General features: G+C 38.6%; 1 protein-coding gene across 1 annotated transcript; it reads left to right on the top strand.

The window, feature by feature from the left end:
• Window positions 1–18,022: 18,022 nt before the first annotated feature.
• Window positions 18,023–55,749, top strand: MAT1A (methionine adenosyltransferase 1A). The gene is made up of 9 exons (XM_027857768.1): window positions 18,023–18,338; window positions 27,281–27,358; window positions 30,950–31,072; window positions 39,531–39,643; window positions 42,557–42,700; window positions 49,874–50,092; window positions 52,009–52,191; window positions 52,963–53,096; window positions 54,131–55,749. Exons 1-9 carry the CDS (start codon window positions 18,245–18,247, stop codon window positions 54,231–54,233), a joined length of 1,191 nt encoding a protein of 396 aa, XP_027713569.1. The 5' UTR covers window positions 18,023–18,244; the 3' UTR covers window positions 54,234–55,749.
• Window positions 55,750–72,089: the final 16,340 nt, after the last annotated feature.

Here is a 72,089-nt window from a genome sequence, read left to right as displayed (position 1 = left end):
AAGTGATTCTGACTGGTTTCTTATTATGTGATTTTTTTTCCTGTTTGCTTCCAGTATTTGTTTGGCAGTAATATTTCTGGGTGTATTAGATTAGTTAGGAGTTTCTTTTAGAAGATAATATATGGATCCTATTTTTAATTTGTGTCTAGGTCCAGTGGTTTGGGGGTATTTTCCCTTAATGGGTTCTTGAAACTTGGTAAGGATTTTTTTCTCTCAGTTTCATCCTGCTTTTCGGAAAGGTCAGAGATTTTTTAAATGATCTAAACTTATCCTACTTTCCAGTTCAGTTTTTTGACTTTAGATATATAAAATATTCTTGCAAACTATCTGCCTTTTGAATTTATGCTTTCTTTTTGAATTATTGACTTTGAATTTTGATTCATCTGTTTTATTTTGGTTTTCCAGCTTCTCCTCTAAGCTATTTATTTTCCTCCCAATGTTTTTTCCTTAAAGATTCTAATTAGACTCTTTTTTTTGGATAAGCAGTAAGGTTAAGTGACTTGCCCAGGGCCACACAGTTAGTAAGTGTTATGTGTCTGAGGCCGGATTTGACCTCATGTCCTCCTGAATCCAGGGCCGGTGCTCTATCCACTGTGTCACCAAGCTGCCCTTCTAATTAGACTCTTTAGAATTACGTTTATCTCTTCCTCATTTTTTCAGTAGGCCTTCCATAAAGTCTTGAAGTTCTGATGGCCAGCCCATTTTTGTTTCTGGTGTTCTACTTGAAATTGCTCTCAAGTAATTCTCTTTTCTTGGAGTTATATCATAAGGTTCCCTTAACCTATGGCATTTCTTCATTATCTTAGTAATTTTCTTATTGCTCATTTCTTTAGTTTCCCCAATAGGGATGTCTGGTGAGGATTCCTTCCCTTTGCTGTTTCTTCTGAACTAAATTTATCTTTGTAGTTGCTAGAGTTATGACTGCAAATGCCCTTCAGAGCAGGGCTAGTAGTGATTTGAGCAGCAATGTGGCCCTTGTCTATCATCCTCAGACCTAGGGTCAGAAGCATGGCAGTTTTTCTTCCCCCCCATCCACCTGAATAGCCAGATAGATGGTGCAAAAGCTATCAATGTGACCAGTGCCCTTCCATCTCAGAAATGTCTTCGAGTAGGTTGGATTAGATGAGGATCAGGGGTATAAGGGATGGTAGAATAAGGTTCTATAGTGTTACCACTGCCCCTCCTCTTAGCCATTCCAACTGGCTCAGAGTAGATGGATTGCTTATAGTGTGGTCCTTTGTTGTTTTCTCTTTGTTTCTATTTCTTATGAAGCCTGCCTCACTGTAAACTTCCTCCATTCATCTTTTTATTTTAATTTTATTTGCAAATTTTCTTGTTTTTAAGGTGGTTTTAGAAAGGAATGAGTTCAGATGGAGTTTTTCATTTCACCATCTTCCCCTCCAAAGATTTTCAAAAAAAGATTTATCTTAAGTGAATTAATGTATATGAAGGCATTTTGTAAAGCATATTACATATTTTATATGCAATAGATTATCATTACTACTATTGGAGAACTAATTGGTACTAATTATCATTTTTATTATCAAGTAAAAGTACTATTTGTACACTAGTGTAGCACATTCCATTGCTCTTCAATAGGTATACAACATTTTTTTGTCTTCAAAAGGTCATGTGAGTTCTTTTTCTACCACAAAGACTCAGATGATCGCTATGTCTCAAATAGTGATTTCCAACCTTTGTGAAATAATAGTACTCTGTCATTGTTAGTTTGATTTGGTGACAGCACCTTCATGTGTTATATTCCACATATTTAGTGTTTTAGTTTTAGTGAATTAAAATTCATTTTGCTCTGACAATTTTATAAGACAGTTGGCATTACCCTCTTAAAAACCTCATCTTAAAACAAAATATCAAAATCACAAGTGATATATCTGAAAAATTTGTGATTTCTTATTATTTACTTTTATTCTCCTTAAAATTGAGGCATGAAGGCATGTTGTCTAACCAAACCTTTTAACCCTTTTCAGATTATTTCTGAATATTTCTGCTACTAATTCATTCCTTGCTCTGGTACCTTTAAAGTCACTTTGGGGCTTGAGTAGGACAGAAGCTGGCTACTATTTACAATACAGGAATTTACTTTGTCCATAGTGAATTCTGATTCTGGGGCAGAGTTGAATAATGACATATTACCAACTAATTCAAAATAATCTAAGTATTGCATCAAACAAAAAATTTTCATCTAAATCAAATGAGCAAATACTTATTGGATACATAGAAGATACTGTGCTTAACTTGGGAGGGAATGAGGCAAGGAGATATAAAGACATTTTAAAGATATGAATCTTGTCTTTATATATTTCTAAAGACTATGTCCCCATAACTTAAACTATTAAAAAATTGGTTGTTTCATTGTTCATTAACTCTCTTTTGCTCTTTATTCTTAATTAAAAAAAAATCACTGTGATTTAATTGGTATAGGGGGCTCCCAATAAGGAAACATCATCTGCCAATGCAGATAAGAACCTGATCTGCAATTTATAATCTTAGGGAGCTGCCTGGAGCAAATTTTGAGGGTTAAGATTTGCCTGATGTCGCCCATCCAGTCTGTGCAGAAGTACTTTAACCCGGGTCTTCCTGGCTTCAGGTCTGACACTCTATCCACTGTGCCACCTAGCTGCCCTCATGTAATACCTCTTCTTCTAACTCCTAAAACAATTTGAAGACTGAAGTGAAGGATAGCTCTTTAGGTAAGCAATGATTAAACACCATGAAACCCAACAGGACAAGCAACAAAAAGCTTTTTGGGTTAACTGGAAACTCATAGCACCTTGTTGACCCAAAACATTAATGTTTTACTTATATGAAGCCACTTTTAAAAGACCAAAAGATATTGAGTTATTGTACTGACCCTGAGATTTTGGAGGAATTCCAAGTTCTCTTCTGTTTGATCAAGAAGAGAAAGATAAATAGAAAGAAAGAAGAGGAAAAAAGAAGGAAAGAGAAGGAAAGAGAGAGAAACAAAAAGAAAGGAAAGTATACTATGCAAAACTACTTGCCTACCTAGTAGAGGAATAATTCTGTCCCAGATGAAAATGTCAACATATCATTTGTTACTAGTTAAATTTAAGTTTGAGGGCTTTGGTGCTCTGTTTCTAGGATTTCACAGTTGTGAAGTATGATAATGTTGATTTTTCTAGGCTCCATTTGATCTGAATTTTTCAGAATACCTTTACAAGTAAATATTCCTCTGCATGCAACTATATCTCTTTCCAGCTTTTCTTTTCTTTAAGCTCTATGCTCATAATTCCTGTATAATTTTCTTGATTCTATCCTTCATTTATTTAGTCCCCTCATTTAGTTCCATAAAAACCTAGTCATCTTAATTGAACTTAGTGTTTGAGAGAAGAATGGCATTTATTTCAGCATGCTACAAAAGTGGAAGAAGGGGAGGTTTTTGAATCAAAGAAGATGACCATTAACAAGAGAACTGGGGGCAACTAGGTGGCACAGTGGATAGAGCACTGGCCCTGAAGTCAGAAGGACCTGAGTTCAAATCTGGCCTCAGACCAAACACTTGATGCTTACTTGCTGTGTGTGTGACCCTGGGCAAGTCATTTAACCTCAATTGCCTGAAAAGGAAAAAAATAAAAACAAAAAACAAGCAAAAAAACCAAGAGAACTGACTCAAGCCTGGCTGTTTCATCAGCAGACATGTAGTGGGATTTGTTTGGACAGTGCAGAGCTGATATGAAATGTAAAGTGTCTAATCAGTGATTGGACAAACTGCTTTATGTTCTGATGGGGGTCAAGGATTGGTCATCCAGTAGATTTTAAAAATAGTTATAAATTAAGTTATTAAATCCTTTTTGAAGTTTGTTTTCTCCAAATGTGACTATTCTATGTTTAGCATTTTGTCTGTGTGTAAGAAATAATTATTCCATCCCTGATTCATATGTATTTTGAATGCCTTTCTACTGTCCCCTTGGAAAAATCATGGACATGAGTCTTAAGCTTTTAATGAAAAAAAAAGTAAATGAGAAGTTAGGAAAGGTTATATGTTTTGTATATAAAGAAGTAGTAAAAGCTCATCTTTATCATAATTTTCTAATTTATAAAATGTTTTCTTCTTAGCCATCCTGAATCTCATTTTCCTCAATTACAAAATGAGAACAGTAATACCTGTAGTACTTACTTCACAGTCAAATATCTATGTAAAATGGTATCTCATAGACATGACAAGATTATCCTAATGTCTGTTTTTGGAACCATGTTGTTCCTTGTAGGGGTCTATTGGGTGTATAAGCTTCCGCTTTAGGGAAATGAGTCTGAGTCTATGTGTGTAGACCTTCTCCTCTCTGTTTCTTTTTGCTCTGGATTTTTCCATCTCTCCTTTGCCTTTTTAAAAGCAAAGTCTAACAGCATAGCTCAGGTGTTACCTTCTTAGCAATCATGTATTGACTAGGCAGGTATCAACCTATGCATTTCATCAAGATGAGGTTAACTTAGTGGTCCTCAGGACAAGAGCAGTTCATACACTGTTAAAAAAAAAAGTAATGGATGCCAGAACAAAGGTTTTATTCCTGTTAACCCTTTTATCAAGCAGTTAAACCTGACAAGAAATTAACTCTCTCAAGGGAATCTCAAGCTTCAATAAGGAGACACAAGAAAGATTGATTGATTTTTCATTACTCCCAAACAGGTAGTCTCCGGACCAATAAGTATAGTCTCCTCACTATCTTCCTTCCTAGGTGGGTCATGTGGCAGAGTGGAGAGTGTCCTGGAATTGGAATCAGGGACATTTGGGTTCAAGTCTAGCCTCTGACATTTACTTAACTAAGTCACTTAATCAGCCTCATTTTGAAATTAAATGTTTGCCATTGAAATTTTATATCTAAATCAGGAGAGTAAGTATATATCTTTAGGGCCGAGGGTCTTAACCTGAGATTGGTAAACTTGTTTTAAAAATATTTTGTCAACTGTATTTCATTATAACTGGTTTTCTTTGTAATTCAATTTAATTTATGTACTTAAAAACCATTGTTCAGTGGAGTCTACAGACTTCACCAGACTGCCAAAGGTGATGATGGCACAAAAAAGGTCAAGGATTCCTATTTTAGGATGAGATTTTGCAATAAAGTTCCAGATGATAGATTATCAATGATGTATACTTTATTTTTAAAGTCAAATTTATTCCATGAGCCATGAATGGGATGTCAAAGTTGAAGGCTGCACAGAAATAAAATTTATCACAGTCCTTTGACATTAGGTTGCACTTGGATAATCACTGAAGGATAGTAGAACAATTCATGTATAAGGGAGAGTTGTTTATATTTGTTAAAATCAAATAGGGAAATGGAAAACCTTTGGGTTCACATAGAAGAGTAATCTCCTGATTTCCTGAGCAAGGTCTGTCTGCTCCTTCTCGAAGGAGGCAAAGGGCCGATTCTTTGTGAATTTGAAATGCCCAGTAAGATGATTTCTACACGTTTCTGGGGTGGATGAAAATGAGCACTGTAATGCAAAGGAAACCTGGACCTTTCATAATTTGTCCATTAACTATATATTACATAAAGCATTTTTGGAGGTAGTTATATTTTTGACCTATCCCCTTCTCCCTTTGGGATAAACAAATTAAATATTTTTTTTTGCTGCGTGTATACATGTTTGTATTTGTATTATATATTACAACAGTACTTTCTGCCTCATGAGATTTTTCAGGTTCTTTGGGATTTGTTGTGGCAGGGTCCTCTCCCTCTTCTGGAGCTCCTAAGGGTATGACTGAGATTCTGTACAATATACTGGGAAAAACAACCAAAGAGAGGAGAGACCTTGGTTTAATTTTTAGGAACTGCAACTGTTCAACAGGGTGGTTGTTGTTGGTGGTGGTGGTGAGATCATGTAAGCAAGGCCTGCACAACATATGGCCTATGGGCCAATTGCACCCACCAAAGGATTTCCAGAGGCCCACAAAAAATGGAGGGTTGCTACTATGCACTCTCCTGTTTGTTGTGTGAGCCACAGCAACAACCAACATCAGTCTGTCTCTAGTATAATGTATCTTTGGCCCAAAGAAGTTTAGCCTATTTAAATTTTGGCTCCTGTCTATTGCCAGGTTGTGCAGTTCTAATGTAGGGGATTGGTTAAGGGGAAAATCCAAGAAGAAGAAGTAGAAAATCCAAGAGAAAGTAATAGGGACTCTGTTTTGTTTTTGAAAAATCTGAAAGGAAGAGTTAGAAAGAAAAATTCAATTTAAGGCAAGAAGAAAATGCATTAAGTATCTGGGAATTAACCTATCAAAATACACATAGGATTTATATAAATAAAACTATAAAACATTTTTAACTGAAATAAAAGAAGACCTAAATAATTGGAGAGACAATCATTGTTCTTTTTTTCTTTTACCTATGACAATACAGTAAGAATAATGATACTAGTGAAATTACTCTATAGACCTAATGATATTTTAATCAAATTTGTTTTTAATTTAAATCATTTTTAGTATTGTCCAACCCTTTGTGACCACATTTGGTATTTTCTTGACAAAGATACTGGAGTTTTAGCCCACAGTCAGGTTACATTGTAAACAAGGTCCTTCCATAGTGCACTATCCTTGGTTGGTGACTTCAGTTTGGGCTATGCTTTTTCAACTTGTTGGGTTCTTTTGGTAGCAATACATGAGTGGGTATTAAAAGAAGAAATGTGTGAAGTCTTTGAGGGGACTTATGGAATCATTGATTTCGAGTTGAAAAGGACCTTGGAGGTCAACGGTCATGAACTCCATTACCATATCTACCCACTCCTATTTTACAGATGAGGAACTGAGGTTAAGTGATTTGCTGGGGTCACAAAGTTAAGTGCCTGAGGCAAGATTCAAATACAGGTCATCCTGACTCCAAGTGCAGCACTCAATTCCATGATTTTTGTTGACTTGCCTAGGCATTGAATTTGGTATTGATTCAGGTATACTGTCCAGTGAACCCTGGAATGGTATCTGTAGGCTCAGATCTTCATAATTCATATCACATCAATACTGTTATGCCCTTGATAAACTGACCAATCAAAGACCATCAGTTTCCTGGGGACAATCAAAGACCATCTAGTAGTCCTGGGGCAACACCCAGGAGCTGCCAACATGTTCTGTAATGGACATCTTCCCTGCTGGAGTTGATAGATCTGTTAGTTTCTGGTTTCAGCACGACCCTCTGATGTATTCCATATATTGCTTTCTGATCCAAGACTGATCTCTCAGACCAGATCTCTACTCTTACAACTGGTTCTCCTGTTTGTCTCACCCCTAGGATCATAGCATTCTGAAGACATCCTGGTACTGACTCAATGTGACCTTTTGGTTGACACTTTTGTATTCTAATTCAGACCCCAACCCTCTTCCTAGGGGAGACTGCTTTTCTGCTTACCCTGATTTTGCCCAATTCCTGGCATGCAAAGGTCTTACCTTTGGTGGTGGCAGTAGAAATGGTGGTGGTGGAGTACAGTGGTAAATATTCAGTTAGAATGATAGATGAAGATACAATGTTACTATATGATTATAGAAGGTACAAGTTGTCAACTGTGAGAAATGGGAAATTTACACAAATAGACATTCATTATGAATATAAGTATTTCCTCCCCCCATCTTCTGTTTTCATTTTCTTTTCTTTTTGTTCTGAACTCCACAAAGCCAAATACAATTAATATTTCTATTACATATACAATTGTAATATAATTGTACATTTGTAATATTACACTTATAATATAGAATACAATTGTAATATAGAAACAGTACTGTACATGAAACTATGACTTTCTACTATGTAGCACCTGTTTTTTTTTTTAAATAACTTTCAAAGCTATCCTGCTTGTCTATGATTACTTCTGACCTCTTCTGTTTTCTTTCTTTTTTGTTGGTGGTGGGAGATTGGGTAAAGAAGGGCAGAGAGTAGTACACCCTGTCCTAACCCCCATTCCCTCCCACTTCCTTCCCCAAGTAAAAAGTAAAGCAAAACAAAACACTTGTAACAAATATCAGGATTTATTAGCAAACTCTAACTGATGGAAAATAGTCACAATTAAGAGGCCAAAAGAGCCAAGAAATTGACTTAGTCAATATACACTTAATCACTGTCCTAAATGGAGACACATGGCAGTCAAGGAAAACAATAGTCAACTGGTTTAATATGCAAGTTTGTTTCAAAACATCATAGAGGAAGATGTGGAAGAATCTGAGCATTATGGCCTCACAAGACAGGGAAAATGGTTGAGGAGAAAGCACGCATGCATAGAGCTTGGCTTGGTGTTCTGTTTGAAGAGTTGACAATGGTAATTCAAGTGAAGTTGGGAAGAATGACTGTACCTTATCCAATATGATTTGAACACATCTGAATTGATAAGCACACAGACACTCATTTTTCAAGGCACTTTGAAGAAAATTATAAAAGAAAAGGTCACAGTTGGTGTTTTACTCCCACCTATTCCCTCCAACTGATGAGAAAACACCAGTAAGTGCTTTGCTTGCTTTCTTATTTCTACAAACTTTTTTATGAGAATGGTTTATGCACACGTTGAAAGTATCTTTGATTTTATATACAGTCAATTCTCAACTTTTGTGGAAGTAATGTTCCTAGAAAATGGCATGAAAGCAAAACACTCAAATATTGATATGTTGAATTTATGCAAAATAGGGGGTTAGGTTCCCATGACCACTAAAAACTGTAATCTTTTGCTAAAGATTGCTGAAAATATACATTTATGTATGCAATTCTTTATAACAAAACATTAATTCTGACAATATGTACTTTTCCTAACATAGTAACCATGAAATAACCCATAAGATGCAGTACAAAAAATAGAATTAGGAACATGCAAAATATTTTTTCTTGCTAGTAATTCCTTAGAATTCTGTGACCTTTTGTGCTAACGTCTTAATAAAAAAAAGCTCACATTAATTTCAGAAAACATTTACATTTCATAACACGTGAACTCTAAAATGCCATAAATATGGTACAGCAAATAAAGTTCTTAAAATTAAAACTTTTTTAAACCTGAATCTTGCCTTCACTGTGTCAGATGGTGGTGTGAGGCTGTTGTACTTTATACTATATTGATGTAAACATTTCTACCTTGGCCTCTCTTGGTTTTCCGTGAAGGGAGAGGTTGTTAGAACTTTAGTCGCTCAATCCAGTTGGCATGGTCAATTCCATATTTCCCAGTCTCTAGCCCCTTTTAGCCAGTGCTTTTCAAAAGCTTGCCAGGGAAGAGTGCCCTCTCCTTCCTAACTAAGCACCTCAGGACATTCAACTGTGTTCCTTCCTTCCTTCCCTATCCCTGAGCGCAGAAGAGTTTGGCTCCAGGCTGAGCTAGGAGAGGCCAAAGGAGGCAGCCAAGTCTTGACCCTAGCAATTTCCTCATTTGCTCAGAAGACTCAGAGATTGGTGAGGTCTGGATATCACCTTCTACATTCTGTCTCTACTGAGCATAGCCATGAATGTGTGTGGCATTGCCAACCCAAAAGCAAAAAAGAGGTTAAATCACATGAATGCTTGAAGTTGTAAAAGTTAAATGTGCAGGAATATTGAAGATGTATATATGTGTATATGTATATCTATACATATACATATATATGTATATCTATGTCATTGTTGTTTGTCCTTTGTTTTTGAAGAGGACCAATGATATCATGGAGTGATATCTTGACTTACCCATGATTTAAGTGAAACAGAGTTGTACAAAGTCATCAGCCTCACTCTCTTTTCCAGAATCATCTCAGTCCAGTGGCAAGACAAAGGTCAGGATGACTGGTGATGGTCTGAGATGCAGTGGATGATCTTGGTATCTTTGATGTCTGGCCAAGCTCTGCCCATTTCACCAGGGGAAGTCTTTGGGGTAGACATCTCCTTACTCACTGACAGGTTGGAGGCCTGCTGGTTATCCTCAACCTAGTTTTGGCCTTCTGCTGTGGTGTGGCTGTTGGGCAGCTTCTTGGAGCTACAGGGAAAAGTTGGGTGACAGGTGACAGGGGATAGGTAGAGCCTCTTCATTGGAATCCACAACAATGTGAAAATTAAACTATCCACATTTGAAAAATAAAGTGGATGAAAAATACATATTACCACAACTATGACATTCAGCTGGATGAACAACCACTCCCTTTCTCTTGTATTTCTTTTTCTCTTTCCTTCCTTCCTCCCTTCCATATCTCTCTCTCTCTCTCTCTCTCTCTCTCTCTCTCTCTCTCTCTCTCTGTTTCTATCTACATGTGTACACATACACACATACACCCCAATAGACAGACATTGCAAATTGTCAATGAACTAGGTTCGCAACTAAGCAGGAGAGGATATGAAGTTGGATGACATTTGGGAAACTGTATAGTATATTCAATTTTTCAATGATTCTAAATGACAACAAAGGCTTTATTTCTTCAACATCAGTATTCTTCTAGTGCTGGTATGTGAAAAAAACCACAAAATTCCAGAAAAACTAAATCCAAAAGCTAATGGGAAAGTACATGGTCGGTTGAAGCATGCTAATAATGGTTCTCACTGAAAGAATGACATTAACAATATAATCAAGGGCATGGTGACTAGAAAACAAGATGGGTTTGTCAAGTAGTTAAAATGGAAAACAAGAGATGGACAGCACACATGTTGAAATAGTAACACTAAAATAACTAGAGGAAAAATTCCTTAATATTGGTGGATCCTCTGTGGAAGACTTATAGAAAAGCATGGATATGAATTGCACAGGATAAGAATTATGGATGGGGTTGCAATTTCTACTGGCAGAGGAAATAATGACAGATTCAACTCAACAAACATTTATTAAGTTCCTGCTATGTGCAAGGCTTGGGAATACAAGAATAAAAAGGAACCAGGCCCTTCTCTCAATGGTCTTATGTTCATTCTGTTGGTGCAGCGGAGGGGCAGAACACTAATATATATCCTCTCCCCTGCCTTCCCTCCCTTCAAGATGGTCAGTATTTCTCTCTGCCTTTGCCCCGCTCTGGAGGAAAATTCCAGGGAAATCTCTAAAACCAAGCTGAGATAACATAGGAGAAATAGGGATTCCCCTATGTGAATAATAGCTCCCCACTCCCATCCTATGAAGGTACTCAGTGTACAATATGGACATAAAGTATGGGGACAACTTTTTATTTCTTTTATTCTAGAAAATATGTAATGGCAAAGGACACTCGTGAAGAAATGGTTGGTTGGTTGTCCTTCATTCTCAAAGAGGATAAAAATACCATCACTGTATTGAGGTCAGGGTACAGTGTGTCTGACTGTGGCTGATCAGATCAACATGAGCTCAGAACACTCTACTACAGGTCAGGCACAAATAGTTCATATGAACATTGGAAGTGAAGGTGCCTCTAAATTTGTGTATCTCACATTTCTTTTGAGCTACTGCAATTCTGCTTTGTTCACAGAGCACAGCACCTTCTTTGATGTGGGCACGTCATACTGGGTGGTCCTGTGCCAGTGTTTCCCATGTCTCACAATCAATTCCAAAGTTCTTCAGAGAGACCTTGGGAGTGTCCTTCTTCCATCATCCCCCTTCTTCTGACCTCTACGTGAGCACTTGCTTTCTGTGAGTTCTCCATAAAATAGTCTTTTCAGAAAACATACTTCTGACATTTGAACAATGTGTCAAATCCACTTGAGTTGCATTCTCTGCAGTAGAGTTTGAATTTTTGGCACTTCAGCTTGAGAAAGGACATCAGTGTCTGATCTTATCTCACCAAGTGGTCTTCAGAATCTTCCTAAGGCCATTCAAATGGAAGCAATTCAGTTTCCTGGCATGGCACAGTTATGCTGTTCAGGTTTCACAGGCATACAACAATGAGGTCAGCACAATGGCTCTGTAGACCTTTAGATCTACAGATCTACAATACCTCTTCTCTCCCACAGTTTGCTTCAGCACCTCCCAAACGCTGAACTATCTCCGGCATCAGGCTCATCGTGTATGTGTACGTCCCTGGAAGTATACTGCCAAGGTAAATGAACTTATCCACAGCATTCAAAATTTCCCCATTTGCTGTAACCAATGATTCCTCATATCACTGTGCTACTGGTGGAGAACCTGTTTTCTTGGTGTTAATCATCAGGCCAAAATTAGCACAAGCAGCAGAGAATCAATCCATGCTTTGTTGCATTTCAGTCTCAGAAGCTTCATTGACTACACAGTCATCTGCAAACAAACAAAAAAAAATCATGCATGAACTTTCCCTCTACTTGAGTTTTGGCTTGTAGCCTTTTCAAGTTAAATAATTTGCCATCAGTGTGATAGCTGACCTTGATTCCATTTTTGTCCTTGTTGAAGGCTTTCTGACAACATTGCTGAAAACATCACGCTAAAAAGCATGAGAGCAAGCACACAGTCCTGCTCCACTCAATTGGTGACTGGGAAAGTGCAAGAATATCATCCTTGGGGGCAGCTAGGGGGCACAGTGGATAAAGCACCGGCCCTGGAGACCTCCCGGCCTTAGACACTTGACGCTTACTAGCTGTGTGACCCTGAGCAAGTCACTTAATCTCGTTGCCTAGCAAAAAAACAAGAAATAAACAAATAGACAAAAAACAAGCATACCCTTGTGAAACTGATGTGCAATACTCATGAACTTCCCCAGGCAACCAAATTTTGCTGTGATCTTTTACAAGCCCTCCTGACTGACAGTATCAAAGGCCTTGGTTAGATCAACAACTGTTATGTACAGATATCTGTTCTGCTCCTGACATTTCTTCTGGAGTTGTCAGGCAGCAAATACCATATCAACTATTCTTCAGCCTTTTCTGACGCCACACTGGCTCTCAGCTCTCAGGTAGATGACCATCTTCCAGGTGAAGGATCATCTATTAAGGAGTACTCTGGCAAGAATCTTACTAGCAATGACTAAGAAAAAGACACCCCTCCTGCCATGATTATCAGAGGACAATCTATTTCCTTTTCCTTTATAGAGATGGACAAAGGAGACATCCTTGAACTCCTGGGAGATAACCTCCTCTTGCCATGTAACCCAGAAAATTTCAGTCAGCTTTTGTATGGGAAGCAGACCCCCTGCCTTGCAAATCTCAGCTGGAATAGAATCAGCACCAGGCACTTTGCCACAAAAAAGGAGCCCAGTGGCATTCAAAACCTCTCCTTCAGTTGGAAGTTAGGTTAGAAAAAAAGGATATGTAAAACACTCAAATAGCTCATTACAGTCAATACTGACCCTGCAAAGTAAAGACTATCCAGCAAAATATAAAAATATTGACTAAAAACTGTTCTTTTGCTGTAGATTTGTACTCCATTTTACTTGTATTGTGAATGTGTGCTGTTGGTTGAAAGGAGAGTGGAGGAATGGAGTGTGAATGGTTCACTGCAATCTGTCCTTACTGCTTCAAGAATAGTCCAAAGTACATTCCTTATTTAAGTGGATCATTAATAGCATCATTATAAACAAAGGATGGAACATTTAGGAATCTTGAGGACAGAGATTATGTATTTAAAAATTATATTGTCAATTTCACTTAGTGTAACAGCATGCATAAGTTGTATGTTTTGGGTAAAAAATTCTAAATCTGACCTATCAAATTAGGGCATCCTAAACAAAAATCATGATTGCAGGAACTGGTTGTTGTTGTTTGGTTGTTTTCAGTCTTGTCTGACTCTTTTTATTTAGCAATATTTAACAAGGAGGGAGCTTTGGCCGGGGAATGGGATTAGTAAAAGGAGAAGAAAAGGCCAATGGCAGGAGCTAGATAGAAAAGGAGAATGACATTAGGGCATGAGATAACCTTTGATACTATCAGCATATTGGGATTCACATTGTTTGCACCTAAAATGTTTCATCATCAATGTGATTTAGCAAATTTGGGGTTTTCGTGGCAATGATACTGGAGTGGTTTGCCATCCTTCTCTAGTTCATTTTATAGATGAAGAAACTGAGGCTCACTGGGTTAAGTGACTTGCCCTGGGTCACACAGCTAGTAAGTGTCTGGAATTGGATAGAACATTAAATGAAAGTAAACCCAGTATAGAGTGAGTAATTTCCATTGGGATGATCATCTCAACTACATGAAAGTCAAGATTTCTTAGGAGACACTCCTTTTTTCCACTTTCTGTGGCCTTTCCTACCTACTTGTCTCTAGGATACAGCATGAAACCTGAGATTATAAAGTCAGGAGTCAGGACTCAGGATGGCCTGAGACTGCCCTGAGGCTGACTGGGATAATAACAGTTCCTCAATGACATCCCAATAGAGGGTAGGATATCCTTGCATAGTTTTCTTTTTATATAATCTTTTATTTTTCCCCATATTGAAATGATTTAAAAAACTTTTTTTAAAGTTTTGACTTCCAAATTCTAACCTACCCTCCCTCCCTCCTTCCTTGTCCTCTCCCCTCCCTGAGATGGTAAGCAATTTGATATATGTTATCCATGTGCAGTCATGTAAAACATTCCCGTATTAGTTATTTTGTACAAGAAGATGAATAAGAAAGAAAGAAGGAAGGAAGGAAGGAAAGAGAAAAATATCATACTTTGGTTTATATTTAGAGAGTATCAGTTCTTTCTCTGGAGGTGGATAGTATGCTTCATCATGGCTCCTTTGAGATTGTCTTGGATCATTGTATTACTGAGAATAGCTAAGTCATTCACAGTTTTTCATCATACAATATTGCTGTTACTGTGTACAACATTCTCCTGGTTCTGCTCATTTTGCTCTGCATCAGTTCATGTAAGTCTTTCCAGGTTTTTCTGCTTTAAATTTCTTATAACACAATACTTTTCCATCACAACCATATTCCACAGCTTGGTTAGCCATTCCCCTATTGATGAGCATCCTCTTGATTTCCATTTTTCAGACAAAAGAGCAGCTATAAATATTTTAGTATAACTAGGTCCTTTTCCCTTTTTGGGGGGGGTGCTATCTTTGGGATACAGAGCTAGCAACAGTATTGCTGAATCAAAAGGTAGCACAGTTTTATAGCCCTTTGGGCATAGTTCTAAATTGCTCTCCAGAATGGCTGGATTGGTTCACAACTCTACCAATAGCTTGCATAGCTTTCTAAAGGATCACTTCTCTATGCCTTTAATATCATAGGATACCAGGATTCAGAGAAGTAGAATAGTACAGTCAGTGGAACGCTGGACTTGGAGTTCAGAAGACTTGGATTCAAATCCAGTTCCTGGCCCTTGTTAACTGTGTGACTACCGGCAAGTTGCTTACCTGAGCTCTAAATCACTTTTCTTTAAAGAGGCGACAGTCATCCAGAGGTATCACCATCTTCTCAGGGTTGTCAGAAGGCTCCAATGAGACAATGTGTACAGAGCAGTTTGTAAGCTTTCATAAAATGACAGTTGTTGTTATCATCTTGAGGCAGAAGGGACTTGAGAGATGAGTCATCTCATCCAGGGGTTCTTAGCTGGATAGATTTCATGGGGTATGTGCATCTTTGTTCTCATCAACCTTTCATTTTCTTCATGATCCTGTGTGTTTTATTTTACACATTTAAAAACATGATTCTTGGGGCAGCTCGGTGGTGCAGTGGATAGAGTTCCAGCCTTGGAGTCAGGAGGACCTGGGTTCAAATCTAGCTTCAGATACTTCACACTTACTAGTTGTGTGACCTTGGACAAATCACTTAACCCCTATTGCCTCACCCAAAACAAACAAATAAAGACATGATTCTCAGAGGGGGTTTATAGCTTTCACCAGACTGCCAAATGGGTCTATGACACACAAAATAAGGAGCTAGGTGGTGCAGTGGATAGAGTGCTAGTCCTAGAGTTAGAAAGCCACATTTTCCTGAGTTCAAATCTGGCCTCAGACACTTATTAGCTGTATGACCCTGGGAAAGTCACTTAACCCTGTTTGCCTGTGTTCCTCATCTATAAAATGAGCTGGAGAGAAAAATGGCAAACCACTCTAGTATCTCTGCCAAGAAAATCCCCAAAAAGGGGTCACAAAGAGTCAGACATGTCTTAAAACAACATGATTTAATCCAACCCTCTCATTTTACAATTTGAATAAACTGTGACCTATTTGAAGGGACTACATAGGGAGTAACATAGTTTCCATGAATTTTTTTCTCCTTTTGTATTATAAATGATAGTTGTTTCCTAATGCTATTTAAACTATTTTAAAAGGGGGGAGCATCAATGATTCTATCGCTAATTTTATCCTTGCAATACAGAGGACAAGGAGAATACTGGTTTACTTCATTCTAGCTCTGAAATGAGAACTTAGACAATTGTTTGATATTTCAACTTTGTCTTAATTTTTTTTTATTGTTTAGTAGATTTTGAAAAAACCCACCAAACAAAATAACTGATTGAGGGAGGAACCTGGGTCTACAGTCCAAATTAAATATTAGCCCACTATATACCTCCTGATTTGAAACAAATATACACAGAAGAAATTTGCTAAATCACATTGATGATGAAACATTTTAGGTGCAAATAATGTGAATCCCAATATGCTGATGGTATCAAAGGTTATCTCATGCCCTAATGTGATTCTCCTTTTGTATCTAGCTCCTGCCATTGGCCTTTTCTTCTCCTTTTACTAATCCCATTCCCCACCCAAAGCTCCCTCCTTGTTAAATACTGCTAAATAAAAATGTAAGGTCCCATTGCTTAACCTCTGGGGAGTATTGGTTTTGTTTCATTGGTAGCAGTAAAGTATTTAAATGTGGCTTTTGTTACTAAGCAATTAGCAAAACCATCAATGTGCTGGTTGTTGCTTTAGAGACCAGAATTCATGCCAAAAGGGAATAGTGATCTTTCTTAACTTTAAAAAAAAAATAATGCATATATGGGAGACATATCTAAATGCAGTTATCATGGTTCCTAATCATGGCTTTCACATTTTGCTATTTTTGAAGTGTTTGACATTAGGTTTTGGGTGATCTTTTGTTCTTCCCTAATATAAATTTGTTTCTCTATCCCAGTTTTCCTTTCAACCTGATTACTTTTAATTTTTATTGCCTCAAATTATAGAAGGATCCAAACACACTTGGAATGCAATGATAAATTAGAAGGTGTTGCTGTTAGGAGTGCGTTATCTTCTTACCTGTATAATATGGTTTATTTATTATTTTGGCCATAGTAGAAGATTCTAGGATCAGTGTGAATAGGGATTCCCTAGAAGTCATTGTATCTAGGCTACCATACATATAAACATCACATTTCTATCCTGAAGGCTCTAGAAAATTGTACTCTTCTGTAGCCGAAATGTTCCAGGAATGATTTTTCACTTTTAAAATCCTTTCCTGGAAAAAAAATCCATTTTCTCTGCTGTAACTTGGGAAACTTGATTCACTAACAGTCCATCTGGTTGTTATGTAACAACTTCATAAAGGCAGAAATACCTTTTACAATAATTAGTGTGGTCAAAGAAGACTTGAAAACAAAGAGGCATGCTTTCCTTTTAAGAGGAAACTATGTTAAAACTGTACTTCAACAACTGCAAACCAAAGGCAGAATTTAGCTTTGGCTTTCTTTTAGTGATAAGCTCAAACAGATATATATAGACAGAGAAACCTGTAGTGGACAAGAGAAAAAAAAATAAACAAATTTAAAAAAAAAGAAAGAAAGAAAGAAAGAAGAAAACAAAAGAAATACTGAAAAGAAACAAGGAGAAATACCTTGTAACAAAGACAAATTATGCTACAATCCTTTCTCCCACTCCAAATCAATTATTAGTCTCTCACATTTCCTTAGGAGAGTTTGATCGCACATTTTGCTATTTTCATGCAACAACAGTACACATGTGAAAACATTTCCATCTGTCCAAAGGGGATGTCAAAATTGGACTAATTCATAAATTCCTAATGAAGCCGATCAAGGATCCCATGGGTTCTTCGCTTTTGCAAAAATCATAGGGTTTCTTGTTGTGCAATACTGAATTTTATGCTGTGGGGGATCAGAGTTCATTGAAGTTCCCCCAAAGAAAGAAGGCTCCCCTCCACTCCCAGCAAATGGACTCTTCCAATTTTCTCCCATGATTATTCAGGCACTTTCACTTTTCCATATATAGGAGCAACTGGAACTAAAGATCCAATCAACCAGAGACACTGATAGGGGGAAGAGGCACGTGCCAGTTCAGTTCACTCATTCACTTTCTCATACATCCTTGTTCTACTCACACTTGCTCAAAGATCTGCAGGCAGAGGCAGTCTCCTAGATAGAAACAGCTCTGCTGGGTGGGAAGTTCCTTTTGGCTCCCAAAGGAAACCAGGGTGCAATCAGAATCCTCAAGCTGCTCCTTTCAGGAAACTTACAGGGAAAGTTTTGCAACATGAATGGACCTGTGGATGGCTTATGTGACCATTCTCTGAATGAAGAAGGTGCTTTTATGTTTACTTCGGAGTCTGTAGGAGAAGGGCATCCTGGTAAGTTAGCTGACCTGGGAACGGCTGCACACAATTAAGTCACTAGCAATTAGTGACGTGGGATGGAAGAGGTGGGTGGTTGCCCAAAGAAAAATATAGGGAGTGTCAACAATGCCATAGAAGAGGGCAGGTTGTATTAACGTTATTAGTTATTAATATTAGTTATATGACTTTTGTATTACTTCTCAAAACAAACAAGCAAACAAACAAACCAGAACAGTTAGATATGCAGTAGATAGAGCCTTAGACCAGGAGTCAGGAAGATCTGAATATGAATCCTACCTTAGACATTCATTAGTTGTATGACTCTGGACAAGTCACTTATTATTTGACTTTCTCATCTGTAAAATAAAGATAACATATTAGCATCAACTTCTCTGGGATGTTGTGAAGATAAAATGAAGGTATATGTAAAGCATTTTGTACCCCTTAAGGCACTATATAAATCTATTATTATTATTGTTATTGCTAATAATAATAATAATAATAATCCTGTCACGAGTATGAATGGGGATTGGATTTGGTCTCCATATTCTCAAAGCCTTAGAAAACACATGTTCATAGAAAAGTTGAACTCTCAGCTGTCAGAGAGAAAACATAAAAGAACTGGATACAAAACAATAATATATGCAGTATGTTTAGCCTCACAAGTATCTTATTATATTTTTTTAAGTAAGGAAATGTATGGGGTTACTTGAATTGGTAATGCAAAATCAATCAGCTGAATGTCTATGTGTATGGTCAGAACATTTAAAATTATATATTTAAAAAAAATCAAGGGGTCATCTGCCACCAATATGCAGCTTGAGTCAACAGAAAATGTTCCTTCAAACAAGGACAAGGGTCACTGAGTTTTCCATGTTAAGTGAATGTACTTTAGAAAGAAAGAGATAGTATCAAATGTCTGCTATTTTAGGAAATGTGAAGGAAAAAAAAGCTTTGGCTGAAAAGATAATTATTTGCTCTTCTGCTCCTGCAAAGGCATATGAACAATAACTACCTTAGGAGGGGAAATCATCATTCTTGACAGTTGTAACTATGATCAACTTCATAGGATAAAAGATTTCAAACCAAAGAGACCTTTGAGATCATAGAATTGTAGGCTTTGAGCTGGAAGGGACCTTGGAGATAATCTAGTCCAACTTCCACATTTTACAGATGAGAAGACAGAGACTCAGAAAGTGAAGTAATCTGCTCAGCACCACACAGTCAGTCTAGCAAAAGCTATATTCACACCCAGGGTCTCTGACTCAGACTCTGTTTCTTTTTACTTTATGCCATGGCCTCCCAAAGATACAACACAGCGTTACAGACTGAGTGTTGGACCCGGGGAATTAGGAAGAATTGAGTTCAAATTCTGCCTCTGACACTTGCTAACTATGTGATCAATGGCAAGTCACTTACCTTCTGAGAGCCTCATTTTCCTTCTCTGCAAAATGTTTACCAATAATATCTGTAGTAGCTATCTTACAGGACTATTGATGATCTGATAGGAAATGGCTATAAAATGCTCTGCTAATGTGAAGGCACTATTGAAAGTCTAGTTGTTTCCAGTCTCTGGCATTATTCTTATATAAATGTTATAGATATAGGGGTATCATAGAGTTCAGATGTATTTTGGAGCTCTGCATAAAGTTTTTTGTACTTTAGACTAACATGACAACACATTTTGGCAACCCTCAAACCTGCAGTTCAAGCATGTGCTTGTGTGTTAGAGGCTTTGTTGATAACTTGAAATGTATTGCAACATAACATGTTTACTCCCTCAAAGAAACTCAGTCCAGTAAACATTTATTATCTTGACTACCTTTCATTCCCCTAGCTTGCCTCTTGTTTTTCCTGCCTGATATTTCCTTTTGGTTCATTAGTCCCTTCCCCACCTCCCTGTGCAGTAGGTGAATGTTATTATGTCTATATCCTCTTATTTCCCACTTCAATTTTTTTGTCTACTAATTTTGAAGTATGGTATCTGGGATTGTCATGGCATTTATTTTCCAGTATACTGCCTTGTCTCGTGCATTCTAGAGAGCTCCAAATGCTTATTAAATGCTGATAATTAGAATTCTGACTCTCTGTACCTAGGGGAAAAACTTAGGACCCTGGATGACCAGGTTGGGCCTTCAAAGAGCCCATGATGATACAATACTAATGTGTTGAATAGTTGAAAAATGAAAAAGTTGATCAATGAATGATGTTGAACACCAAGTACCACCATTTAGATGAATTCCTATTCAGCATTTCCCTTCACTCTAAATTCGTTAAGTTGACATTTTATTTTTTCCATTATATGAGAATAGTCATAGGCCACCAAGTCTGGGGAAACTTCAACATGTACCATATTTGAAATAAGGTAGTTTTGAATCATTTAATACTGAAAAACAGCAGAGAGGAAAATATGGCTGCATATTACCAATGAAGAATCATGCATAACAATGTTGTAAAGGATATTATGAAAGATGATCTAGAATGCCTAGAAAAGGAAGTAGGATGATCATATTCTGGGAGTCCATGCTCTCAATGGAGGATAGTCCACATGGTTCATTAGCATTGGTAGCCATCAAGAGATCTGGAAGAAGGCCCTAACATTGTGCATAGACCCCCCGAACAAGGGTAACACAAGATCAGCAAGCATGGATGTATGGGCTGTGCTTTTAATGGTTAGAGTGAGTACCCATACCAATGAAATAACAGTTCTATGGATGCAACATTGATGGATCAAAATAATAACTGAAAAAGTTGGAATTTGTGTTTATTTCAAAATAAATTATTTTTTAGATAATATAAACAATTTCATCTTACCATAGTCTTGGTGCTAGAAAGAAATTAAAACTGCAACATTTATATGGAGCTTCAGACTATAATTGCAATATTTAACAATACTAATAAAAGATAAACCCAAACAGAATGCATATCCCTTTTGTCCCTTTCATTAGACTGTGCTCAAGTCTATTGAAATCTTTGAGCCCTTACTATGTTGTACCACTCATTTGGGACATAATGTATCCATTTTAAAATGCATATGTTCAGTCTCTCCACATAGATTATAAGATACTTCAGTGTAGTAATTATATCTTGTTCATAAGAGGAGCTTAATAAATGTTAACTCATCCTGTACCCTCCCTTAGCTTGTATAAGAATGATAGTTCTTCAGTACTGAAAAAACATGGTCCTTCTCAAGAATGGAATCTACTGCTTATTTGGACCTCCAGGGGAGGCATACCACCAGATTTATGTCCCTCTGAAAGATTCCTGGGTAGGGATTAGCACACCATAAGCCATCCATAAAAGATGGTTATAATAGCTAACAGCTGGAAACTTATTTACCTTAAAGGCAATGTGGAAAAGAAATCAGTCACTCCTTCGTGAAAGAAGCATCAGTATAAATGATAAAGGCATATACACAATTATAATATGAACTTATTCATGTATTGAGAGATTCAAAATTGTATGAGCATAATAACTACTCACATTTCACATCAGAAAGGCTATGAATTAGGTAGTACAACTATTATCATCCCCATTTAAAAGATGAGAAAAGTGAGGATCTTAGAGGTTAAGTGACCTTTCCATGGTCACAAAGCTAGTAAGTCTTTGAGGAGGGAATTCAAACCCAGGTCTACTGACTCCAAGTCCAATACGCTTAACATTATAACATATTGCCTCTTTTGACATTTTGACAGTGGTGACACTTACAGAGAAAAGATCGTACTTAGCAAAGATTGTCACAATTTTTTTAGGTTATATATGTGTAGTCTTGCAAAACATATCCATAATAGTCATGTTGTGAAAGAAAACTTAGATGAAAAATTCCAGAAAAATAATGAAGGTGAAAAAAACAAACCAAAACAAAAACAAACCAAAAAAAAGTTGCTCATGGATCATTGTATTGCTGAGAATAGCGAAGTCATTCACAGCTGCTCGCCTTACAATATTGCTGTTACTCTGTATCTACTATGTTTCACTTTACATCAACCCACGTAAGTCTTTCTAGGTTTTTCTGAGAGCAACCTGATCATTATTTCTTATAGTACAATAGTATTCCATCATAATTATATACCACAACTTACTCAGTCACTCCCCTATTGATGTGGATACCCCCAATTTCTAATGCTTTGCCCCCAACAAACAACTACTATAAATATTTTTGTACATATAGGTCATTTTCCTTTTTGTTTTTTTATCTCTTTTGGGATACAGACCTAATAATGGTATTACTATGTCAAAGGGTATGCATGGTTTTATAACCCTTTGGGCATAGTTCCAAATTGCTCTGTAGAATGGTTTAATCAATTCACAACTCTGACAACAGTGCATTAATGTCTTATTTTCCCATATCCCCTCCAACATTTGTCATTTACCTTGTCTGTCCTATTATCTAATCTAATAGGTATGAAGTAGTACCTCAGAATTGTTTTAACTTGCATTTCTCTATTCAGTAGTGAGTTAGAATATTTTTTCATATGTCTAAAGATAGCTTTAATTACTTCATCTGAAAACATTATATCTTTTGATAATTTATCAGTTGGGGAATGGCTCTTATTTTTATAAATTTGACACAATTTTCTATATGTTAGAGAAATGAGGTTGTTATTAGAGAGACTAGTTTCGGAAAAAAAATTTTTTCACAGTTACTATTGTTAACTGTATTTCCCTCCATCCTATTCCCTCTACCCCTGTTCATTCTATTCTCTCTCTTCTTTTATCCCGTCCCTCCTCAAAAATGGCTTGCTTCTGATTATCCCTTCCCCCAATTTGCCCTCCTTTCTATCACCTCCCCCCTTCTCTTATCCCTTTCTCCTTTTATTTTCCTGTAGGGTAAGGTAGATTTCTATACCCCATTGCCTGTGTATCTTATTTCCCAGTTACATGTAAAAAAAAATTTTAACATTTGTTTTTAAAACTTCGAGTTCCAAATTCACTCCCTCCCTCCCACCCACTCTCATTGAGAAGATAGGCAATTCAATGTAGTTTGTACATTTGTAGTCATGCAAAACACTTCCATAATAGTCATGTTGGACTATCACTATTTTTTCCTGTATCTCGTTCTCTACCAATAATCACAATTATAATAATAGTTAGCATTTTTACAGTTTAAGATTTGTAAAGTGCTTTACTCTATATCTCATTTTATTCTCACTACTTTGGGAGATTGATGCTATTATTAACCTCATTTTACAGATGATGAAGCTGAGGCAAATAGGTTAAGTGACTTGCCTAATATCACACAGCTCATTTGAGAACAGATTTGAACTCAGGTTTTTCTGACTCCAGGACCAGCACTCTATCCACTGTGAACTAATTGTTGTACCTTCTTAATGAAAACCAGGAACACATACTCAATTAACCTTCATCAAGCTTAGTCAATCCTGTTTAGCAAAATGGGTGACTCCTCTAAGTTTAGAGGATTTTGAAGTGGGCATTATATGCGAATGTGTTCTATCAGACCTTAGATGTAGCCTATAAAATATCATAAATTCTTATTCTTCAATGGAAGGAATTCTGAGTTCTTGATAGCCATGCCAGCAGAGTTGAAGTTCTGTTGGTTTTACCCAGCTGGAAAAGCTCTAATCTGGACCTGGTGATGGGCCATCTGTCTACTGTCTGAGAAACAGACTAGCTAAGTTTTAAGAGTCTCAACACCATGTCAGCAGCCATGGGGTGATGCATTTTTTGGCCTCACCAATTCTTGAAGACTAATTACTTTGTTATAGTGGGGTTGCAATCTGTACTTGTGGAAGGAATACCATGCCAATAAATTGCATGTTGTCAAACTTCTGAAATAAGTACTATGGTTTCCATATTACTTTGAGCTTCTTTTTCCTCCATCTAACTGGATACTTGTGTATCCAAAAGCTGACCGAATTATTCAATTTGGTTGTGTCATACTCACAAAGTAGATGATTTTGAGATCTATCTCCCATGAGCATTTGGTTCTCAAGCTCTTGTTTTCATAAGAGAAGGCTCCTTCTTTGACTGACCGTCTGATGGCCATATGTAAATAGGAGTAGGCTTTACTTCTCTACTCACTTGCTTCAGTAGGCCATTAGGGAATTGGCATATGACCTTTGTTCATTGTTGCTCATGATAAAGAAACTAGGAGACATTGGCCAACTTTGAGAAGGTCTCTGTACCCTGGACCGGGCTTCTTCTCCATTATCTTATACTGCTCTGTATTCTCCATGGCACTTGGTATACTTCTAGGCACACAGAGTGAATATATACTGACTGTTGATTGATTGCATCATTCATGGAGGTCCCAGAAGCACCCTGAGGTGTACAAAGCACTTGGCAAGAGAACATAAGTTGCTTAAAGGAAGGGATTTTTTCATTACTGTCTTTGCAATCCCCCAAACCTAACATTGTGCCATACATCTAGCAGACATTTAATAGATGTTTGCTGAATTGAATTTTAATTTTTATACCCTTTCTTCAATCAGGTACAGTTTTGGCTGCCTCTTCTGTATGTAATAAAGTGTATCTGGTATATCCATTTTGACACCATGAGATTTTATCTCCAGTTTCCCATTCCACCCAGTAAATGAGACACAGGGAGTCAGGCAGGGGGATATGGTAGTGCTTCATTAAATTGTAATTGAGGATAGTCATTCTAATCTTTTTATTTGGATGATACATAGCCCTTGAATGGCTCTCTAGTTTCTATGATGTGGTAGCTGTTCAGATGCTCTATGTGTTAAAGCAAGATGAGGGGTTTCGAAAACATTTGTGAGTATGAGTGCTGGATTTGGAAGTAAGAAAAAAAACTGGATTTGGCTTGTATGTCTGCTTATTACCTGTGTGATCTTGGATAAGTCATTCTCCTCTCTGTACTCCAGATTCCTCACCTGTAAAATGAAGCAACTGGATTGGATGGTTCCACCCAATTCTTAAGCTGTTGTGCTTTGAATTTTTGGACAAGCCATGTATGCAGGTTCAAAATTTCTTCACAACGTTCAAAATTTCATGTTAGGGCATAGTGAGTGGAGCTTATTCTAAGTTTTTTTAAAAGATAATATGAGCTATTTTTCGATGAATATGAATAGATATGAATTTTGTTAGACAATATGAACTATTAGAGGAACAGCAATGACTATAGAGAGTTTTAAATTTGCATTCTAATAAAACGCTTATAGTGAAATGTATGATGTACAGTGTAATAGAACACTTACAGTGTTGGAGCATGAAAGGATCCTAGACATATTTCCCCTTTAGTTTCATTTAAAAAATTCTATACAGAAAATATTTGTGTATATGGTCAGCTTTCTACTTCCAGACTAGTGGATTATTTTATGAAGTAGAAAATACTAAAATAAATTCTATTTGATTTGGGAATGTATGGCATAATATATTGTTTAAAACAGATTTACATTCCAATCAAATTCAGTTAGACAGTTCCCAGAGTGATAATTTTTATGTAAATAATTGAAAGTCACTTGTAGGTATAGATTTTTTTTTTAAAAATAGAAACAAAAAATATTACAAGCAAACTCCCGCTGGTAAAATGAGCCTAAAATATGAAGAAAGTAATGCCAGGTAGATGTTGCGTAAAATAGCGTAGAGGAAATTGATAAAAGACAACAGTACAAATATGTTTCATGTTGTTTAATATCTGTCTGGACCAGAGCCTAGTACAACTTAGATACAGTAACTCAGGTTCCCTGGCTACACTCCTAGAAGTTCCTTGTTTTAATTAATAGTGTTCACACGATTGCGTGGCCCTGTTCTTAGCACTTACTCCTCACTGGAGAAAGAGGAGTGATTTAAAGAACTGTTCTTTGTAGCTAAATTGAAACTTGAACCTGACATCTAAGAATGTGACTATAAGGCCAAAGTGCTTTTTGTTACTTAAGTTTTGAACATGGGCATCTCAGATGGTCCTGAAGTAACAGTGACATAATTTTTTTTTTTCTGGAGGAGTTTTCCCCAAACATGATGCTCTTCAAGATGTAGATAATGGTTTCATGGGAAAATTTCATATTTCTTCTCTAAAATACTACATATCAAATAATGTACATATCAAATATATATGGAATATGGTATTTTTGGTAGGAAAATAAGGTTAATTTGCTCAATCCAAAAGTTATCTATATGCCAATGCAATTCCATATATCTTGACCAGAATGTATGATTTTGTTGGTATGTGTCAGATTCTGAAGTGTTCCATGGCCAAATTAATTTGGGAAATGCAGCTCTGGCCTCCCTCTTTACAAATATCTTTGACGCTGAAGACATTCTTCATAAATATGAAAACAACAATGCCAAACTGTGGATTGGAGCTCTCGTGTATCTACTGAAACTAACATTAGACAAGGGTTTTCAGTTGACTATTCATTTTATTGAAAACAATGAGGATTTATGGCATTTTGGGATCATCTGGGAAAGCTGGAGAATTTCTTGTGAAAATATCTTAAACTGTTATACTGATCCAGAGGTATTCTCCTGTTCACTTTTGTTTTAGAATTGACACAAGCTAAGGTATAACAATTTGAACCTGGTGCATTGAGTCTTAAAAAACAAATTAAAAACTCCATCTGTTGTCCAATCAGATTTCAGTACCCTAACTTTAACTTGTTACTATTAAAGTAAGTGCTTGAGTGTCTGCTTCTAGGACTTTTCCAGATGTGCACTCAGGAATTAAGGAATATATGTTGATGGATGAAAACATTATTAGGAGAATGTTCATGAATTACCCTGGAGGTCTTGGAGTGACTATTTTTGGCATGCATTTTTTCTCTACAGGAAATTCCAGGATTAGGACAAAAATCAACATCACCCCAAAGCTGGGGTGGGAGAGGAGTGGTGCTTGAAACAATATTTGAAATTTCTCATTTTTTAGATACCCAATATTCTAGTCTCTTCTTTAATAGCTAATGATATATTCACATTTGTCCATTCATAAATTATTTATGTACTATTTCGGACTCACAGTTTTCCTCTTTTTCCAGATAAGATCTGTGATCAGATCAGTGATGCCGTGCTAGACGCCCATCTCAAACAAGACCCAAATGCCAAGGTTGCTTGTGGTAAGAATCACAAAATCACATGATTTTGTGAGAAATGATTGTTTCTCTCTTACATTTAATAACTTATTATTGTATTAGGACCAAAATTTTCCTCCTTTTCTACTTCCTAATCAAGAAACCAACCAGTGTGGGAAATCTCATAAAAATTTACCCAGGCCAAGATCTAATCAGAGGTAAAAGAAATTCTAAGTTTGGGCTAATGGGTATATTCCTGCTCATTGTGTTTGCTCGGATAGATCCGGGAAAATGTGGCTCCTCTCTTTTGTCAAATAGATGATATGGAAATTGATAAGTCTCTCTGACCAAGATTTTAGTGATCCAAGTCATGTACCCCAAGACCCTCATTTTAATATAGCCCACCCTCTCATTGTAATATTCATTCTCTGATTGTTAACCAATCAGAGTTGATTGCCACCCCCCAGGAACACCTACTCTTTGAAGGGCATAACTGTGAACCCACCACCATGAGGAGTCTTTGGTCTAAGAGAGATGTCCAAATGACCCTCCTTTTATTAGTAAAGGTGCTGGTCTTATTAATAAAATGATTAAATTACCCAGAAACTACATCTCTGAATTTTTTTATTGTCACAATTTCATAATTGGAAGTAACCTCAAAGGCCATCCCGTCCAACCCACATTTGAGCAAGAACCCCCTCTACAGTGTAGCCAGCAAGTGATAATCTAGCTTTTCTTTGAAGACCTCTGGTAGAGGTGTGAGTGACTGAGTGTGTGTGTGTGTGTGAGAGTGTGTGTGTGTGTGTGTGTGTGTGTGTGTTTGCATATTCTAGTATCACCTCTCAAAGCACTATTCTACTTCTGGTTGCTCTAATTGTTCACAAGTTTTTCTTTAAATCAAATCTAGATTTACATCTCTATAATTCTGGCCTGTGACTCCTAGTTCTGCCATCTACCATATTAGCAGCTAGGTGGCCCAGTGGATAGAGCACTAGGTCTTGAGTTAGAGAGTACCTGGGTTCAAATCCAGTATCAGACACTTACTAGCTGGGCAAGTCACTTAACTTCTATTTACCTCAGTTTCCTTATCTGTCAAAAGGAGAATAACAGTAGCCCCTTGATCCTGGGGTTGTAAGGATCAGATGTGATAATAATTATAAAGCACTCAGCATAATACCTGACATGTAGTTAGCCATATATAAATGTTAGCTGTTGTTCTGGTTGTTATTACTATTGTTTGGGGGCAAAATAGAACAAGTCCAATACTTCTTCTATGTGACAACTTTTCAATTACTTCAATACCATTATCTTTATATCCTTAAGACATTTTTAGGCTAAACATCTTTGTTTTCTTCTCCCAACCCTCATGTGACATGTTCATGAAAGCCTTAACTCTCTTGGTCATCCTTCCCTGGATGCTTGCTGGTTTATCAACATCTTTCCCAAAATATTGTGCCCATAACAACGTCATTTTCTGGATGTGATTTGTTAAGGACAGGGTACAATGGGAACATCACCTCTATAATATTGAACATTACACCTCTAAATGGGGCATGTTGGCATGATCTTTTTGGCAACCATGCCACACTGTCAACTCATATTGGTTTCAGTCCACTGAACCCCCCACTATTTTTTCAGAAGACCTGCAGTTTAGCTATACCCCCTTATCTTATATACTCATGAAATCATTTTTTTAAACCTCAATTTAAAACCTTTACTATTTTATCTTATTAGGTTAAGCCCAACATTCTAGCCTCCCAAGGTCTTTTGGAATCCTGATTTTTGTCATTCATTGACAAATGAATTGTCGTTCATTGTGTCATTTTCCAAATGTAATAGAGGTCCTATCTATTCTTGAGTACATGTAAATTTTTATTTTCTTCTCCTAGAGATCTAAATATACAAATGAGCATTGAGTGGTGCTTTCATGCCTCATGGGATATAGTGCTTCAGTCAGTCAACAAGCATTTATTAAGTGCTTTCTATGGGATAGGCACTGTGCTAAATGCTGGGTTAAATATTAGAAGTGAAAGGGACCTTAGAAATAATCTAGTTCAATCCTTTCATTTCAAAGGCAAGGAAGCTGAATCTTGGAGAGGTTATATCTATCTCCAAGTCATGTGCCAAATTAGGGTCAGAGCCAGTACTAGAATCCAAGTAACCTATCTCCTAAATCCTGTCTTTCAACAGCCTGAATTTTTTTCCTATTTCTATAGGTGAAATCATTGTACTATATGAAAAATTAGTAGTTTTATCCTTTTGTTTTGTAGAAGCTCTGCTTGGAGTTTTAATGATCCTAAATAGGTTACCTTCTTTGGGAGAATAATCCTATATAAGCCTGTCTCATAGCTTGGTCACAATTAGAAAGTCCCAGAGAATTTGTCTAATTGGAAATGAGGCAGGTTATCTTCATCCAAGGGAAATGCCAATGCAGATTCTGGGCCTTCTGCAAGAAGTTATCAGGCAGTGCTTGGGAACAAGCCAAACCTTTAAAGTTACTGTTAATAATGCCTTCACTGTACCAAAAATGGGACATAAACACAGATGTCTCTCTGGCTCAGATTTTTTTTTCATTTATAATTTCTAATTCATGATAGCATTCAATAAAAAGAGTGATTTTTCTAGGGGATTATTATTTTGGCACTAGTCTGCTGGTTAAAGTTAAATTATGTGACAATTAATTCATTCTCCCATATACGTCATAATATCCTCTTGTGGCTCCTTATTAGGCCTGTAGATAGATCAAGGTACATTATTGTTTAATTAAATCAGAGGCACCATCTGAATTTCATTCACATCATTATCATCCTCTATCAGTATTTCTAGACCTGTATAAGGTGCAGGGTTCTTCACCTTGACATTAAGGGAATGTTCTTTTTTAATATTCCTTTGATTTTAATAAGACTCAGGATTATAATGATAGATTTATAGAATTTTTAAGCTGGAAAAGTTTATAAAGATCAATCTTGTTGAACTCTGTGATTTTATGGGTAAGAAAACTAAAGCCCCGAGAGGGCATAAGATGATAGATCAGTTGCTGGAAAGGACACCAGAGCCCCTCTTGTCCAACTGTCTTATTCTGCAGATGGGGAAATTGAGACTCAAGGAGGTTGAGTGACTTTTCTAAAGTCATAAAGACAGGAAGCATCAGAGGTAGGATCTGAGCTGGGTCCTCAGATTCTAGAGACAGTGCTCTTACCAAAAGTGACTTTTCTAAGGTCACAGGGCTCATTTGGTCTTACACTAGAACTAATTTCATAGTACCCATACAAAGCATAGTCTGACCAAAGGTGCAGTTGTACGAGGGGACAACCTGACCACAAGGCCCCACACATTCTACAGGAGTTGAGAGAGGGATTATGAGCCACTGCCAGTCCTTTGGTGGGGAGAGGTTGGGGTGGACAGAAGTTGTACTGTGTGGTGACATAGAGAATGACATGTGGGTTGGATGCTGTGGAAAGGAAGCATGCTCTCTCCACTGGAACAAAGCCCTAGTCACCCCATACTAGTTACAGCTTTACCATCCGGTCTCCTTCAGATTTTTCAATGTCTCTCTGAGGGCTGCCTCAGGCAGTCTGGAGCCTTTGCTACCTTGCAATGTGTGTTCTAAGTTTTTCCCTGTTCTTTCCTTTACAGAGACTGTCTGCAAAACTGGGATGGTCCTACTCTGTGGGGAGATCACTTCAGTTGCCATGGTGGATTATCAGCGTGTAGTCCGGGACACCATTAAACACATAGGCTATGATGATTCAGCCAAAGGTAGAGGAGAAAACATTGGGACCGAAAAGCACATTTGTCCTAACTGTGTCTCCATGTCTGGCATGAGAGCAGATTTATCTAGAGGCAGTCCAGATGCCCTCATGGGTGAAACAAATTCATAGACCAACTCATAGGAATTCAGGGGTGACGTAAAAGGCCATGTTAGAAAAAGATGAGCTTGGGTAGCTATGCCCACACCTCTCCGTCCTGACAATAAAACACTGGGAAGAGAAACTGCTCATGGCAAATACCCCTGATTATTATAGAAAATTAGAATTAAATGAAAACACATTTCTGTTTAGGTTGTCTGTTATGGCGTCATTTGACTCCAATGGTGGGTGACCTTAGTCAAAATCTCATTTCAACAAATGAGCAGCCTTGTCTTCGGAAGCACAAGCATCACGTGTGAATGTTGTTCTTCCTGAGGACTTTGTACTCTTTCTAAATTCTTTCCAAGATTTGTCTGCTGTTGTAAATATTCAAGAGTGAAAATCAAGTGATTAATTACAAAATTGTACTTGGTGAAAATATCAAGGGCCTGAAGTTGAATTGCTAATATTAGGTATTTCATAAGGGTGGGTGTCCCTAGCTGTCTGAATGGCAGAAAAATCTAGAAATGAGAGCAATACAGCTCTCCTGAAACAGTGGCAAATGCTGGGTCACCTTATATATGCCTCACACATGCATTTGAGTGAAGACTAGCATGAGAATTACATAACAACACATAAAGGCATGATATGATATTACCTGTTTTCTCAATCAGTGCAGGAGAGACCGGAGGAGAGGGGAGGGAGAGAATTTGGAACTCAAAATTAAAAAAAAAAAGAACGTTAAAAAGAAATAAATAATAAATTGAAAAAAAATAAAATAAAACAATTGAAGGAGGAAAAAGCAACGCTGGCTTCCATGGAAGACCTAGGTTCAAGTCTCACCACTGACACATACTAACTTCATGACCCGGGGCAGGAAATTTCTCTTCTCCAGGTCTTGGGAAGCTCTCTAACATTATATATTACAGAGAAGTCCTCTCAATTGTTTTTTTTTACCACTTGTTCCCTACAGTAATGAAATCCCAGGAATGTCCTCCAAGCCACATAATGTTACCTTGAATCCTATGATGACAGAGACTATAAAGACATTTTGCCATTAGGCTCATTACCTGCTTTGTTGGCCTTCAGCACAGCCACCTGAGGAACATGTTAGGTTAAAGCTAAGTGACTAGACTGGGAGTCAGGGAAACCTGAGTTTGAATCCTGCCACAGATACTTACTAGCTGTGTGAACCTGATCGAGTTGCTTAACCTCTTTCTGCCTCAGTGTCCTCATCTATAAAATAGGAATAATAATAAGATCTATCTCATAAGGTCATTATGAGGATCAAATAAAATTATATATAGTGTTTTATAAACTTTACAACAACATATAAATGCTAGCTATCATTTTTATTGTTATTACTACCACTATTACTAATAAAGAGCAAAGTAGAGAAAAATATTTAAAAATTCATTGATACTATTTATACTTTTTTATCAAGGTTAATTATTTGCTTAAGATACCTTGTTTTTATTTTTTCATATAATCGTATTTTTAAACATTGTTATTTATTTTTAACATTCTTTAAAAATTTTTTAATTCCAAATTCTCTCCCTCCCACCTGCCCCTCCCCCACCACTGAGAAGACAAGTAATATCATATCAATTATACATATGAAATCATGCAAAACATATTTCCATATTAGCCATATCACCAAAAAGCAAGAAAAATAAAATAAGAAAATTATACTTTATTTTGCATTCAGTTTATAAGTTCTCTCTCTGGAGGATAGCATTTTTCATCATGATTCCTTTGGAATTGTCTTGGATCATTGTCTTGATCAGAGTGAAGTCATATTTTGTCTTTGTTAAGGTTGTTAGTACCTACCTCAAAAATGTAGCACCTAGTTGTAGTATTTTACTGTTTGATGTTGTTTAAAATTATTATTGAGAGTCTTGAGTTCCCAGGTGGATTTTCAATTTCTTGAAGGCAGGAATAATTTTTTATACTACTTTTGTATTCTCTTCCATCCCCAGCTTGGGTGAGATAAAGAAATACTTGTTTACTGGTAGTTGAAAAAGAATTTCCTTCTTTATGTTTGAACTTCTCAAGCTCATTTTTTAATGGGCAACTAGGTTTAGTCTAAAGGCAGCCAGGTGATGCGGTGGTTAGAGGACTGGGCCTGAAGTCAGAAAGACTCATCTTCTTGAGTTCAAATCTGGCCTCAGACACTTACTGGTCGTGTGACCCTGGGCAAGTCACTTTACCCTGTTTGCTTCAGTTCCTCATCTGTAAAATGAGCTGGAGAAGGAAAGGGCAAACCACTCCAGTATCTTTGCCAAGAAAATTCCAAATGATTGAAGTGACTGAACAACCAAAAGAGGCTTAGCCTAAGACATAGGATATTACTTGTATTGACAATTATCCTTCACAGTAGGAGTAATGGCAGGTCATTGAATTTGCTAACTGTTCTATATTGCAAACGAAATAACTTAAGTTCAAAAAAGAATTATTGAGCCCCTGCTATCTTTAAAGTAAGATGTGAAGTGCTATGGGAGATGCAAAAATGAGTGATACATAGTACTTGCTTTTAGCAAGCTTGCCATATAGTAAGCAGGATAAAAGAAACATATTAATATCATTTGGGGCAGAATAAAATAAGAGATGGATTGTCATATTGGAGGAATAACATTGGATAATATTGGAGGCCAGTGTCATTGAATCACAGAGGGGAGTACGATGTAAGAAATCTGGAAAGGTAGAACAGGGCCACGCTATGAAGGGCCTATGAAGGTTAAAAACCAAATAGTATTTTATATTTGATCCTGAATGTAATAGGGAACCACTGGAGTTGGTTGAACGGGAGTGGGATATGGTGGTGACATGTTCAAACTTGAACTTTAGGAATATGGACTATTTGTACTTGACTAGTGGCAGAGCCTTCCAAGCTTGTAATGGTCTGATAAGCCACAGTTGAACACTCTGTACCTTGACTCCAACATAGTGAGGCCATTTTGGTCCTCTTCAAGAACGAAGGACAACAACCAACCAACTTCAGGAAGATTGATTTGACAGTTGAGTGGAGAATGGACTGGAGAGACTTGAGGCAGGGAAACCCACCATCAGGTTGTTGCACTAGTCCAGGAGCAAGGTGATGAGGACCTGCACCAGGGTCCGGCAGTGTTAGAGAACAGAATGGGACATATTTGAGAAGAGTTATGAAGAGATGTACATCATGAGACTTCACAGAAAGGAGATCTTAGAACCATCTGGTGGGATAAGCATCATAGACCAGATTGCACTTAACCTTGGCCTTTTAGGATGGATAGGGAGGAGACAACATGTAAATAACTAGGTATACACAGTATACACACAAGAGATCTATCTATCTATCTATCTATCTATCTTTATGTCTATTACTAGACATAAAGACTAGATATTTATCTATCTATCTATCTATCTATATGTCTATTACTAGACATATCTACATATCTATTGATCTACCTATGTAGATACCTATCTAGGCATCAGTATCTAGATAGATGATGTAGATATAGATAGATAAATAGATAGATGGATGAATAGTAGATGGAAGGTGGTCTAAGAGAAAGGAACTAGTAGCTGGGGGTACTGGGAAAGACCTGCTGTAGAAGGTGGGATAGAGCTGTGTCTTGAGGAAAGCCAGGGAAACTAAGAGATGGAGGTAAGGGAGCAGAACATTCCAGGCATGGAGGGCAGCCAGTGCAAAGGCACAGAGAGAGGAGATGCATTGTCCTGTTCAAGGAATAGAAAGCAGACTGGCATAGCTAGATTGTTGAGGACATGAAGGGAATTAAGTCCACTTCACCAGAACCAAGTGTCTGGCTCATCTGCTTTCAGGGAAAAAAATCCCTCATTATTTTATATACTAATTATGTTCTGTTACTGGGCCTCCTTGTATTGACATAACTTTAATTTGAATTCACGGTGAAGCCTACAGAATACCTTTAAGTATGGAGACAACTTGGCACAATAGCCGCTGTGCTAAATCTGGCACTGAGAAGACATGGGTTTGAGTTCTGTCTCAGACACACTGGACCAGTCAGTTCTTCTCTCATTGCAACTGTCTGGTATTGTTTAGAAATTTCGGAGAAGGTGCTGACCTTCACTGGAAGGGGAAGTTCTCTCTACACCAGTGAAATCACATCTAGCTCCTATCCTCCTCCTTATCTCTAGCTTATGCTATTTACTAGTTATATGACTATGGTCAAGTGACTTAACCTTTAAAGAGCCTCCGTTTGAGCCTCAGTTTCCTCATTTATAAAATGGGACTAGTAACTGTTGTAATACCACACAGACTAGATAATATCTCTTTATAGCATGTATATGTATACACACGTGTACACACATGTGTATACTCACGCATGCACATATATACACACATATATACACATACACACATTGTCTATTCACTACTTACATCTACTGGTGAAGGAGAATATGTGATGTGAGTGCTGGAGATGCAGATTTTAATAAAATCCTCACATGAAAAATACCTTACAGATGTACACACTGTCCCCAAAGTAGAATTTGCTGGCTCCTTCTCTCTTCTCCTTTCTACCGATATCAGTGGTTGACTGAGCTATCAACCAGTGTCAGGTCAACCAGGGAAAGTTTCAGATGATTTTTCTTGGTTGTATTACCCTCGAGAGTTTGGTTGTGATTGAAAGTTCAGACAGTCAATAATATTGGTGGGAAGGGGCAGGGGAGGAGCAGCAAATTCTACATCAGGTAGACAGAAGATGACAGGAATGCTTGAAGATGTAAAACGAACGCTTGAACATCTTTGTTCTCTGATGAAGAAAACTGGCTTTGGGTCAAGTCGGCCATAACCAGAACTGCGGGAACAACATTAGACACTTCAGAATTGTTGGACTGTTGCTTAATGTCTCTATTGACTACTATTAAGGAAGTGAGGTTGGGGAGAGGAGAGAACACTCTTGAGGTGCTAACTACATCCTGGGTATACTTAAATGAGACAGCACCCCCAAATGCTCAACTATCACTATGATTGAGTACTATAAACAAGAGCATCATAGGAACATCTATTTAGAACTAAAAGTGACCTCAGAGACCACTGGACTCACTTTACAGATGAGGAAACTGAAGTATAGAGAGGATAATTGATTTGCCCAAAGTCACAACAGTTAGTATCTGAGGCAGGATTTGAACCCAGTTCTTTGCAACAGACCATCACAGAGCATAGATTTAGAGCTGGAAGAGACCTCGGAGGTCATTTAGTCAAACCTTCTCATTTTCACAGATGAGGAAATTGAGGCCCAAGAAGGCTAAAAGGCATGTTTGAAGTAAATATTTCTCTGTACTCTGCTAGTTCTTAGAAGCATTCTTTTATGACATGTCTCGGAGGAACATACTCTCAAAATTATTTAACCTTCCTGAAATGCCAAGCGGGCATGTTTTGCCAGACAGAACTGTCAACATGTTCTACCAAAAAAGTCAATCTATTTTGGTTTATTCAGAACTTATTCAAGAGTGACTTTTTGTCTTTGTCTTTGTCCTTATGGAAGACAGTTCCCTGAAGGGATTTTCCCTAGAAATGGTAAAAGGAGAGGAAAGTGAAAGAGTAACTCCAAAGCTCATTTTATTTCCTCATGAGCCAGTCTTACTGGAGCAGATGGCACATGGACTGTTGTTTATAACTGCTAATTGGCACACACCACTGGACATGGAGTCAGGAAGACCTAAAGCCACATCCAGCCTCAGACACTTTCTAGCTCTGTGACCCTGACCAAGTGCCTTAACTTCTGTCTGCCTCAGTTTCCTAAACTGTAAAATGGGGATAATTATAGCACCTACCTCCCAGGGGTGTTGGAGGATCAAATGAGATGATATTTGTAAAGTGCTTAGCACAGTGCCAGGCACATATGACGTACTTGTGATGAATGATTGTTTCTATCCTGTGACACCTGGGCAGCTCTGTGACTCTGTGTGTGTGTGTGTTTGTGTACTGTTGCACCCAGGTGCTAGAGTTTCTGTTTGATCATCATCTGGCATTGAGGATATTTCAGGAAATCTCTGGCTGTTGCAGTCAGGCAGAAAGCCATATTCTGCTGTTTTCCAGTGTGTTTGCTGCTTTAGGCCAGAGTTTTTTTTTTCTTTTTGTCACAGTCCTTTCTTTTCATGCATTGCAGCTTCTTCTGTTTCTATCCCATGGACTCCATCTTTTTTTATTTTTTAAGTATGGTTGATACCTTTTGTTGGTTTAGCGCCATCATTTCTAGAAACACTGCCATCCTTCAGGAATTGAACCCTCTCTTGTAACTGAGGAAAACAGTTAAGCAAAAATGCCTGACAGGGTGACCTTTTCTGCTGAGAGGATCAAAGACTTAGAGTTGGAAGGGGCCCAAAGGCCATCTAGCCCAACCCCCTCACTTTACAGTTGAGGAAATTGAGAACCAGAGAGGCAAGTAACTTGTCCAAGGTAATCCAGGGAGTAATTGTCAGAGAGGACATTTGTACCCATTTTTTTCTGACTCTAAAGCCAATTCTATTTCCACAGTACCATGCTAATTGAAAGCAAGGAGGTACAGTTCCATCTCATTATTTGTTCTCTAGAACCAAGGTGCACAGGCCTCCTCTGAGGAGGAGGCACAGGCCTGCTTTGCGTTCAGCTCTCCTGCGAAGCAAGTCCATTGGCAGTGAATTCCTGAGGAATGGGCTAGGCTTCCTCTGCTACCCTTATGCTAAGTCCTGCAGGGAAAGGCTCTGTTCATATCTGCATTATTGCTAGGCCCTTTGGAATGTGTGTCCATCATCCTCTCTGTCCACATACAAAATTCATGGCTGGTATTGAATGTCTGAAAAAGTTCTGGCTGTCAAGATTCACCTTGAGGAGCCCCAGAGGTATTTTCAGCCCAGTCACTTGGGAAGGGAGTGTCTCTTAGCTTTAATCTTGATTTACTCATATTCTTATAATTCTCAGGGCACCTTGGGTACTATGAAGTTGCTCACATTAGACTATTTCTCAGTGTACAGAACATAACAATAGCCAAGGAGGAATAAGCCTCTGGTTCTGAAATGGCATTTTTTGGTTGATTATATAGAATTCTAGCCATGACAGATGGAAATGTTTCATGGAATGAAGTGAGATTTCTCAGGGAGATTTGTGTCATTTTAGGATCGAATGACTAGTGGTCTTTTTAATGTCCCATGCTGAGATAATTTTCTCATCTCCCTACTTCCCCCACCTTTACTTCATAAGTAAGGAAGTTGAGACTTACTGGAAAGTACTGTCCCAAGGTTATACAGCTAGTCTGTGGCTGAGCTGGGATTGGAACCCAGGTACCCTGTCTCCCAACTCAGTGCTATTTCAGGAAGACCTGAATTCAAATCCAGCCTCAGACACTTAATAGCTATGTGACCTTGGGCAAAGCCACTTAACCTTGTTTGCCTCAGTTTCTTCATCTGTAAAATGAGCTGGAGAGGGAAACGCCAAACCAGTCTAGCATCTTTGCCAAGAAAACCCCAAATGGAGTCGTGGAGAGTCAGACATGACTAATTGACCAAATGACAACAATAACTAAAATTAGGGCTGCTAGATGGCACAGTGAATCAAGCACCAGCCCTGGAGTCAGGAGGCCCTGAGTTTGAATCTGCCCTCATATACTTACTAGCTGTGTGACCCTAAGCAAGTCACTTGACCCTGATTGCAGAAAAAAATGGCTTTTTGGGGCCCTTTTATCTAGCAAAACTGGACAGATTACATTTTCTATTCTGCAACTTTGACTCTTTCAAGCTCTTACCTGCCTTCTTTGGGGTTACAGGTAGGCAGGTGGTAGCCACCACCACCACCACCACCACCACCAGCAACAACAACAACAGTGCTAGAGCCTTCCTTCTGTTGATTATCTCCAATTTATCTTGTATATATCTTGATTGTACATAGTTGTTTGCTTGTTGTAGCCCTATTAAATTGTGAACTCCTTGACAGCAGGCCCTATCTTTCGCCTTTCCAGGCATCCTCAGTGCTTAGCACCATGCCTGGCACATAATAGGTGCTTAAAAATGTTTATTGACTGACTAGTTAGTGTTTTCAGTATTGCAAAGCATTTTACAAATAATTATCTCATTTTTATCTTCACCACAAGCCCAGGAAAAAGGTGATATTATTACCCCACATTGGTTACAAATTTCTTGGTTTGGGTTAGTTTTAGGTTGTGCTTGACCTTATCTTAGTTAAATGAGGCAGAGAGAAGATATTTCCCTGAAGGTATAAATGAGGAAAATATAAACTTAAAAAAAGATAGGAACTCTAGCCTGGGTTAGGAATTGAGCAAGGCCATCATATGTTCACCTGGGATGCAGGCCTCTGGCCAGCTCACCTGTGAAATGTGTATTATCTCTTATTTGCTTTTCTTCCCCTGCAGGCTTTGACTTCAAGACCTGCAATGTGCTAGTAGCCCTGGAACAACAATCTCCAGATATTGCCCAGTGTGTCCATTTAGACAGAAATGAAGAAGATGTCGGTGCTGGAGATCAGGTGACTAAGCATTGTTCACCTTAGCAACGCCATAATTCAGTTCCAGTTAATCAATTACTCTGTTCTTTCCAGGGAGGAAATGGTCTCCACTTTTAGAATATCTCAATCATTTGGATTGCTTACCTGTTGATATTATATGGTGTTTGTTTTTTCTTTGTTCTTATTTCTATCCAGTTACAAATTGTGGGGAAAGGCCAGTATGTTACAGGATCACCAACAACTTTTTCTTGCTCCTTATGCCTCCACCCCCAACTCCTCAAAGGAAGTTCTCTCATTGATTTCCAAGCTGCCTAGGGACTCAGGAAGAACCTTCGGGCTGTGTATAAGAAGATAAAACTCCTTCTCTTTTTCAGTTCTCATTATCCTCCCTCAAAGAAGGATTGATTTACTATGTGGTATTACAATTGGTTGGATGGCAAATGGTCTGATGGACAGAAAACTCTGAGAAAGTAATTATAAGTAATATAAAAGAAGCTTAATGAGTATTAAAAGGTCAGAATCACCACCAAAGTTTCATGTTATATATAGGTTTGATGATCATACATCAAACACAGGATATAGGGGGTGTGCTGAAACCAATACCTACTGGCTCCTGAGAACCAGTTGTTAAATTTTCAGTGTGAGCATTTATACCTTGGAAATGGCAAATGATACAAATCAGGACTTGATTTATTTTCTTGTTGATTGACTTAAGAAAGTGCTAGAGAAAATGTTAACAATGCAGATTAAACTAAAAATACGTCATGTATACTTCCCCCCACCCAGAGAGCTGGGTGTTAAATATTTACCAGCATACTTCTTATTAGAGAGGATGAGAAACTCATAAACTCATATGATATATGTGATCTCTATATAGAGAAGGCAGTGTGGTATAACAGGATGCTGTTGGAGTCAATGGAGACCTAAATTTGAATCCTGCCTTAGATATTTACCAGCTGGATGATCATGGGAAAGTCACTTAGCTTCTCTGAGACTCAGTTTCCTCCTCTGTAAAATGGGATAATAATAGGACATATATTATAGGGTTGTTGTGAAGTTCAAGTTAGACAACATATGTAAAATGCTTCCCCAACTTTAAATCACTACATAATTTTAAGCTTTTATTTAAATTTTTTTTTTTTAGTTTTTAGGCAATTGGGGTTAAGTGACTTGCCCAGGGTCATACAGCTAGTAAGTGTCAAGTGTTTGGTCTGAGGCCGGATTTGAACTCAGGTCCTCCTGACTTCAGGGCTGGTGCTTTATCCACTGCACCACCTAGCTGCCCCTTAAGCCTTTATTATTGTGAGAATTAGTATGGCACTGTGGATAGAAAGGTCAACTTGCAGGAAGACCTGGCTAGTCCTACCTATGTGACCCTGGACAAGACACTTAATTTCTCCAAACTATAAACAATTGTCTAAGACTCTAAGTTGAAGACAAGGTATCAACCTGCATTGGCAGAGGGAGTTTCCCCATCTGGTCATTTATCTTTCGTAGAATAGCTGAACAATGAGGTTTAACTTAGAGGAAACATTGTAGTCTGAAAGTAAATCATTCTGAATCAGAAATTAGATCAAATCCAAAATTATTATGTGTTTGACATAGTTTCTATGATAAATCTTCAGACTTACCATGAGGAAAACTAAACTATGGGGATTGTGGTAATTGATGCCTAATACAAGTCTAAGAACACCATTTGCCTTATCTGTAATTGTGGGAACCACTGGGAGACTGAGATGGAATGTTCGGGATGGTAGGAGAAGAACCAGAAGAAATCAATGCTAGGAAGATCTGGGAAGGAGAGATTCTTTAAAGGATGTGGTCAGCAGTACTAGATATTGCAGAGAACACAAGAAGCATGAGAACTGAGAAAAGGAAACTAGACAAAGTCAATAAATGATCTTTGATGACCTTTTAGAGAAGTTTTGATAAAATGGTGGGATGGCAAACCAGATTACAAAGGGTTGAGAGGTGATTGAGAGATGAGAAAGAGGAGGCAATGAGAATAAAAAGATTTTCCTTCAAGGAGTCTGGCTGCGAAAAAGAGGAGAGATAGATGTGTGAAGATCTATTTAAAAAATTATGATGAAGTAAAAAAAAGCAGTCCATGCACATTCTTCTTTTGGACTGAAATCTGGATGTTTAGTATATAATATATTTAGTTCTAAAAGCATAAATGAGAAGAGATGGAGATGTAATGTCACAGAAAAATACTGTAGATAAAACTGCTTCCTAACTGGTAGTGAGTCTGACTTGGAAAGTTTAAATTGAAATTGAATGCAGTTGAGTAGCTTCCAAGTGTAAGGATGCTCAACAGGGCTCATAACTAATCCATGTCTATTTACTATGTTTCAAATTGATCAATTTCTCATTCTCCTCATGGATAATGAACACTGATGTCCAAGATAAAAAATCCTTCTGTAATTTTATTAGAAAACTAAATGAGCATTTCTCAAGTCTAATGGAATTTCAGAATCTGCAGAGGTCAGCTTTGAGAGTTAAATTACAAGTTCAAGGAGTTCAAATGTTGAGGCATGCATTTTTTTTGCCTTCAACTACACTGGTGTGTTTGTAAATGACTCCAAGTTTAAATTTTGTTGATTTGAAATTGAATGGACTCCTGTTTTTGAAATGACCGAACCCCTTTTTTAATAAGCACATGTCTGTTAAGACAACAAATATTTTCTTTTTCTTTCATCTTTTTCAACCACATTTTACATTTAAGTGAACTTAATGCCTCCCTGAGAGTATGCCCTTCTTTGTCACTTACCTTGAGAATGGGAATATTTTGGCAGGACTTGTTAAGGAACCTGAGAGGAGTTAGCAGCTGAAACAAGGAGTCATAGACAATTAACACCAAGGGCATAGCAACATATAGTTGGGACACTAAACTGTTCTTTCTCCTCTCCCTTTCCTCTTTCCTTCTTCATGTAGGGTTTGATGTTTGGCTATGCCACAGATGAGACAGAAGAATGTATGCCTCTCACCATTATACTTGCTCATAAGCTCAATGCCCGGATGGCAGATCTGAGGCGCATGGGGGCTCTCCCCTGGCTAAGACCTGACTCTAAAACTCAGGTAAGTCTTCCTTTGGTTCTCTATAGAGGGCCACTGAACAAAAATTTCATCAACCTCAAACTCTTCTTATATTTTGTTCCTTGACATGTCAAAATCATATACTCAGAGACACAAAGATCAATTTTTAATCTCTTTTCATTATGAAATTAACAATTATCCCCAAACACAAGCATTTCAGTATACAAAGAACAGAAGAAAGCTGGACCCAGTAGATTGGGGGCAGTCTTTTTTGCACTCTTGAGATGGGGTGGCAGTGGTAAATGAGGTATCAGAGCCCTTGTGATGGAGTTGTACTAGGCCATCCTAGCCTGGATGAGAATGAAGAGAAAGAGCAGTAGAATGGTGAAGCACTCTCCAGAAGATCTTCAAAGATGGTCAGTTCTACTACTACTACTACTACTACTACTACTACTACTACTACTACTACTGCTGCTGCTGCTGCTGCTGCTGCTGCTGCTGCTACTACTACTACTACTATTACTACTACTACTAGCTAGCTAGCTAGCTAGCTAGTAAACATTTATGTAGAGTCTTCAAAGTACTTTACCTATGTTATTTTACTTGATCCTCACAACAACCCTGAAAGATAGTTACTATTATTATGCCTATTTTATAGATGAGGTTGTGGGAGGTTAAGTGATATACTTAGGGTTGCAGAGCTAGAAAGTTTATGAGAAAAGGTTTGAATTTAGGTCTACCTGATGCAAAATCCTGAGTAATATCCACCACACCACCTTGCTGCCAGACTAGGCAATCACTAGGGGGAGGAGGATGGAGCAGGGAGAGGTGAGCCTTAAGAAGGGTAGGATCCACATTTTACAGATGAGTTGGGGGACAGGCAACATGCAGGTATAGGTAGAGGCCAGTCTGCCTCTATGTGTGTGTGGTTGCATTGGGCAACTCCCAGGATGAGCTTCCGGGAGTCAGGGCAGGAGAGGGTTAGGGATCCCTCATTGAAGGATCTTCATTGTAGAAGGTGGATACTAGGACAGAAGTGGCTTGCTGCTGTTATAGTGGCACTGGACACCTCCAAAGGAGATTGAAGGCACGGAAATAATTAGGAGTATGGTAGTGGGAAGGAATCCCAACAGTGTCTCATGGGCCAACATTGGCAGAGGACCTTAGTGCTTAAGATAACTGATTGAGCAATCATTGTTGCTCCCTTGTTCCAAGATGTTGGTGCCAGAGACTTCTGAATCACTAATTCCAGTTTTTTTCCATCCTTATTCTCCTTGACTTTTCTGTATGATACACTACTGACCGCTTCTTTCTTAGAACTTTCTTTCTTTGGCCTCCATGACACTATTTTATCATTTTCTATTCTCTGACCACTCTTTCTGTCTCCTTCTTTGGTTTTCTTTCTTCCTTCAGAGCTATAGTTAATCTCTGTATTTTTTTTTGTTACATCCAAAATTTTGGAGTCATCTTGGATATCATTTTCTTCTTCCTCCTGATATTGTTAGTCATTAAAATGGGCAATTTTCCCTTTGAAATGAGTCTCCAATTCATCCCTTTATTTTTCTATTGCCATTATTAAGATCTAAACCTTTACCACCAGACTCATATCAATACAACTCAATATAACTAGTCTTCCTAGAATGATCTCATCTTCTGCCAGGCAGTTAGGTGGTCCAATGAGAAAGACCTGAGCTTGAATCCTGCCTCTGCCACTTACTAGCTGTGTGACCCTGGGAAAGTCACTTAAACCATTTCTGTCTCACTTTCCTCATCTGTGAAATAGGGAGTTGGACTTGTTGGTCTCTAAGGTCACTTCTAGTTTTAAGTCAATGATCCTATGATTCCCTCAATCCATTCTGCACCCAGCCACCAGATTAGATTCCTTAAAGTATGACTTTCCTAGTTTCATATCTCTGCTCAAAAATTGTTTCTCGTTAAATAAAGTCCACATGATTTAGTAAGACAATCAAGTTCTTAGGCAATGAATCCTAATACGTCTTCTGAATATGATGATCTACTCTTCTGTATGATCCCTCCCCACTCTATCTCCTGAACATTCTTTCTGTTCAAACCATTCTCCCTTCCTGAAACACCTTCCCATTCTCACCCATCTTTCGGAGTTTAAGTCCTCATTTCTTGGTGAAGCCTCCTCTGACCTGACCATTCCAGGGTAACCTTTGCATCCTTTGATCTGCTACCCCTAACTCTTTGTCATGCAAATGGTTCATCCATGTGTTGCTTTCCAGTTTAGGTATTTTTATATACAATTAAAAAAATTCACCAACTAGATTGAAAGCTTTTTGAGGGCAGGGATCATCTTAAATTTCTTTTTATCATCTATAGCACTTGACACAAAGTTTTGCGTATTGCACCACTCAATTAACACTTTGGATTTGATTTTATGGCCCAGCAGCAGGAGCTTAGCTACTTTGCCTCTGGGCAGAGTTTTGAATGTGAAATTTTCAATTTATTGAACATCAGTGTACATGCTGCTTAAAAAAACAAAACAAAACAAAACAAAACGGGTAGAATGCTGTCTTCTGGTTTCTTTAGTCTTATGCACAAAATCTCAGCTAGAGATTGCATCAGCAGTGGAGATTTTCTTTTTAAAATGCCATTCTCAAGATCCTTCCCTTTGGGAATGTAACATGTTGGTAGAGATTGGGATAAGACGTTACATTTTTTTTTATTTTACCAAGTAAAATCAACAAACATGTTGTCTGTTCTTACCTGTATGTACAGATATTAAAATAGAATGGGATTCACAGAAAAGGAAATCCTGGAATTGAGCTGTAAGGAAATAAGATGAAGCACCTGAGTTTTCCTTTTTCTTGAGTGATCGATGGAAAATGAAATATATACTTGTAGTGTGTTTAATAGGAGGAGATTATCCATTTTACTTGGGTAAGAAAACAAATTACCTCCTTTGCTCCTGTGCTGAGAAATGGAATGCTTCTGGATCTGGGAAGGAGAGAGAGGGCAAACATTGATCCAAGGCCAAGTTCCTTCTGGATTTACACTTTCCTGAGGACATGAAGGATCCACATACACATTTTTTTTGACCAAGTCTTGCAAGGCTTCCTTGCTTTCTCAGTCAATTGCAACATGACTGCATTATCATTCAATATTTGTACTAGCATGGGTTGTTCCAAAGATTCCTAAAAAGGGATTTGTATGTCCCAGGCTTTTCTCCATCTAGAGATTAGACATTTGACAGTGGGAGCTTCTCTACTAATATTCCAGGTAACTCTCTGACCTCTCTTTCTTTGGTCCCATTCCCAAGGAGTTTCCATTTTCAATCAAGAATTTTTTTAGTAGTACCGATCTTAAGTTAAGAAGACAAGGCTCTGGGGCAGCTAGGTGGTGCAGTGGATAGCACTCTGGACTTGGAGTCAGGAGGACCTGCATTCAAATCCAGCCTCAGACACTTGACACTTACTAGCTGTGTGACCCTGGGCAAGTCACTTACCTGGATTGCCCCACCAAAAAGCAAAGCAAAAAAAAAAAAAGACAAGATTCAAATCCTATCTCTAACAACACCTGCTATCTGTGTGATCTAGGGTAAGTGTCTTAACTTCCCTGAGCCTCAGTTTCCTCATCTGTAAAATGTTTTGATGGCCTCTGTGGTTCCTTCCAGCTCCAGATCTATGATCTTATAAGTCCTTTCTGAACAACATTGTGCTATTTATTATTGATGATCAGATGACAGCAGGAATGACTAAGAGTGTTGTTGTTGTTTTTTTTAAGAGTGTTGTTTTTTAATTGTTATTTAATCACTAAGAGTGATTCTTTATGACCCCATTTGGGATTTTCTTGGCAAAGATATTGGAATGCTTTGCCATTTCCTTCTCCAGCTCATTTTATAGATTAGGAAACTGAGGCAAACAGGGTTAAGTGACTAGCCCAGGGTCACACAGCTAGTAACTGTCTAAGGCTGGAATTGAGCTCAGGAAGAGGAGTCTTCCTGATTCCAAGCCCAGTGCTCTATCCACTGCCCACCTAACTGCTCTATAACTAAGAGCATGTATGTTTTTTTTTTCACCTGGCTAGTGTAGCATTTGTATTATTCTTCATAATGATAGATATTAATTATCCTTGTTTCCCTCTTCCCTCCTATCCCTACTTACTTCAAAGGTCTACCATGAAGATCCATTGGGCTCTGGGCTGTAGCACTGCAACTAGGCTATTTCTCTTATGATCAAAGAGAAATAGATTTTTTTTTGGCAATACTCTGATTTTTCCAGAACACATTTCTTGTGGTTTAAAGCTAGTAGCCACATTTCTTTATCTATCTATGAAATGGCCACAAAATAAGGATTTGAGAGAATGCTGAGACTGTAAAGGACGTGCCAAAGTCCTCTTAGAAGCAAAGATCTAGATTTGGAAGTGACTTCAGGTAATATTTGGTCCAATCCCCTCATTTTAGAGGAGGTTGATTAAGTCACAGAGGAGTGAAGTCGCTTGCCCAAGGTCACAGAGCTAGTAAGCATCAGAAATGGGATTTGAACCCAGGTCCTCTGACTTTAGAACCAGTCTTCTTTGTATCAAGTCTACTCATACATGGTGAGTTTCAAGCATGATTCTGCCTGAAGGCTGAAACACAAACTTCTCAAACTCTTTTTTCTAAGCCCTAGGATTTGGGGATCATGCTCTTGGCATGCAGGAATTCAAGAGATCATGTAATCACATACTCAAATACCTTGGAGCCCATGCAGCTCAGCCTCCTTATTTTACAGATGAGGAGGCAGGCCCAGAGTGCTGAAGGGACTTCCCCAACATCACACAAGTAGCAAGTTGCCAGGCCAGCTTTCCAATCCAGGCCCTCTGCCTCCAAATCTAGCACTCTTTCAGTGTATTCATACTTCTAAATAGACCAACGTTGGGGGTGGGGTTGGGTTGGGTGGGGAAGCTCCCAACACCTGGGAAACTTTTTAGTCATATTTTCTTTGTGAGTTAGGAAGTCTTCATTGAAGTCAACCACTTCCATTTTTGACTCAGATCTGGTACCACCTCCTCCAGGAAGCCCCCTTGGCCAGTCCAGCCCTTCTAGATCTCCTTTCCATAAGATTTAGCATTTAGTTGTATCCTGTTGTTTTAGGAACATATATCTTGCCTCTCCAGCTTTTTGAGGGCAGGGGTCATTTTATACTTTTGTTTCCTTTCCAGTGTCTAGTATGGGACTGAACCCATACTGAGTGCTCATACCTACTGTTTGGTTGATTGATATGTTAGATGCCCTGGGCAGACTGTGTTACAAATCCCTCTTCCAATAAGTTGTTTGCATGGATACCTCTATAGATGAAATAGGGTGGGATGGAGGTTAACTGTTGAATATCTCCAATTAAAGTGTAGACATCAGCAGTAGGTGAGAGAGACTTCCTTTTTGGTAATGGAGACTTCTGAAATAATATTATGCTTTGATGAAAAACTGACCCTGATCATAAACATGACTGTACTTTTAGATGATTGAAGGGTGGGATAGAGCATTCTCCCTGAATCCATGCCACTGCTTGATCCCTGAGGGAAGATATGTTTATTACTACAGCTGACGAAGGTCTACGCCTAGGTGCTGCTAGTGTGGAATATGCATGTTCTATTATCAGAGGTTTTTTCTTGTACTTGATACCCATCTACCAGGAAGCCTTATTCCTCGAGATCCTTACCCACTAGACAGTCTTAGACTTTGTCTCCCTCTTATTCTGTAACCAAGATGCTCAGATGATGGAGATTCAGAATCTATTTTTTTTCCTGTGCCTTTGCCCCTTCACCATGACTGGCCCAGATTTCCACCCATTCACACCTGCCATATAGTCATGCCCACTCATTGTGCATGACCCAGAATGCTTGGTAAATTCAGAATATTTGAACTTGAGTATCAGGGAACAGCTAAGCATTCTGTTGAAGATATTCTCAGTTAAGATAGCTGAATATAGGTATGGCAGAGGGAGCCTCAGTCCTTGGCTATGAAGGGTACATGGGTTACTTCAGCTATTAGAGAGTTGGGGCTAGTATTTAACCTATTAAATGCAATTTTCCATCTTACTTAGGACACAACAGCAAAAAGCCTTAGACTGAAAGGAATGCCATAGAAGCCTAACAGAATGGGAGGAAAAAAACTACCTGGTTTAATAATAATAATAGGGGGCAGTTAGGTAAATAGAGTGGAAAGAGTTCTGGGCCTAGAGTTAGGAACTCATCTTCCCAAGTTCAAATCTGACTTCAGACACTTACTAGCTGTGTGACTCTGAGCAAGTCCCTTAACCTTATTTGCTTTAGTTTCCTCATCTGTAAAATGATCTGGGTAAGGAAATGGCAAACCATTCCAGTATCTGTACCAAGAAAATGTTAGAAGGGGCCACCAAGAGTCAGACGCAACTGAAATGATTGAACAATGACAAGTCAATAATAATAATAATTCAAGTTATTTATGTGAATTATTTGCCATTTATGGCTAATTACATGTAACTCCATAGCAATTATTTGTCATTAAATATTTATCAAACGCATTTGTCTATTATGTCATATCCTTATATGTGCTGCTGCATTATAAGAAGAGTGTCACAGAACCTTGTATTTAGTGAGTGCTAGCTAAATGTTTGTTGAATTAAATGGAATTTATTTAGGGTGGTCACTTCTTTCAATTATACAGATTAGAACTCATCTATATCTTAGTGAATCAGTAGACTCTTGTGACTTGCTGTGGACAGAAACATCTGACACTTTGGGGTCACCCTTCTCCTTACTAGCTGTGTGACCCTAGACAAATCACTTCACTTCCTGCTTGCCTCATTTTTTTCATCTGTAAAATGGGGATAATAATAGCTCTTACCTCCAGGATTGTTCTGTAGATAAAATAGTAGCATTTGTTAAGTGCCTTGTAAACCTTAAAGTGTCATATAAATGTAAACAATTTTATTATTATTGGTAGTGGTGATATTATTTTAAATTTAGCCAGGCTGACTCTTGGACGACAGAAATGTGGTATGATCTTCTATTTTTTTTTTTCTAATTTGGTAGGACCTGACAGAGCCTGTCCTTTTCTTGTATAGCCTTTGAGAATACTGGGTTACCTTCTTGCTGTAAGGAGACAGGAGAGAATAAGATCTTGTGTACTTAACCTTTATAATCTGTCACCCATTTTGTACCAATATGGTACAACTGTTCACAACATGGAAGGAACACAGATGACAATCACCTTGTTCTTCTTCCATGCAGGTCACTGTCCAGTACATCCAGGACAATGGGGCTGTCATTCCCGTGCGTATTCACACCATTGTGATCTCGGTGCAGCACAATGAGGACATCACTCTAGAGGACATGCGCCAGGCTCTAAAGGACCAAGTGATCCGAGCTGTGGTGCCTTCCAAGTATCTGGATGAAAGGACAATCTACCACCTGCAGCCCAGTGGGCGTTTTGTCATTGGTGGGCCACAGGTACCTTACTTATCTTTACATGCTAGCATCCAAGTCGAGCAGTCATTTGCCTTGTTGATTCTATTCCATACCACAGATTGAACATTTGTTCTATCTACCTATCTATCTATCTATCATCTATCTGTCTATCTATCTGTCTGTCTGTCTGTCCATCTATCTATATATCTATCTATCTGTCATTAAAAGAGGTGATCTTTAAGTGTTTTGTAAACCTTAAATATTTTATTATTATCATCTATTTTCCATGAATGAAAATCTATTCACTCTCTCTCTCACATTCACCCTTTGTTAGAAAAAAAAAGAGAAAAACAACCCTTCTCTTTTTGAAACAAATACGCATAGTCGAGAAAAATAAATAACTGCCTTGGCTATATTAAAAATATGCATCAATCTGCACCTTGTCAACCACTTCTCTGTTAGGAGGTAGGTAGCGTGCTTCATTACGGTTGGCATTTTTTAGCTCCATACCCACATGCATGGTCAGGGAGGCAGAGGAGTTGATTTGAGGTGGCACTGTGAGGTCTGCCGCTCGCTGAAGTTGGGAAATTATCTTTATCTCTACTTTCCACAATCTCAGGAACAAGTCTAACACTTCTTCCACATAACAGGCCTTCAAATACTTGAAGGCAGCTATCATGTCCCCCCACTTCTCTTCTCCAAGCCAAAACATTCCCAGTTCTTTCAATATCCTGGCTCCATTGTTTATGGATATGTGATTAAATTATTTAATCCCTCTAAGTTTTAGTTTCTCATCTACTGAAAAAAAGGGATATTCTACTTTCCTTCCCATGGGAAAATACTTTGTTAAGTATTAAAGGGCTATATGCATTTAATAATAATAATAACAGCTAACATTTATATAGAGCTTTAAGGTTTACAATGCGCTTTACAAAAGTTATCTTATTTGATCTTTACAACAACATTGGGACGTAGGTGCTATTATTTTCCCCATTTTACAGACAAGGAAACTGAGGTACAGAGAGCCTGAGTCTTGTCCAGGCTCACACTGCTAATAAGTGTCTGAGGCTAGATTAGGATTCAGGCCTTCCTTACTCCAAGTCCAGCACTCTATCCACTGTGCTGTCTAGCTGGCTGCCTCCATCACTGTCATATATATTATTCTTGCACCATCCTATCCTAGGCAGAGGATCCTGGGTCTTATTTCTCATTGTTCTTGCTAAGAGGTTAACTGGAAACTAGGATATTAGCTGATTCAGTTTTAAGCAGAGGTACCTGCTCACCCTCCATATTATTTGCAAGAGTCTTAAAGATTCAAAGAAAAGAATGAAGGTAAAAAGGTAAACAGCAATTAATAGCACTGGTGTCCTGGAGCAGGTGACCTTGCCTGGTGCCACTTTGATTTGTACCACATCTATTAGCTCCTGTTCTGCATACTTGTGTGGCTGGTGTTAACCCGACTTAGGAGGCCTGAAGTCAGTGCAATCAGTAGAGACCCCTGGAGAGTTGTCCTAAACACCACTGACCCAATATCACCATCTAGTGGAGAATTCTCGGCACTAACAGTTTCTTTGTAGGTCTGGTTTTCTCTTTGAGAATTATTTCATTAGTCATCATCTGGTCTCCCCCTGCTCCCTTCCCCCCACCCCAACCTTTCACTTTACAGATGAAGAAACTGAGGTCCGAAGGGGAGATGTGACTTTACTAAGATCAATAGAGGCAGTTGCTTTCCTGAGTTCTGACCTATCAGTGGTGGCCACAGTGTAGGAAAATGGAACTTTGCCCAAAGTATTCTTGTGAGCTCCTTGAGGGCAGGAACTGACTGTCTTTGGCTTCTTTTTGCATCCTTGGAGCTTAGCACCGTGCCTGGCACATAGTAGATACTCAATAGATATCGATTGTTGGTTATTTCTCAATCTGAAACTGATCATATGACCCTTATTCTTGCCTCCCTGCAGGGGGATGCAGGAGTCACTGGCCGGAAGATCATTGTGGACACTTATGGAGGCTGGGGGGCTCATGGAGGAGGAGCCTTCTCTGGGAAGGACTATACCAAAGTGGACCGCTCTGCAGCCTACGCAGCCCGTTGGGTGGCAAAGTCACTAGTGAAAGCCAAACTGTGTCGGAGAGTTCTGGTGCAAGTATGTGGGCACTTTCTCCTTCCTCTCCACCCTCTCCCTCCAAATGCCTTTTCTATTTCAGGGGCCAGTTCCTGATTAAAATCTGTGATTTCGGGGATGCTAAAGGCTAAGGTTGTTTTCCGTCAGTCAGTCTTTCATCTGCAGAGTTCCATCTCAACCCATGCTGTCCTTTCCCCTTGTATATTGCTCTTAGGATGAAGAGAGAAGACTGAAAAAAGACCTTATTTCAGCCTTAAGGATCTCAAACCCAGCAGTATTTGTGGTAGAGTGGTTAGCCTTAAGGTAGTATAATAGATGCTTTAGATTGCTCGATTTTATAAAGACCTGGATTATGATGAGGAATGATGAGGAATGGGAAGAGGTAAAACTAGGGTGGGACAATGGGTGATTTGTCTAAGGGTGTCAAAATTTGGAGGTTCTGATAGAACTTACATGCTATCAGAACACAACAAATGAAATTAGCACCTATCTAGTATCACTAGTTAAAATAGGAAGCTAAATGATGGCTCACTTCCTTATCTTGGTCTCCCTTGCAAAAGCCTATTTCTGCCCATATGGGCAGTGGCTTAGAGTCTATTTTCCTCTGGTCCTGAGGTATATCCATGATATGTCTCTTCTACCTTCATCTCAATTGAATTTGTTTTTTAAAAAAAATTATATAAGGGCATCTTTTATGCTGCTTACCCTAGCTGCCAGAACTGCTAACTGTGGCTTTGAGGATGGTAGAGACTTCTAGCTGATCTGTCTTTTGTGCCTTATCTCCTTATGAAGGTTTCTTATGCAATTGGTGTGGCTGAGCCTCTCTCAATTTCCCTGTTCACCTATGGGACCTCCCAAAAGACAGAAAAAGAGCTGTTAGATGTGGTGAATAAGAATTTTGATCTTCGTCCTGGAGTCATTGTCAGGTAATGACCTAGTAGTTTCAGAGTTCCCATGAGTGGGCACACATGCGCGCGCGCACACACACACACACACACACACACACACACACACACTGTTTTTTTGTTTTTGTTTTTGGTGAGGCTATCGGGGTTGTGACTTGCCCAGGGTCACATAGTTAGTAAGTGTCAAGTGTCTGAGGTCAGATCTGAACTCAGGTCCTCCTGACTCCAAGTCCGGAGCTCTATCTATCCACTGTGCCACCTAGCTGCCCCCACAGACACATTTTTTAAAGAAGTAATAATCATTTTCCCCTTTCCAGTTTACTTTTATTGTCCCCCTCCACTCCTCATTTACTAAAGAGGAAACAAGACAGATGATTTTCTTCCTTCCGGAATTATGGTTTTTGGAGGAAGAAGGAAAATGGAAAGGCCATGAAGGAATCTCGTGATTCTAACAGGTAGAGCTGAGCAGGAAGGGCATTCTGGGCAAGTGGGAACATCTAGGGCTAGGCATGTCCTTGTGTCCTCACATGTGGAAAATCAAGAAACCCCCAAGTGTGTGTGGATAGGATTAATGTGCAGTCAGCCTAGCAAAGTAGACTGGATTCAGGTTGTGAAAGATTTTTGCGAGCTGAGGAAGCTTGTAGCTTTTTCCAAAGGTAATAGGGAACCATTGAAAATTCTTGAGCAGGGGGTGACATGGCCATAAAAGATGGCAGAGCATGGCATAGGGAATAATAATATCAACAACTTTTTCATTGTGGTAGCATACCTAAGTCTTCTAACAAAGAGTTTTCATGACACCCCAAACCTCAAACTTTATAAAATAATAATAATAATAACAATAATGTATTTTATAGTGTTTTGTAGTTTGCTTTACCTGTGTTAACTCATTTGATCCCCACAATCATGATGTGAGGCAGTTACTATTACTCTCCCCAACCAATATACAGAATGAGAGTATTCCTTACTTGGTTCTCATGTTTACATTGCATGTGACTCATGGAATGAAATTCTAGAGTAACAGAACATTTTCTTTCCTTTTGCTGAATTCTTAGGGACCTTGATTTGAAGAAACCAATTTATCAGAAGACAGCATGCTATGGCCATTTTGGAAGAAACGAATTTCCCTGGGAAGTTCCCAGGGAGCTTGTATTTTAATGTTGTCAGGAACCAGGCAGTCTCTTGAAGAGAGCACAATAGGATTCCACGTTGCAAGATGGCCCCGGATTTCCACTCCCTTTGACCTCTATATGCAGATCAGAGAGCTACACCATACCGACAGTCTACTTATTATCTCTATTGGATCTGGTTCTGTTCTTCGCCACTGTCCCGAGTTAGTGGCAAAGCCAACCTATCCTTAGCATGTTGCCATCAATAGAAAGCCTGGTAGAATTCATCTTTCTAGTATTGCTAGGTCAGACCTGTTTGTAAAGATGATAATGATTTTCCTTCAACTGTTGATTCTGACCTAGGACAATTTGATTGATTTTAAAGGAAAGGCATATATCCAGACTGTATACATATGCCCATTGCCAATCCCTTTATCACTAGGTGGCAATGGTGGTAGTGGTATTTGGAATTGGTCCAGATATATTTTTCTTACAATGACATCTTGGGTTCTTTGTAGATCAGTCTCCCTTACTTGCCATATATCAAACACAAGAATTTCCCAAATGGGTCAATATCCCAAAGATTTGGCCTTATATTTGGGAGATAATCCCTACACCAGGGGGTCTTACCTGGGGGCCCCAAGGGAATTCATGAATAGATTTCCCAAAAAGCCCTACATCTTTATTTTCACAAACCTCTAACTGAAATATATACCATTTCCTATAATGATTTAAAGACATTATTCTGAGAAGGAGTCACTAGACTTCATTCACCAGGAACTGCCCAAGGGACAGTTAAGAACACCTGAACTACACCGAAAAGTTCTTATCTAGGGAGGATGTGTGATGCAAAGAAGAGATACTTGGATTTGGAGTTAGAAGTCCTGACTTGGTCATTTAGTATCTCTATTACCTCTGGCAAAGCTCTTAAGTCCTGTGGGCCTCAGCTCCCTCAACTTCCAGTTCTAAATCTATTATCATAGGAGCTCAGGTACCATGTCAAATCCAGTTCAGGGTCATGCTTCTGAAGTCTCAGGCCCCTTCCTGTTCAGCCCTCTCTTGGTGCTCTGGACCAGGTTTCTGTCAAGAAGCAGGCCTCATAGAAAAAGCAGGTTTGAATGGTACCGTAGCCCAGTGCCTTGCACATAGTAGGAGCTTAACAAGTGTTTATTGAATTGACTGGGAAGGGGGACTTCCTTGAAATATGTCCATATCTGTCTGGAGAGAGGACCGGTGCTTCTGTGGCTAATTGATAATCAATGATCCTCATGATTCAGTGTATAAAAGGAGGCAAGGCCAGGAAGAGAAGGTAAAGAAGTATTTATTTCTGTCTCAGAATATTTCACACAAATTATACAATGTGTTATCTAGCAAGAATATCCCGGAGGTGGCTCTTGGAGGGAGAGTGGAGAATAAGAATCGGTGAAAAACTAGAAAGACTAAAGCATAGACTAAAAAACTAGGAGGAAACCTTGCTAATCAAGAAATCCAGAGGCAGCTAGGTGGTGCAGTGGATAGAGCACCGGCCCTGGATTCAGAAAGACCTGAGTTCAAATGCAGCCTCAGGCACACAACACTTACTAGCTGTATGACCTTGGGTAAGTCACTTAACCCCCATTGCCTAGTCAAAAAACAAACAAACAAACAAAAAAAAAACCCAACAACAACAAGAAATCTACCAGATCAGGAGTCTGTGTCACTCGAGGGCCAGCTCTGGGGCCCAATTTCCATACAGCTGCTGCTGCTGTTGTTAGGAAGATGAATCCTGAAAACTCATTTTGAAGAGACTTACGTTCCTTGAAGAGGAAATAGCAATGAAGCAAGTTCTTTACTAGAAAAATCACATTTATTAGGCACCTAAGTGTTTTTCATGTGAAGGCCTGCCAAACCCCAAACTGTGATTGTACTTTCATCTTCTCGCCTGCTACTTTCTAAAGACACATTGGAGAAATGATAGTTTTTAATTAAATGCATCTACAGGTTACCATGAAACCATGGCTAATAGGCAGGCCAATTGTAAAGGTCACGCTGATTTTTGAATGTATAACACTAAGCTACATAAAGTAACAGATGTAATATACCTCAGCTTCTACTCCCTCCTTTTTCTACCCAAAATGAATGTGAAAATCAACTCAGACACTGAAGAAAGTTCTGATTTGAACCAAGGATGCTGTGATGAATCAGAACGGTCTATCATCTCCAAATTTAATTCCCTGTTCCTTCAAAGCAAGACTCTTTACCTGATACCCCATTGCCCTTACAGCTGTAAACTCACCTGCTTTTCATCAATTACTTAATTGCCTAGGAAACTAAAAACTTCCAATATCTCTTTGTCATTGACAACCAATAATGTTCTGTCCTTTAAATTTCGCTTCACATCTACCTAGTCATCGATGCACTTTAAAAAAAAATGGCCCTAGAGAAATAGCCAGGATAAGACTTTCTTTCAGACCTATCAATTTCTAAGTATTTGCCAAGAATACCAGTATTAGGCAGCTGACAAAAGATAAGTCATCTATCTGCTCTGATCATTGCCACAGGAAATGGAGTTTTTCTTCACCTTAATGAAAGGGTTCTGAGAGATGAGATTCTCATTCAATTCTCATCTCATTCAGTGGGCAAAGAAGCCCATCGGTTAGTGGGAGAGTATCTCTGTACTTGTCGTATGACACCAGCTGAACTTATTATTTTTTTTTCATATCCATGGCAAGATGTTGCCTGACTACAGAAGGAAAATTTATCCACAAACCCCTCGAGCCAAAATGGAATGCAGAAATGCCATGCGATAGCTCAATAATATTTTACCGAAAAGTCCCTGTGCTTCTAACAGGGCATTACATTTAGAGACAGATTTGGCCTTGGCTAAGCTCTACTTTTTAAGTGCCAAAGGAATAAGTGAGCTGATTTTTTGTTGACTCTTCCTTTCCAGAAATATAAAGAGTAAGTTTATTTCTGAGCCTATTTGCAATTCATCGATTTTTCTACTTTCTCGCCTACCCCCATCAAAGATTTTTTTTTTTTAAGGAAAGGTATTTGTATGAAACTAACATCTTTCCTCCTTAATATTCAGCTCCTGCTAGTTCTGTATATAATAAATAAAATTTCAAAAAATATTAGTCTTGGGCTTACTCTTTGCCATTCTTCAAAGTCTTCCAAAATAGAAGATGGGAAAAAGCAGAATAATAAGCAAGATTGCACTTTGAAATGTAAACAAAGGGGCCAACTTCTGGATAACTACAATTTTATCTGTACTCTATCATGTCTATTTTCCTATTTTCCCCTCAGATATTTCCCCAAGTTTTACAGGTCATAATGGTTGACTATGCAATGCTGGGTAAAGGCACTAAATCAAATTGAACGCCAAATATACAAGCACACTCCACCATCATATCACTGTATACAGATTGCTGTATACTGCTGAAAGGAACTGAAGGCTGGAGAAAATGTGCAAGGTCAAGTAAAGGAGAATAAGCGAACTTGTTGAACTACTAATGCTTCCTTTCTTTAGGTTCAATTTTAACCTTAATGTCAAAATATAAAAAATACAAGTTTTCTAGAATGAACAAATATGCCAGTATACTGACCTTTGTGTACCTTCCCCCAATATGAGCTTTGTACATTTGTGTGTAATATATATCCATATATATATATGTACACACATATATACACACAACCATACATGCGGTGTATGAGTGTTCAAGGAAAACTAGTATCTCCTATGGTGCTAGGACAAGCATATTACCATACCAGGACAATCACTTAGTATAAGTGCTTGCTGAGTCCTTTTTAGGGTTGCTAATCCACCTTTGGTGTCCACCTGTCTCCCAAACTCTCTCACTTGTGGTACCAAGAAGCTGTGGCATGCAGTGGACCTATCCTGGTAAATCCATCTCAGCAGATGGGCTAAATTGAGTTCAGAGTAGCTGACAGGCCTCAAACCTGTCAGTGAGTTAGGGGAATGTCTACTCCAAGACTTCGCCTGGTGGAATGGGGAATTTGTTCCAATGGCTACGAAGGTTGCTGAAGCAGGCACTGTGGAGCACTTAGAGCTTGGTCAGATAATCCAAGATGCCAAGGTCATCCACTGCATCCTAGGCCGTTGCCAGTCATCCTGACTTTTGCCTTGTCACTGGACTATGATGACTCTGGAAGAGAGAGTGAGGCTGATGACTTTGTGCAACTCTGCCTCACTGAAATCCATTCATTTCACGAGTCAAACATCATCCTGTGATATCATTAGTCCTCTTCAAAAACAAAGTTTGAATAATAACATACATACATATATATGTACATACACATTTGGGGGCAATGCTCTATAAACTTTAAAGTGTTAGAAAACCATAAATTCCCCTCTTCCTCCTCTATTTCTTTCTCCTCGTCCACCCTCTCCTTTCTTCCCATGCTCTTCCTTCTTCTATCCCTCTCCTACTTCTCTCTCTTCATCCTCCTTCCTTGTCCTTCTCATTTTCTTCTGTTTTCTCTTTCTCCTTCTTTCTCTTCCCTCCTCCTTCTCCTTCAGCTCCAAGAATCTACAATTTGTTGGTACACATTCACCAACATAGACTGCAACCCCACTTTGCGATAGTAGATGCTCCTTGTGAATTACTGCAGCTGAAAAACTTCATCCCTTTGTGGCCGTCCTGGTGTTGAACTGTGCCTCTGCACTTGGCTTGGCTGCTGCTTAGATGATAGATAGACATTTGGCAGGCCTGTACTTGAAAGTCTGTGAATTTGGAAGGACCCACCAAGCTAGGTCCTCCCATAGCCTTCAAGAACCCAGGGCCACCTCCAGAATATGATGAGGCAATAGAGAGCTCTGGTGTGAACATACAGAGACATGCGCATCCTGCTCCTCCAGAAGGTCTAGATTCATCTTCTGGAAAATCAGTCATGAGAATCTCCCCACCTCCTATCCTACTGGGATGGTGATCCCTTAGTGAGAAAATTCCTAAATATTTTTCAGGTCCCTCAAATGCTATTTCAGCTTTTCTTGGTGCTGAGATCAGCATGTCACGTGGTAAGGTTTTAAGAAATTATTTTAGAGATGTTTTGGGGTTTTGTGAGGATTTGGGGGCTTTTTTTTGGAAAGGGAAATGGCAACCTTGGATAACTTCTTGAAACTTGTGACTCCAGGAAAAGACCTATTCCTAGGTAATCTATAGTTTGTTCTAGGAGTAATACAGGTTGGGGACTGGTTCTTTCACTCCTGGCTATAGACATATCACCTAAAGATAAAACCTACCTTCTCTCAATTTTGCCATATGCTTGAGTTGCTCTCTCTCTCTTTCCTTGTTTATTGAGCAGTTCTTTGAAGGAATAATTTACATTTACTGTCTCTTTTGCTTCAACACCCTCCCCATTTTATAATGAAAGCTCTCTCTTTGGTGTCATCAGTGGCCTCATTAGTTGCCAGATGCAATGGCAATCCTTCCTCATTCTCCTTCAACAAGTGTTTATTAAGTGAGAGAGGAAGGATGGTTCACAGACATTTGGCCTTTGAGGAAGGAAGACCTGAATTCAGGTCTTACCTCTAACATCCTGTTCTGAGAAGTGAATATTCTAAGTCACAGGAAAGTGCCAAGCTGTACTAGTCAGAATTTCCTTATCTAATATCCCTGTGATCATGAAATCATTTGTCCTGGCCCTGTCTTTATCTCTATCCTCTCCAGTCGTCCTGATCTATGTCTCACCACTGGACCCGGATGGCTCCAGAGAAAGTGAGGCTGGTGAGTTTTCACAGCCCTCTGTCACTTAAATCCAATTCACTTGCAAGTCATGGCATCGCCTTCCTGATGTCATGGTCCTCTTCGAAGGACAAACAACAACAACTATTTTGGTAGGAGCTGGGGGTACAAAGACAAAAGGCAGGAGCAACTGAGGGTCAGGGGCACATGTAAATAGATAAGAAAATTCAAAGTAAATACAAAGGAGTTTTGGGGGTAGAGATCACTACCAACTAGGGAATGAGGGAAGGTTTTGTGTGTGAGGTAGCACATGAGCTGGAACTAGAAATTTCAAGAGGCCTGGGATGAGGAGAGAGTGTTCCAGGCACAGTCAGGAAATGGAATGTTGTGTATGGGGAATAGTAAGTATGGCTAGAATGTATGATGCATAAAGACAAATGATGTGGATTAAGTTTGGAAAAAGAAACTAGATCTAGACAGGGCTTTACATAACAAACAGTGGGGTTGGCATTTTATTCTAGGGGGAATGAGGTAATGAAATTTCTTGAGTAAGGAAGTGATGTGGTCAGACCTATGCTTTAGGAACAATAATTAGGTAGTTGTGTGGAACAGAGATGTCAGACTCCCAGTGAGGGAACAATATTAAGATGTAATTGGGTAATGTTTAACAAAAATGAATTAAATACAATGTAGACAATGTTAATTTGTGGTTTTCTAAGTCAATACGGTCTGGAGGATAAATTGGAGAGGAGTCAGATTTCAGGTTTTTTGTTGCAGTTCAATCATTTCAGTTGTGTTCGACTCTTTGTGACCCCGTTTAGGGTTTTCTTGGCAAAGATACTGGAGTGCTTTGTCATTTCCTTCTCCAGCTCCTTTAACAGATGAGGAAACTGAGACAAACAGGTTTAAGGGACTTGCCCAGGGTCACACACTGATAAATGTCTGTGGCCAGATTTGGACTAAGGGAGATAAGTCTTCTTGATTCCAAGCCCAGTGCTTTATCCACTACACCACCTAGCTGCCCCAGATTTGAGGGAGGAAGACCAATTTGAAGGCTTTTGTAATAATCTAGGCAAAAGATTATGAAGAACTGAAGTAGAATGGTGGCCAGAGGAGCAGAGAGAACCTGAATTCAAATTCCGTACCATCAGCTTACTAGTTGAATGATGCTGGTCAACTTCTTGGAACTTCAGTTTCCTCATCTGTAAAATGAGGATAACAACAGCAGCTCTGTCAGATAAGGTTGTTGGGAGGATCCGGTTTGTAAAGTGCAGTGTGAGTGGCAGCTGTCATGGCCAGCACACTCTACTTTGTACATCCTTAAGAGTTTTGCACATAGTGGTCATTTCATGTTGAACTGAGATGTCTGGTTGCTTTGGTGAATTATCCCAATGGAGATGATTCAACTGGAATGAATGAAGCATTCAACCTTGTCATTCTAAGGATGGCTATGTGGGTGGGAGTGCAATAAGAAGGAACAACTAGGAAGAATTGTTTCTGAGAAGTTTCTTTAAAGGAGGCCTAGAGGGGAGCATTCTGGGAAGATGGTAGAGTAGGTCAGAAATTTTCAGGATCTCCAGATTTCCTCCACAAACAGACAGAAATTTGCCATCATGTGAGTGGGATGAGAGGAGAGGAGTGAGAAACATGGTCCTATGGTTAGGTTGTTTTAGTGTTTGTTTTGGTCAGGGCCCCTGGAAATAAGGCTGACATCTTGTTCCTTGTTCTGGCATCTTATGCATGTTTTAGTATTGCCTCCACATCCTTTAGACTGCAGATTTTTTGAGTGTAGGGAGACAAGGTCAAATCCTGCTTTAGTCACTTGTTAGCTGAGTGACTCTGGGCAAATCTCTTACACTTCCTCATTTGTAAAAATGGAAACTACCTCCCAGGGTTTTTGTGAGGACCAAATGAGATAACATATGTAAAGCACTTAGCAAACCTTAAAGTACTATATAAATGCCATTTTAATCTCTGTATCCCCAGCCCTATCACAATGCCTTGAACACAGTAGGCACTTCTACTTCAGATCATTCTCTCTCTGAGAGTCCGCTGACAAACGTAGTCCTAGAAGATGCCCCCAATAGAAAGCCAAAGAGAAAAAGAAGGCAAAGCTATAATAAGAATAACAACAGACTATTTATTAAGTACCTACTACATGCAAGACACTGTTCTTGGAGCTGGGCACACAAAGACAAAAAACAAAACAGTCTCTGACTCCAAGGAGTTTAAATTCTAGTGGGGTGGAGTAGGGAATATAATATATACAGATGAGGAAATACCAGGTTAAGTGAGGGGAAGTAAAGGAGAAGAAAGCATTAATACTTGAGGATATTAGAGAGGAGGTGGTGCCTTCATTGAGGACGGAAGACAGATAAGGATTCAGAGAAGTGGAAATGAAGAAGGAGCACACAACAGTCACCGCTTTCATTGGCTAATTGAAAAGAGTGACTGTAGTGGTGAGTATTTGGTGGCAAAGCAGGCTAGTGAGTAAGATAGTCTGGAGTAGGCAGAGCTCTGGGGTCACCCTTAAATCACATGATAGAGGTGGCCATGTAATTTACCTCTGCATAGGCCATCTCTCCTCTCTGGCTGAGGGTCATGGTGTAGTTCCTGGACCACATAAAGAAGACAACATGGGAAAAACTGTCTAGGTCTCTGTTCAACTTTTAATTAACTTTTAGAGTAATCTGTAATCCCTGTTTTGTTTAGGTCTTGTTGCTGCCAAGGAAGGGGATATTTGATTTTGATCTAGTTTTTGAAGAGTTGCACCTCTGCCCCATAAATTTGTATTCAACATGGCATCTATAATACATTTGAGTACCTGAAAAGTAAAGTCATTTTGATGTTTCCTAATCTTTTGACACAAAAAGGTGTCCTGGGTGCTTGAATTTCCTGACAGATGCATCCGTATACAGACAGTAGTAAGCCCTGCTAAGGATTTAGAAGACAAGTCGATCAGACTCTTCTGCTGAGTTGCTTCATGAAGTCAGGGCAGTCACCTATCTCCCAGACTTCATTTCTTTTGACTTTTCAACATAGATCTTCACTTCTTCATTTCCCCCTACTCCTACATAGTCCTTTCTGACTTCTATTCCTCTTCCTAGCACATATCTATCCTTCTTGTGATATGATCTACCCACAAACCTAAGAGCATATTGATATAGGTGGTTGACTTTCTCTGGTTACTTGCTGCTTCTGGGAATTGACATGGCCAGGCTTCCTGGTCTTGATGGTAATTAATATGTAACTGCTGATGTTCTAATTTGATCTGCTCGTTCTCTCTATCTACAACCTTTGGGATCTAGGGTGGATGAAATGACATTTCTGCATACAAATTTCAGAACATAGAAAGGTTATCAATACAAAAATAAACGAGAAGCAGAGTACCAAGATGGTAACTATTGGCAATAGTCCTGACAAGTGCACAGTTTTTTTTTTTCCTACCTACACTAAGAATGCCTGTAGGCAGTATATGAAAGCTAGGAGAGCTGGAATCTCTGGCTTTTGTTGAGGCTAGGTCCTTATGCTACAGTTACAGAGCGGTATTTTGATAGATCAAAGTAGAACAAGAAAGCCAAATACCTTTTCATGGAAGAGCAGTGTGGATCTTACTAATTAGAGCACAGAACAAGGCCCTATTTGTCTGTTTCAAGAATTTTAGTGTTACTAGCAATACTGTGCTGCTCTGTTTTGTGTGTGTGTGTGTGTGTGTATTTTTGAAGAAGACTTGTATGCCAGGCTTTGCTGTAAACTGCTTGAGGTTTAAGACCCAGAAGACATTGAAGGGGCAGCTGATGATGTTATACACAAGCTGTATGTCTTTGCCTTCTTTGAGGCATGCCTGGGTCAAAGATTACAAGTCTCTGGCAGTCATCCTCAGTTACTGGAATAATTTTGGAAGGCTAAGTATCTGTAAGTACCCTCAAGGTACTGTTGACTTTGCTGGAAAGTGAAGAAGTCAGTACTAGACCTGTGGTCAGCCAGAAAATGGGAACTCTCATTCCCCACGAACTCTGTGTAAAGACCTTGAATTTAATCTCGGGGGCCTTTTCCCCTTGACTAATGTTTGCCTCTATCTAGCCAACTTTGATTAGGAAGGTCATGTTTACAGAGTGCAACTCTTTTGGAAGAGGTACTGTTGAGATAAAGAGAGAACAATTCATTCTGAATTCTTTCTGTAGGTTCCAGTCAGCCCTCCTTGCTCATTTGAGATGAGAGGGCTCTTCAATGCTGTGTCCTAGAAGTGATGACTTTCCCCAGACAGAGACTCTCTATCAGAGAAAGAGATGCTGTCATGCTCTCATTGTTCACAGGATTTTCACAACTTAAAGAGGAAAGTTATTACAAGCTTAACCTGAGTCAACCTTAGAGATCTTAGCATGCTTAATAAAGCCACATTCCTTGGGGATGGGTCACAGGAAACATCTGGATTCTGATGTTGAGAGGTAAAGAGAGGGGGTTGCTTGCCATCCAAGCATGCTTCTCTCTCCAAGTTCAGATGCTTGCTTGCTACAGCTTCTTGGAGCCACAGGTGAGAATTGTGTGCCAGGTGGACATCAGAGGTGGAGGAGAAGCCTTGAAAGGGGCTTGGCGAGCACTCACACCTGAGGTGCTGGTCCTTCTTGAACACCCGCATAGCCCTTACTTGCTGCCAGAACAAGTTCTAAAGAAGCTATTCTTCTCCTTACCTTTTCCAGCAAAATGGCTTGGGGGTGTGAAGACACTAATTTAGAGCTGTTTATTCTAACCTACTATGACATTTGAAAGTTCATTTGTGATTCAACCCATCTGGGCAAGAATACAATATTCTATCCTATTGAAGGGCCGATCAGGAACTTTTAACTAGAGTAGGCTTTTAGTTATAAGTTATTTTGGCCACTAGGGGGTAGAAGAGACCAAATTTTCATAGACGTGCGTGATATTTGATTAGGATTTCTTCCGGGGATAAAAAGGATGTTTTTTGGACTTTTTTCACTATCAATCTATGGCCTCTAGGAAGAAGAACATGGAGGCACTAAAATGTAGTGGATAGAGAATTGGACTTGGGGTTGAGAAGACTTCAGTAAATTATGGGTTCAAATCCTGCTTCCTTTACCCTGGGTAAAGGGTCTCTCTGAGACTCACTTTTCCTATTTGAAAAATGGGGATAATTATGCCTTTAGTACCCATCTCACAGGGTAATGTTGTGAGTTGTATATTACTATGTAAAACATTTTGAAAACTTTAAAGTACTATATAAATTTCAGTTATTATTTTATTTTTGATTCTCTCAACTAAGTAATCAATTCCCGATGAGGGAAGAAGCGAGATGTGCCTAAATTGCAAGGATGTCTTCAACAAGAATTTCCCAAATACTTGCATCTCTCATGACTTACTTTGTGCTGGGAACATTCTGGAGCTCAAGATGAAAAGAAAAAACTAAACAAACAACTTCACCTATCATACTTTTTCAATTAGAAATTGAAAAATAAAATAATAAAATTGTCACACTTAATAATTCATATATTTCTTGTAAAGTTGTTCATAAGTTTATTGGTCTTTCATGAATCTATACCTAATGGAGGATGCAAGCACACCCATACCCTGAATGTTATAGCAGAGTGACCCTAGTTATTCTGGACCAAATAATGTTTCAGCAGGTTGCCTTAGAACAGAAACATCTCCAATGATGAGTAGTTTTTTTGATTGCCTTGGCAGAGGGCACAGGGAAATGATCTCTTGAATAGTCCATTTCTCCTCTCCATTTGAGCAAGATTTGATTGTTATCAGGCATACAAAACAAGGTGGAAATCTTTCTATGGACCTGAGAGTAATAAAGGCAGTTCACAGAGTCATAAAATCTCAGCATGACCCAAGAAGTTATCTAGTCCAATACTCAGTCCAATGAGTGAGTATTTTCTACATCTCATGAAATAAATAACTGTGCCATAAAGGGGCATTATAAATGTCTGCTTGAGCTTTAGGACTATAGTAACTTATGAAATCTACTCAATTTTGGAGGAATTATAATCTGTATATTTGGGGGGAACTATAGACGCCCTGATGGAGCCCTCCCTGTATGATGGTTGGACGTCTTTTAACTTCTGTAGCTCTCAGCTGCCCTTATCTCCAAAATAGGGAGGCTGGACCAAATGGTCCTTCCAATTCTAAATCCTATGTTCCTATTATTATATATCTCCAGCAAGTTGTCTCCCAATTTTTGCTAGATAGGTAACTCACTATCTCCAAAGTCTCTAAATAATAGTAGATGTTGCCTTTCACTGAGCCAAAAATCTGTCTCCCCTGTAACGTAGCATCTTAGAACCTTACAAGGGACCTTAGAAGTCACCAAATCCAACTTGACATCTAATGTAGAGATCCATTCTATAGAATACCCATCAGGTGGTGGTCCAACAAGTTTAAGAACACTTCCATTGATATATGTTCCCTCTAATTTCTAACTCAGCCTTTACCAACTGGTTCGAATTCTTCTCTACGAAACTACAAAAAATACTGCAATTCCTCTTCTACATCATAGTCCTTCAGCAAAACATTTGGCAGAATTTGTCCTTCAATGGCTTTGGAGTCACAGAAACTGGAACCAATCCCACTTCTATTACTCACTACTAGTGTGAAGTCCCATGGGTTAGTCACTTTGCCTTCCTGAGCCTCTGTTTCCTAAACTATCAGTGTTAGTTTATGAAGTCTTCCAGCTCTAGGACTATGATCCTACATAGACTAGAAGGTAGTGCAGGTAGGTGAGATGGAATTGGTTGGATGATGAGATCTAAGAATTGGCCAACCTATTAATGGGTTGATGTCCAGTTGAGAGAGGAGAGAGATCTCTGGAGGAGTGCCCGAGGAATCTCTTCTTTGCTTTGTACTCTTTGAGATTTCTATAAATGATTTGAATAAAGTTATAGAAGGCATTCTTGACAAATTTGATGATAATAGAAAGTTGGGATTAATTGTTAATATGTTTGCAGTAGATTCCTAACATAGGCCACAACAATGAGACAAAATCAATTCTATAGTAAGTCAAGAAAATCCTAACTATAGAATTTGTGGCTAAATAACAGTTCTTTAAAAAAAGAGATCCTGGCATTTTAAAGGTGTACCAATTTAATGAGTCAGTGGTATGACATAACAACTAAGCCACTAATATGCAGTCTTTGGATTTGTTCTGATAGGCATGATGTTGAGAATGAGGAAGGTGATCATCTCTGACTCCATCAGATTTCATCTGGAAAATATTGAATACAATTCTAATCACATTGATTTAGGATGAGCAATGATGAATGCGAGCACGTTTAGAAGCGTATGACCAAGATGGTCAAGGTACTGAAGACTTACAGATTAATAAAAGAAATAGAAATATGTAAATCAGAAAGAAGACTTAGAGGGAACTGTAGTAGTTTTCAAATATATTTGACACTTTCATATAATTCGCTCTTTCTTCCAGCTACTGGGCACCTACTCCCATCAGCACTTCCCATAAATGTTGACACTTGACAAAACATGCCTTAGCTGTCTCTCAGGCCCCAGGTGTCACTTTGGAAGTAAAGGGGTGGAATGTTAGCTACATACTACAGAAAGGACTTCCAGTAATTGTGAATTTTTCCTTGGTATATACATATTCTTTACAGTGAAAGCCCACTCTCTCCTGGACCTTTGTGAACTCATGGGAAAATATGGACCCATCATGGGGTCATGGAGTTTTGTACCAACTATTCTTACTATACTACCTTACACTATGCCCCTTTCTAAAAGTGAATTTAAGTTTGGCTAAATAATGTTGATGGAAAGCACACTAATATCATGAATGACAATACTAGAAATCTTCAATCTCTCAGAGTTGCCCCTTGAACCCTGAGGAGAATAGTGCCAGCTGCACTGTAACCCAATCTGTGAGTACACATTCCAAGTTGAGGGAGTGGACTTGGAGGGAGTGATATATTGATGTTACTGAGGAACATTTAACTTTCCCCTGCCTTGGTATGTGGTTAATAATCAAGTGCTTGACTTTTTCCATCCATATACCTACTCTGAATATTACAGAAAGCAACATGGATTTTTAAAAATGTTGTTATCTTTTGTTTTTGTAGCATCTATATTCTTCACTGTGTCCCTTTACCCTCTCAGATAACCATCATTTATGATAAAGAAGGAGAAAGAAGAAAAAAACAGCTCAGCAAAACTAATCAACATGTTGAAAAAGTGTGATAGTTTGCCACTTTAGCAAAGGGGTGTGTGTGGGGGGGGGGTTTGTATTTTCATATTTCTTCTTTGGGTCCAAGGTTATTCAAATTTCCCAGCAGCCAGTTGCAATTTTTCCTTCTTTTTTGGGGGGGAGAGATGTATATTTTGAATAACCCTCTCCCTTGTTTCTAAAGTGACTTTTTGGGGCCTGAGGGACGCTGAAGGCATGTTTTGCCAAGTGTTAGAAACTGTAGGAAGTACTGATTTGGGTGGGAAACATATTGCCCAGATTGTGAATTTATCTTGTCCCAACCTGGTGTCAGGAATGGAGAATTGTTTAAAGATAAGAAAAGCGGCCTTATTTTTTCTGACTACTGAGTGAAATATTGTATGAGACAAATGTTTGTGGGAACCAACTATCAATAGTTCAAGGGAAAGGCTTCAGAAGAGTCACCCAGGTAGGTTCTGATGTTTGGGCTATAAAACCACTACGACAAAGATACACTCTGAAGTAGTCGTCTTTGCCTGACTGAGATAAACCTGGGACAGCAGATAGGCTTTCCTCTGAAAAGGGGATACCCATGCCACTTTGGAGGAGCTTTATAGAACTGCAGGTAGAGCAATGCAGAAAAGCTACATTGCAGGAAGACAGCAGGAAGAGGATGATCTAGGATTCTATGTTGTACTGAGGGGCTTCTATCTGTGTGCTTCCAAATGCAATTGGTGACAACACACTGAATTGTGTCACATAGGAAAGCTGTCATTTTGGGGGGGGGGCAGTCAAGAAGAACAATGAGCCAATGATGTGAGAAATACCTCAAAGTACACATGAAATTGAGACAAGATGCTAGAACAGCAGGAAGCAGTTCAGCCCAGGTCCTTCCACAACTCCTCTAACAACAATGTAAGAAGGTCACCAGATAAGTAGAGACTTGGATATCAAAGGCAAAACTACAATGTGTCATCTTTCTAGCCAAAGATCAAAAATTCATCCTACAAATAAGTGATCAGGGCAAGAACTGTTGACCTAGAATGGTCTGAGAAGACAGATTTAGCTCCCAGAAATCTGACCCTGGCCAGAAATTCAAGGACACTCAGAGTTGACGATGAACTCAGACCTGAGCCCAGGGCAACAGTACAGGGTTTCCAAGATGGAACTAGGACTGTGGACTTAGTGCCTAGAGTCTTGAGCTGGCATCACCCAGAGAAAATTATGAACCCACTTCTACCACCTAGGGTAGCAACCTGGGGGGTAAGCTATATTCCAGAGGGATCTTAATTACAGACTCAAGCTCTTGAATTCCTATCTAGGCCAGCAATGCAGAATTTCCTAGAACAAATTGCTGGAAGAATAAATAAACCAAAAAAGATAAAGATCTATTATGATGTCAGTGATACTCATGACACAAACCCAGAAAAGAATAATACAAATTAAACCTCAAACAAAAACAAAGATTCCCCACAAGATCAATGAGAAGTTTTAGAAAAAATGATGTAAGTGTTAAACAAAATAATTAAGGTGATTCATCAAAATAAAATCAAAGATCTAGATGAAAACATTGCAAAAGAAATGAGAGTCAAGGAGATAGATATGTAGAAAGACAGATAGAAAGACAATTAATAGCTTAGCAATCTCATGGTATGAGGCCTTATCCAAGTAGCAGACTCTTCAAGAATTAGACTAGACCAAGCAGAAGTTAATGACACCATAAAATAAGAAGTATTAAAACAAGTCAAAAGATAGACCCCCCCAAGAAAATGCAAGATACATCATATAAACAACTACTGACCTGAAAAACAGATTGAGAGATAATTTAAGAATCATTAGATTACCTGAAAGCCATGATCAGAAAAAGAGCCTGAACACTACATTTCAAAAAATCTTGAAAGAAAACTTTCCAAATCTCTTAGAATTAGAAAGCAAAGTGAAAACAGGAAGAATTCACCGGTTAACTCATGAAAGAAGCCCCAGAATGAAAGCTCCAAGGAATGTCAAAATCTGGAACTTCCAGTCAAAGAAGAAAAATGTTACAAGCAGCCAAAAAAAAAGAGCTGAAATATCAAGGAGCATTGTCAGGATCACACAAAATTTAGTAGCTACCACTTTAAAGGATCAGGAAGGATGGAATATGATATTCTAAAAGGCAAAAGATATAGGTTTACAAACAGAATAGTTTATCCAGCAAAACTGAGTATAGTTCTAGTGAAAAAAAAAAGGAATCTTTCAATAAATAGAGAACTTCCAATGATTCCCAATGAAAAGACCAGAACTGAGTAGAAAATTTAAAATACAAATGTGGGAATAAAGAGAAAGATAAAAAAGAAAATGTAAGTGAACAATTAGGAAATGACTTTATAAGGTTAGAGTGTTTCTATTCTGATGGGAAGGGGGAACGATAGAAGCATTCCTTAAAAACTATAATGTTATCAGGGGTCATAGAAGAAGTAAAAAAGTCAGAGGCTCTGGAAGTGATTTTTGTTACATTTTTTGATCTTAAAAGAAGAAAGGAAAGGAAGGAGAAAAAAGCATACATTAGGGAAGAAAAGAGGAGTAATTAGTTGGGAACTTATCTCACAAAAAGGGAGGATACAAGGAGAAGTCTATGCAAACAAGGAAGGGTGGGAGGGTGGATGTCACTTGAATCTCACTTTCATCTGAACTGGTCAAAGAAGGATAGAACACATATATACATAAAAAGTTTGGTGCAGAAATATCCAATCAGGACTTCAACCCAACAAGGAAACAGGTGGAAAGAGGAACAGGGAAAATTAGGAAAATGGAGGAATATGAAGGATGCTAGATCTGAGGGGGATTAGTCATAAACAAAATAAACCCTAAGTTTAGAAAACAATACATTTTTTGAAAAAGAGTTTATTTTATTTTTTCAGAAAAATCATAGTTTCGTTTATTTTCATAGGAGATAGAAGATAACAAGAGCATAGCACAGAAGCTCAAAGAGCATCATCATCAAGCTGTGCTAAAGATATTGCAAAGAGATTACTTCACGAAAAATCTGTGCAAATTTCATCTTCCTACTCAGCATCACAGAGTCAAAATAAATTCAAAATTAGTTCTTTAAATAGTTAAGTTTATGTTAGGCTGAAATATCTTTGAGAAACAAGAATGTAGATGCCTGCCCCCTCTTAGGATCAACTACCAAGATTTACAAAGGAAAATCAAAAGGATAAAACAAAACAAAAGAAAGCCAACACTGCTATTAAGATTTTCTTTTTAATATGCCATGAGTTACCTTGATTGTCTACCTTGATTGTTTCCAAAGTTTTGTATCTTAGCAGCTTCCATTTCCCAACCCTCCCAATAGGTTTTGCCTTTTTTGTTCTAATGGAAGAAAAGCTCCTGGAGGCAGTTCTATGTACTTTTTTTTTTTTTAAAGAAAGCAATACAATACCAGTGGCTTGAGTTGGCCATTCCCATATGAGAAAAGGGGGAAAAGTATATAAGCATCAGAAAACTAGTTTGAAATTTTATATTGGATCAGCTTTTTAATCAATAAAAAAAGGTAACAGTTGAAACTCAAAACATTTCTGCTGAGGGGAGGGGAGAGAGAAGAGAGAGTGAGTGCTGCATTTCTCCATTGGCCTCAAAAGTGCTCAGTTCACAATGGAATATATCAAAAGCAAATATACAATGGTTATTTTAAAACTTTTACTGCAATATAACATTGAAGTAAAAAGTAATTAGGTTTCTACTATTTTTTCACCACAAGAAAAAAATCATCAACAGGAAAATAATTTTGCCTATATATGAATAGATTTTTAAATCATGTTAGAAGGGGTCTCATAGTCAATCATCAAGGAATTTTGAAATAGCAGTAATGATTTTCATCAGACAGGATTTCTCCCTCTCCCCGGCAATTAACATGAAAGAATGGTCTTTCTCCTACTAACTTCATACATATTTGAAGCAGCAAAATAACTACCTATAATTTGGCATTTATGTTTACAGTTGCTCCAAAAATCTTGAATTTTACAAAGTCATTATCCAGTGTTCCATGAAATAAAGATTGTAGATCCTAGGT

This window comes from Vombatus ursinus, unplaced genomic scaffold, assembly GCF_900497805.2.
Source record: "Vombatus ursinus unplaced genomic scaffold, bare-nosed wombat genome assembly UNPS02000749.1, whole genome shotgun sequence".
Taxonomy (NCBI): Eukaryota; Metazoa; Chordata; class Mammalia; order Diprotodontia; family Vombatidae; genus Vombatus; species Vombatus ursinus.
The sequence above is the reverse complement of the archived record's forward strand: the minus strand, read 5'-3'. Positions and strand labels throughout refer to the sequence as shown.

Bases quoted from the DNA above. Each gene is read 5' to 3' on its own strand.
- MAT1A (XM_027857768.1), top strand. From the start codon at position 18,245: ATGAATGGACCTGTGGATGGCTTATGTGACCATTCTCTGAATGAAGAA. The intron at 39,644-42,556 runs GTGACTAAGCAT...TTCTTCATGTAG, and splicing joins ATGTCGGTGCTGGAGATCAG to GGTTTGATGTTTGGCTATGC. The intron at 52,192-52,962 runs GTATGTGGGCAC...CTCCTTATGAAG, and splicing joins GTCGGAGAGTTCTGGTGCAA to GTTTCTTATGCAATTGGTGT.